The 72,089-nt window shown below is 37.3% G+C and overlaps 1 pseudogene; it reads left to right on the top strand.

The window, feature by feature from the left end:
* The first annotated feature begins 47,259 nt into the window (after positions 1-47,259).
* Positions 47,260-47,627, top strand: LOC118843508 (annotated as a pseudogene).
* Positions 47,628-72,089: the final 24,462 nt, after the last annotated feature.

The raw sequence follows: 72,089 nt of genomic DNA, 5'->3' as shown, positions 1-72,089 counted from the left end.
TCTATTTTATTTTGTTTTGTTTTAAATTCCAACAAAAAATGACTCTAATTAGCAGAAGACAACTGAAAAACTCAAGTTATAAGCAATATAAAACATCACTACAAATAAACCTGGTTTGGAGTATGCTCTATGAGACCACTCAACACTTCTGAATTTTCTAACTAGTGGTCCTAATTAGATCTGTATGTCTGAAATTTCACAGTCCTCTTTGCTAGCATGAATGGGGAGCAAAGTGATGTGCATTCTATGTAACAATATATTAAATAGAGTTTGCGCTCCTTGGGAGCAGAGCCTATCTTACTAGTCTATTTGTACCCCCAGTGCTTGGAACAGTGCTTTGTGCATGATAAGAACTTAATAAATGCTTTTGTAACTTATCAATTCAAAGGGAAAATGGGCATAAATGTCTGTTCTAGGTTCTAGAGAGATATATAAATTTTAGAGAAGACATGATCCTAATTCGTATTACAGTCTAGTAGGAGGGTGAAGTGCATATGTATATGATATATGCATACATATGTGTATATACATATATAATGTTTACATACATGTATATGTATGTAAATTTTTCCTTCTTTATTTTATTACAAACTTAATAAAACAAGATCTCCATAACATAGTAGAATAAAAAAAGATGACTGTAGATCAAACTGCAAATCTATTATGTATAACTTGCTATTCCTTTTAAATATAGAATAGTTATCACGTAACTTTTTATTCTTCCCTCCCCATCCCCTCACCGCCACCCTAGAGAGGCTACCATTAGACACAAATGTGTGTGTGTGTGTCTGTAAAACCATCCTATACACAGTGCTATTTATCAGTTCTTTCTCTGGATGCAGATTGCATTTCCTTTGTAGGTTCTTTGTAGTTAATTTGGATATTTATAATAGTTAAAATGATTTAGTCACTCATGTTCTCTTGGTTCTGCTCACTTTCCTTATTATTTCATGTATTATGTAGGACAGGAATGTCCACACAGAAATACAAGTTTTTAAAACCACTCAGTTCAAATATGTACACACGTATGTATATATTTGTGTGTGTGTATATGTACGTATGCATATATACATATACACATAAACATATATACATATACATGAACATATATACATACACATTATATATGCATATATACATACATGTACATATACATATATACTGTATAAGTATATATATGTGTGTGTGTGTATCTATCTCTCTATAGCTCTATCTCTATATATCTATATATAAAATTTCACCCTTTACCCTCCTCATGAAGGATCATATCTTTTCCAAATTTGGTATATTTCATTAGTACATAGAACAGTGATCTCTGCCAGTAGGAATGGGGCTGTGGTTTTTGTTGGAGTAAGGAGCTCCTGAGTGAGGAAACTCTCTACTGATGCAGGCTAGTCCTTCTCCACACCACGTGGTCTTAGAGGGTTGTCTGCAGCAGCAGTTCTCAAACACTGTGGTCCCAGGACCCCTTCACACTCTTACAAATTCTTGAGGATCTCAAAGAGCTTTTGCTTATATGCTTAGCTTTTGATATTTTCCATACTAGAAATTAAAATGTTTTCATGTATTAAGAAAATTATTTTGACCTCAAGAACACCTTGAAATGGTCTTGGAGTCCCCTATGAATTCTTAGACCACATTTTGAGAACTACTGGTCTAGAACACTGAAAGGTTAAATGACTTGCCCAGGATCACACAGACCATAAGAGCCAGAGAAGCAGAACATCATGGCTTTGGGGCCTGCTTTTTCCATTACATAACACAAATAATCATGCTATAGTAGATACTTAAGAATTATTTGTTAAATTAAGGTAATAGATTTAATCTCACGTCATTTTAAATTTTATTTGATTAGCAACTTCCATTCACATAATACACAATCTGGTCAAATATCATACTGGCTGCTTCCTGAACTTGTGACCCTCACACTCACCTCGGCTTTGAACACTGTCCTGCATTCCCTGGAATACAGACACAAACACGCCCACCTACACACAGCACATGTATATGTGTATACATACAGGCACATATTCATATTATTTCATGTTATGGGTTATATATTTATATATATAATGCTATATTATATTAAATTATAAATATATCATATTATAAAATATGTGATTATATATTATAGACAAACTAATATATATAAATATATTTATAGATTTAACTAATTAAATTATTAAATTTATTACAATTTTTAAAATAATATACAAACATAATAATATAAAATAATAGGAAAGTAGTTGAGAGATGTACTAACAAAGTGTTCTATAAGGTAGATGGGAAAACAAGGTCTCATTTTTAACTTGGCTGAGGCAAAGAAGAAGGAAGGCTTCATGGAGGAAGTATCATTTGAGTTGGACATTAAAGAAAAATATCTGAATGGGCCAAAGAGAGAGAAAGGGGCAGGGGGCAGGGGGCAGTCAGTCTTTTCTGGAGAGCTGAACTCAGAGAAAGGCCAGATTCTGCTGCTTAAGCCCTGAAGTCTGTAGCTCAGCCCCTTGGGATTGCATCATATGTTGTTTGAGACTTGTTTATTGAACCTTGGTTTCCTCCATGGCATTTTTTTTATTAGGGATGTTTTCTGGGCTTCATATTGAAGGCTATTCTATTAGATGAAATGAGAACAAAACTGTGCCATGGTTCATGGGCTGTGATATTTTTCTCAGAAGCAAAGTTCCGGACATATATTTGCGATTTTCATAGTTGATATGGCATTTTGATTCCAATTTAACATTTGCTTGTTTTTTTTCCCCACTTCACAAAGGAATTGAATATTGGAAGAAGTGTGGACACAGGAAGCAGAAAACACACTTTGGTCATGAATTTAAGGGATTGTTTTCTTTGACTCAGACCTCCCTTTGCCAGGGACTATTCTTGGGAGCCACTTCTGAAGAAGTTTCTTTTAGAGCTGCAGGCATGAGTGATGTTCCTTGTTTTAAAAGGTCAGGAGATTGACCCTTTTCAGTTTATTGTATATAAGTTTTCAAAGTGAGGTCCAAATTGAGTAGGTCAAATCAAATCAAATTAATTAGCACATTTGCCTTATGTAGGATAGGCATGCCTATGTAGAAAATGCAGGGTTTTAAAACTAATCAATTAAATCATGCCTTAGATGCAAACTGGCCCATGCAGACCCCAAAGGGTGGGCAGATAGGAAGCAAAGCTGATTGCAATCTTCCTCTTTCCTCAATCTCATCTAATCCAGTATAGAATCTCAGGTGTGGAAGGTCTAAGCAAGAAAATGTTGAAAATCCCCAGCTGCTAACATCTAAGGAAACAGAGAGGCATGCTTCCTTCTCCAGGGCAGAATGTTGGTTCCTGCTCCCACTAGGGCTACTACCCCACAAGTTCCTATGGCTGTTATACCTCTACCCTTGCCTCCTTGTCTGGGGACCACAGACGTGAGATGACTCTGATTAGGGCAGGATTTTTAAGGGGAACATTGAGGATTGTAGGATTCTAGATACTTCTCTCTCCTAAAAGATAATTCTGGCCCAGCCCTCCCCAGTTTTATCTTACTTTTCCATTCCCTTTTCATGGTGGCCTCTGAAACTGTTCTCTATTGTTAAACTTCCTTTTATGCTAGTTATCTTTCTCTTCCACTCCTTCCATCTTCTGGTGCATAATGAAATCTGGGTTTCTCTTAATAACTTTAAGTCTTTTGTCACATCCTCTAAGGTTAATTTCCCCTTGTCTTGTACTGGCATCAGGAAAAGTTAGCATACTCCATATACTCTAGTGCTACTTCCAAACCCTCCCTCTACCACCAGCATCAGTTACCACCTCTTCTTGAAAGGTTACTCCATCTTATCCAGATCCTTCTTGCTGTGATCTGTTCAGCTCTAAGGAAGAGAGAGAGAGAGAGAGAGAGAGAGAGAGAGAGAGAGAGAGAGGATGAAAGAATGAAAGAAAGGAAGGAAGAATGAAAGAAAGGAAGTAAGAAAGAATGAAAGGAAGGAAGAAAGAAAGAAAGGAAGGAAGAAGGGAAGGAAGAAAGAAAGAAAGGAAGGAAGAAGGGAAGGAAGGAAGGAAGGAAGGGAAAGAAAGGAAGAAAGTTTTTTCCTATATCTCCTATATCTACATCTATCTGTGTGTATACATCTCTTTTTATGAAATTATAGATTTTGAAGTAGAAAGGACCCTAGAGACTATTGATTCCAAACTCATCATTTTATGGACAAGGAAAATGAGGTGCAGAGAAGATAGGTGACTTGTGTGATTTTTCTACAGATAGTGTCTGAGGTGGTTTTAACTCAGAATTTCCCAGCTTCAAGTGCAGTACCATATCCTCTCCAGCACTGCTTAAACTGTAGGTCACAACCCCATATGGGATCAGGAAAAATTTGGCAACGGGAAAAGGTTTCTGACCATGCAATGACCAAAAATTAATTAAAAATCAAACACTTAATGAATCCGAGGTGTTTCTGGCAGCACTTGCATTACACAACCTCACTGCAGCCTCGGTCCTGAACACAAAGTAGGAACATTTTTCACTGCCCATGCCCTCAGGCCATGCAACCCAACAAATCCTGCCGAAATGGGCAAAGCAGTCTCCAGTGGAAAAAGTTTAAGAAGCCCTGCTCTATGCCACACTGCCTCTGAAAACTCATCACTTGAATGTGGTCCCCTGAGGATTGTGATCAAGACTATGGAGGGTACAGAAGGAACACTAAATCCTGGAGTCTTTGTTGATGAGTCATTTTTTTCAGTTGTATCTGACTCTTCGTGACTCCATTTGGGGTTGTCTTGGCAGAGATACTGGAGAGGTTTGCCATTTCCTTCTTCAGCTTATTTAACAGATAAGGAATGGAGGCAAACTGGGTTAAGTGACTTGCCCAGGGTCATACAGGGTCTACTTAGCAATATATCAGTCCTGAAACTACAGAGATATTCTGGAACAAGTGAATTCTATCTAGTTATCCCTCCAGAGTTGGTTTGATGTAATTCCCATTAATAGTGGTTTTTGAAGCATGATAGTACACTTTTGGTGGAGCTGTGAATTGGTTTAGCCATTCTGGGCAGCAATTTAGAATTATATTAAGGAAGTGATATCTAAAACTGTTTTCAAGCCAACGCATTGCTGGACATATTCTGTGAGAAGGTCACATGAGAAAGTATGCATAGCAGTACTGTTGTAGTAGCAAAAAAATAGAAGCAAAACAAGTGCCTATAAATCTAGGAAAGGTTTAATAAACTAATACATCAATGCAATAGAATGTTAATTCACTGTAAGAAATGATGAAAATGAAGAATGCAGAAAAGCCTGGAAAGAGAGTTGTAAACTAGCACAAGGAATCACAGTACAATTCCAAGAGAGCTGCTTCTAGAGTTTGAGGACCTAGGTTCAGATCCTACCTCCCTGACCTTGGACAAGTCACTTAAAAACCTTTGGACCTCAGGTTCCTTGTATCTAAACGGAAGGCACTGGACTAGCTGGACTCTGAAGTCCTTTATGATTCAGTTACTTTGAGTAGAACCAAGGAAATTATATATACAATGATTACTCCAATATAAAGGGAAAGAACAATAAAAAGAAACCAAACACTGTGAAATGAGAGTGATCAAATTTGGCTCCAGAGAAAAGTTGAGACACTTCACCTCCCTCCCTTCATTTCAGAGGTGGGGGGAACGGGTATGAGGAAGATTGTGTATATTGTCAGACACTATCCACGTTTTGGTTGGTCTTCTTGAATTGCTTTCTCTTCACCATCCTCTCCCTTTGAAGTCTTTGCTACAAGGGATGGTTCTCTGAGGAGGGGAGTGAAATACTTAGAAACTGAGGTGGTTCAAAAATAAAAGATACCAATAGAAAAAAATTAAATATATTTAAAGATGATGAAGAGCTCTTGAAAAATAATTTCCTTTTCTTAATGAGAGGGAGCTATTGAACTCCCAAAGCCGTGGTGGAAAAAGTGCTTTGTAAACTTCTAAGTACTACAGAAATTTGAGTTGTTATTAAAGAATAACAAACAAGCAGAAACTTTTGCCCTGTTAATCCCCCTGAGGGCAGACTAAGGGCCTTCAGGCTGATTCTAAGCCCACTCCTAGTCAAAGGGCCCCCAACCAACTGATGATATCATGCTCTAATTTCTCCTACCACAATTCATTATGCTGATGTTTCCTTCAAAACCACAATAGAGGAATTCCTCAAAACATCTCTTTGAAAACTGAGGCAGAAGGAACTCCAGTGGCTTGGGCAGATCATCTGCTCAGTGAGAGGCCCAGCAGTGACTGGGAACATTGTTTCCTCACTTGGCCTGTAATGCCCTTTCTCCTAGACTGTTTTCACTTCTTCCATGTAAATATTCAATGAAGGAAAAGATTTCATCCTCATTTTAGAAAATACAACCATTTATCAGTCAACAAGAAAGCACAAAGTAATGAGGGTGTACTGGGCACTGTGCTGGGCACTGGGGATGCAAGGCCAAAGAAAATCAGATCCTTCATTTGATGTGCTTAATTCCATTAGAGGTTCTTCCATTTTATACAAGAAGGATTTGTTGAAGTTTAGATGCACCCTGAGTATCTGAAAGGCAGTTATGTGTAAGACCGATTAAACTTGTTGTGTTTGACTCCAGAAAGCAGAACCAGGAGCAATGGGCAGAAGTGACAAATGGGGAAACTTAGATTTGATAAAAGGAAAATAAACGAACAAACTTTGTAACAGTTAAAGTGAGGTGTCTCATTGGATGGAGTACTGGACCTAAAGTTAGAAACATGAGTTCAAATCTGGCTTAAGATATTAGCTGTGGTGAAAGATCTTTACAACATGACTTATTGCCACTGACCTCAAAATGTGAGCCCATCCCATTGATGTTCAGTTATATTCTATTGTCTTGAATTGAAGTACCATGGATGAATTGTGGAACTTGGACAGTTGATCCAAACTTATTTTAGTGGGGAAGAGATTTTCTACTACATTTCCACTTCAATGTTCCTGAAAAGACAGAAGAGTAAGGTCTCCCCCTATAGCTTTCAAAACTAAAAAATAGGGGTGGGGGGAATATGTGGAAATCTCTAACTTTAGAGCATAACCATCCACTCCCCCCAACCCCCACCCCCACCCCCACCTAAGCACTCTTTGCTACAACCACAAATTTGGCTGCCTGTCTGTACCAGCCCTGCTGGAGACTAACCAGTTTCAGATGGGGAACAAATAGAAGGAGATGTCAAAGCATGACCACTCAAAGATTAGGGATTAAATTTCCAGAGTGGAAGGTAAAGATGAGTTTCCCTTTTAAGGGAACCTGGCTTTTCTTTGCTCTGCTGGGGTTTATGTACCACTGAGAGAGTTTATTTCTGGTCATCCTGAGAAGTATCTTCCATATGGAGAATAATTGTTTGATGAAAATGAAAGATGAAGATGACTGCAAAACCATGCATTCCTCTTTGTTGTGTAAATAAACATTCTTCTCCATCTCAACTGTTTGTCATTAAAAAGACATGCCCTTTACTTAATACCAACTTTCCCCCCATGCATCCCACATAGACTAGCTATTAGTTTGTTACTCTCTCTGTCTCCCTCAGTCTCTGTCTCTTCCCATCTCTGTCTCTCCAACTCTTAACAACCTGTCTTTTGCCCCACCCCTTACCTTCATTATTGCGTATAACATCACACATACTAAATTAGGAAGATGTGGTGATAGGGTACATTACTGAAGCTCAAACATTTTGGCACAATAAATGATTTCTCTTCTTCTCCCTCATTTTGGGTCCTTGTCTTCCACTTGGGTGTTGGCAGAAGAAACATGCGTGTAAAGGAGCAGATGATTAAGAAAATTCACATTACACCACAAGTTAGCAACTGTGCTAAAATATAACACAGCTGTGGAACAAGGTAAACACATGTATTCACTGCCCACAATAACCAAACCCGTTTGAACTCATTAGAAACAGCTCTGCCACTACCCAGCAGCCTATTATCAAGGCATTTATGGTCCCATTGTATAACAAAGTTGGATGCAGGCTAACTTCAGCTGGAAATCCAAAGCAGCTTAGAATCAAACACGATTCGGATAATAGCAGATTGAGAAACGAAACCCTCTGAGGAGTTTACCAAGCCTCCCTATTTGTGTTTCCATTCAAAATGTCAAGAGTGTTCTTGATACGATGGTTCCTTCACCAATTTTCAATGATGGAAGACAAGTGAATATTGTGCCTGTATTTGTAATGATCTCCTCATGCGAACATCAATGTCGTATTGCGCTCTTACAATAAAACGTTATATTCTGATTTTTAGATAGCCATCTTTGTCTACTAGCCTTCTCTCTGTTCCACAAACAGAGCATGCATGCTTATCTCTAGCTCCATGCTTCATGAATATGTTTGTCCTCACATAGATCTTCCTTCTTTTCTTCAGTGGTATCTTCCATGACTTAAATCTCCTCCTTGAAGCCTTTCTTGACTGCTCTGGCCCTTGTTGGTCCCTCTTCTGAACCCAGCAGCGCACAGAGACCATATCTGCACTCAAGTGTATAACTTTATTGTTGTTGTTGTGCCATCATTCACTCATGTCCAACTCTACATGACAGCATGGACTTTGTCCATGGGGTTTTCTTGGCAAAGATACTGAAGTGGTTTGTCATTTCCTTCTCCAGTATATCCCCACTTTACAGATTAGGAACTGAGGGAAATAACTGTAAAATGGGGTAGACTCGATATATAAACCTCAAATTAATTAAGATTATTAGTCAGTTAAGTGACTTGCCCAGGATCACACAGCTAGTAAGTGGCCAAGGTCTGATTTGAACTCAGATCTTCCTGACTCCAGTCCCAGTGCTCTATCCACTGCATGGGCTACTTGCCCAGTGTATCCCTACTTGTCACCTACCCAAATGTTGAATATCTTTCAAGGCCCAGATTTCACTTACAGCCTCCATAAAACCCTTGTACATTGTTCAGATCTCTGTGATTTCTTTCTCCTCCTTTAATCTCTAAAACACTTGTTATCTGGACACTCATCTGGTGCCCACATACACTGACTTATAATCTTAATTTTAGGTTTATATAACTAGTCTAAGCTTTAAGGTGTTTCTAATTTTTTCCCCTTGTCATAGACTCCTTTAACAGCCTGAAGAAACCTATGAACCCCTTCTCATAATCATAATTAAATACGAAGGAAGGAACAAAGCAAGAAAAAGGAAAGGAGTGAGAGAGGAAACAATAATTTAAAACATTGTAAAAATACATAAAATTACAAAGGGAAAGAATTATATTGAAATACAGTTATCAAGGTATTTTTTTTTAAGTTCATGAACTCTTCGTTAAGAACTTCTGAGTTTTAAGTGCCTAGAGGAAGGATGTTATGAGCATATTGCTAGATAGCTAGATATAAGTAGATAGATTAGATAACAGACAGATAAATGGATATAGATATATACAAATACATTTATACATATTTATGTATATGTATATAATACATATATGACCAAAATACCTGGCACAGTGATGAACACAATAGGTCTTTCATTAAGACTAGATCGATCAATAGTTTACAACCTCTTGAGTGAAAGAGATAAAGTTCAGATCTTTTTGAAAGTTATTGATCTATCTCATTGACCTAGGTATTCTAACAACTTCCACAACCTGCTACTGGTTGGAGAAGCTGTGGCCAGTGAACTGTGGCCAGGAAAAAAACAACCTCTTGTCTCTGTCTTTCAGGGTTGGCCTACAGCTAAGCTATGGAGAGGACAGACTACCTACCCATCTGCAAACGGTGATAAAATTGCTAGTCTTGCCCCAATTTACAGGAACTTAATAGGTCAGGCAGCTGAGTACCACGTCCACATACAATTTTGACCTTGAATCTTTTAATCACCTGCCTTTGGTATATCTCACTATTACTCTGCCTGGACTTATTTTCCAATGGCCAGCATTCTCCCACCCCTTCCTCTCTCCATCCTTGTGATATTGAACTTTTGGCTGCCACAGACTAAATCCTTCTCCCCAACTTCAGCTGTCTACTCCCCTTTAGCCTTGCCTCCGCCATATCCCATCCAGACCCGCCCTTTCCTGGAATGCTTACTCCTTAATTAAACTGATTTTTTTTTAATCTTTAACCTGTTCATTCTCATTAACTGAATCTTTTTCCAGTCCTGATTTAGATTAGATTGTAAGTTCTTCAAAGTCCGGGGCTTTTTTTGCCTCTCTTTGTATTCCTAGCACAGTGTCTGGAACACAGTAGGTGCTTCATTAATTCCTTTTGACCGACTGACCAGTTTCACTTTCATTCTTACCCTTGAATCAACAGTTGTGGTGAGAACACCTCTAGATCTGTTTTGCCATTTCCAGACTTTTCCTCTACTGACCTATCAATCAATAAACATTTATTAAGTGCCTACTATGTGCCAGGCACTGTGCTAAATTCTGGGGGTACAAAAAAGGCAAAAGACAGCTCCTGCCCTCGAGGAGCTTACAGTCTAAAGGCGGCAACAATATGTAAGCCAATACATGCAAAAAAAGCTATTTTATGAAGGAAATGGTTACTATTGAAATATGAGTTTTACTTAATCATAATTCATAGCAATACTAACAATAATGATATTTCAACATGCTAAGTATAAACTTTTAATGTATATCAAGGAAATGCTGAAGGCTTTGGGTTTAATTCCAAGTTTACTTTGATTTAATGGATAAGAGTGACCTACAAACATCTTGGATACATAGTACATAAAGGTATTAAGGGAAAAGATGCAACTGATTGGGTTAATAGACTTATTGGCACCCAAAAATCAAAGGTGAATGGAAAGAATACATTTTTAAAAAGTAACATCTATTCAATATCATTCATAATGTAAATTTTTAGAACTACAAAATGGACCAAAATTGACTTTGAAAGTGCTTTAACAGAAACCTATACAATATTAATGAAACACATGGCTCATAACACTAAGTTATACAAAGCTTAATACTTCCTTTCAAAAATAATAAGGAAGAGAATTGATAAGCATTCTCAGAGTACATGATAAACAATTTATTTAAAGCCTATATAATTTTGGAACAAGCAGGCATCACTTAACTTAACCAAGCAGTAGACTCAAGTCATTGGGTTTGTTGATTGTGACAAAAAGTGGTATTGCCTTTGAATGAAATGAAAATGTCCTCAAAGGACAACATCTGCATGAACTGAGCCAACAATATGCTGAAAAAGAAATATCAATTAACTGAATTATCTGAGTGTGATTGTGTCAAGGCAGCGTGGTGATGAGCTAGATAGAACTCTGGGCCTGAAGTCAGAAACACCTGAGTTTAAATCCAGCCTCAGATACATAATACTTGAATGACCCTGGACAAGTTACTTAATTTCTGTATACTTTAGTTTCCTCAGGTGTAAAGTGAGACCAATACTAGCACCTACATACCAGGGTTGTTGTGAGGATCAATAGAGAAAATAATTATAAAGCACTTAGCATGCAGTGCCTGGCATATCATAGGCATTTAATAAATGCTTGTTTTCTTCCTCTGCCCCAGGGGTTTATAACAGAAATTCAGTAACACGTTATTGTCATCAGAAATTACAGAAAGATTATTAATGAATGTATATTATGTGATAGAATAGTAGGAACTATGCAACACATAACTTCAAGATGGAAAAAAAATGACACCTATCAAAATCTCTAGAAATGAATTACCTGGTGGTTAGAACCATGGATCAGAAGCCTCTTACCATTTATGGACTGACAACAAATTTCAATACTACAAATATAGACCTACAAATAACTAAAATAACTATGAAAACTCAATTAATAACCTCTAGTGGACTTGGACTTTACCATGCCAGAAGTATATATTTGCCAGCAAATAAAATTTGATAATTGGGAAAAGTAGTGGATCAGGCTGTTTATGACTAATCTACTTCAAAATTTACCAGTGACCAGTCCCATCAATCAGTATTTATTAACCATCTCCTATATGGCAGGCATTGTGCTAAATCCCAGGAATACAAAGATAAAAGTGTAAATCCCTGCTTGAAGAGCATTAGGGGGAGACAGTATTACATGTTTGAGTTCCTATATAATATCCACAAAATACATACCAAATGATAGGTCTTTTGTGAAAATTTGCAATTTGAACTCCAGATTCCAAGCTGACTGCATTAACATGTGGTCTAACATTACCTGAGACTGAAAATAAATTATGAATTATTAAGGATGTGTACTAAGAGGTCCAATCTTGAAAAAGACTGACATTAAAAAGAATTGAAGAAACTGAATCCAACTTTGTCAGATATTTTTACTCTTTATATTAACAAATACTTTGCAGTTTGAGAGTCTGGAGAGTAAACTAATAAAATGGGCCATACTCAAGCTGGAAGCATACCCCCTACTCAAATATTAGGTTCAGGTTATTTGAGTCATACATATGATAAAAGCCCAAGTTTGTGTCACAAAGGAAAGCACAAGAATTATATAGAACCAAGTCACTGGTGCTGGACAATTAATTGTTTTTGTCTGTTACTATTTTTCCAAAGAGACCAGGAAAAATTATGCAATAATTTGAAAAGCATCTAAACTAAAAATAATGAAAATGATGACAAAATCAATACAAATCATGAATATAAATCAATATATCAAACAATTTATAGTTTCCTCAGAATGAGTATGTTCTCCAATGAATGTTTATTTTTATTTATGCAAGATATTTCAGAGTGATCAGGGCAACACTCTTGGCCTGGGTGCTAAGAAGAGATTGTGTTTAAAAACAAGACAAGGAGAGCTAGTCCACAAATAGGAGAGAAACTCTACAACATATGGCCTCACAGGAAAAAGTAATTATGCGAACCCAGGGAAGCCATTGGTATCACCCGAGGTGGAGTGCTGGGGGAGTGCAGTTAGAAGAAGTTCTACAACAAGCCTTGTAGAGGAGTTCCTAAACTAAGCACAGGAGTTCCGAGAACAAGCAGGATTTGGAACTAACAAACAGCAAAGGACGAAGATGTAGAGGAATACTTATGGGAGCTTGCCTGCCACTTACATTTTGAGTTATGTAGATGATAAAGGTCTAGGGGAAATGGTTTAATTCTCTGGTTTTCCTCATTTGTTCCCCTAATTGGCAATTCACATGACACTCTGGGCCAGTTTCCTCACCTGCTAGATGAGGAGACTGGACTGGATAATATCTAGCTCAAATTCTATGATCTATGACACTCTCTAATACTACAACCAACTTTCCTATCCCATATCTGCTACTTACTGTGTGGCACTGGGCAAATCATTTAATTCCTCTGCACCCCAGTTTCTCAATCTTCTAATTCTAAATCTTATGATCCTAATTTTAAAAGTTTTAAATTTCTTGGAGGCCAAGAACAGATGGAACCAAGAGTTAGATGTTAATTTCTGTCCTAAAAGATTTGAAGGACAAAGAAATTGATCCAGAGGAGGAAAGGATATCCTGAAGGCAACCTCCTCTCAGAGGTGTACTCTTTAGACGTGCTAGGAGTCCTAGTCAAGCTTCATTTCTTTTTCTTCCTGTCCTCTACATATTTTTTCTTTCTTTGGGTCTTTTTCATCTCCATCTTTTCATAATTGTTTACCCTTACTCCTCCCCCCTTTCCACATTATGCCACTTAGATCTTTGGAATTATGTTTTTTGTTTGTTTGTTTGTTTCCTTCATGCTCAATTCTTCAGAATGAGAGGAAGTATGAATCATAGCTTGATTTTTGAATAGTTCAAGAGGGGACAGACATGTTGCAATATCTTCTGTATCTTTGCTTGGCACTCATTTTAAAAGTTTCAAAATAGAAAAGTACAAAATACAGCACTAGAGATTTCAGAGGGAAAATCTAAAAGGGATTGTGAAAGGGGATGTTGGTTTACAGTTTTTCATCTGCAGTCACAAGATAGAGGAGGAGAATTCAGACAGAGGTTTTATTTTTAGTCACTTCCTTAGAATTAGAGGTGCTTTAGTTCCCATTCCCATTCCTTATCCCTGTTGTCTCTGACTGAGAAGATTCTCATGATCAGTTAAATGTATGCTATTTTTTTCAGGGGATAAAGGTCATACTCTATATTTTAGATTACAAAAGACTTTTCCAGCAACTTTTGCCTTATTCAAAGCATATGTAAGATACTTGCATTTAGATATTTCCTCTTTAAAAAGTATTTCAGATCCAGTCAAAGTTCTTGTGCTTCAATATTTCAGCACTTCAGTGGAGATGTGATCACATTGATGTGCAGATTTCTTATTTTGGTGTAGATTATCATCGCTTCACCTCTTCTTACCTTGTATGAGTCTTGTTCACACTCTCCCACACAACCTCTACAGAGCAGCTAAGAAAAGTGTCATAGACTAAACAATAGACATTTTTTCATTCATTCTCCGTTCCACCCCCCCACCACCACCACCCATGGTTAGAACTATCTCTTATGGAGAAAACAAAAATGGAAAAATTGGGACATTGATTTATTGTTGTTGGAATTGTGAACTGATCCAACCATTTTGGAGAGCAATCTGGAATTATGTCCCAAAAGTTATTAAATTACCTATACTCTTTAACCCAGCGATACCACTACTTGGTCTATTTCCAAGGAAAAAGAAAAAGAATCTATATGTTCTATAATGTTTATGGCAGCTTTCCTTGTGGTGTCAAAGAACTGGAAATTGCAGAGATGCCTATCAATTAGGGAATGGCTGAACAAGTTGTGGTATGATTGTGATCGAATACTATTGTGCTATAAGGAATGATGAGCTCATTGATTTTAGAAAAAACATGGAAAGACTTGCATTAAATAATAAAGAGTGAAATTAGCAGAACCAAGGGAACACTGTATATAGTAATAACAATATTGTTTTAAGAAGAACTTTGAGGGATTGTGTTATTTTGACTACTACAAATACCTAAATTAACTATAAAGCACATATGTAGAAAGTTGCTGTTCGCACTCAGAGAAAGGACTGATAAACAAAGTATGCATATAATAATTTTACATACACAGGCACATACACCTTCCTATTTGTGTCTAATGGTAGCCACCTCTAAGGTGGGTGAGAAAAAAAAGAAATTTATGTGATAATTTTGTTGTATATTTGAAAGGAATAGCAAGTTGTGCATAGTAGATTTGCGATTTCATATGAAATCCTATTTTTTATTGTACTATGTTATGGAAATACTTGCTTCATTCCATAAATTAAAAAGAAAACCTATCTCCTATGAGCAATCATAGATTTCATTGAGGAGGGCCTATGATGCTCTGGGGTTTGATGCAATAAATACAATATCATCCGCAAGCAGGAGCTTATGGAACTCCTTTTCTATTTGGATCATTGATGACAATGGCCAACACTACTGGTGAACATATCTAGGCAGAAAGGAAGTTCAGTGTATTGATTGCTGGCGTTGGAGTCAGGAAGGCCTGAGTGTGAATCCAGACTCAGACACTTACTACCTCTGTGACACTTAGTAAATTATTTAACCGGTCTGTTTCAGTTTTCTCATCTGTAAAATGGAGATAATCATCCCAATTACCTCCCAGCATTGTTTAAATGTAAGATAACATGTGTAGAGTACAGTGCGAACCATATATAACATATGTAGAGGTAATGTATGTAGAATAAAGCTCTAGCATTCTTAGCATCATATGTCCCAATTTCATATATCACTTTCCAATTCAATTCAATATTCAACAAGTATTTATTAAATGCCTACTCTGGCTTAGGCACTGTTTTAGGTGCTGGAAATTAAAAAAAACATGTCTTCAAGAAGTATGTGTTTTACTGAGGGGAAACAATATATAAATACAAACTATGTACACAATTAATATCCAATAATTTGGAGGAGAGAGGAATTAGGCCATCAACAACTGGGAAAATACCTTTCTAGGCAGTGACACTGTATCTGAGTCTTAAAGGGAGATGAGGACTTGATATATAGATATGGTATTCATTGGTGTAGCATGAATTCATGGGTGATAAGATCATTGAATGAGTGTGTAGAGAAAGAAGAGGACCAAGGACAGGACCCAACAGTATACCAGGACATAGAGATTTATAGCAGGAAGAAAACTTAGAACACGTTTAAATACTTGTCACTCCATTATACAGGTGAGGAAACTGAGGCCAGAGAGGTTGTGAGTTGCTCAAGTTCACCCAGGGAGTCCATGGCAGAGATAGGATCTAAACTCAGGTTCTCTAGCTACAAATTTCATACTCTTTCTGATACAGCAGGCTTAGAAGACAGAACACAGATGAGGATCCTGCCAATGAGTCTACAGAGGACCGATCACAAGTGGAAGAACAATCAAGAGAAAATGTGAAGAAGGGTGATAGAGGGGAGAGTTGATAGGTGGAAGGGCTGTTCAACAGTGTCAAATGTTGCAGAGGACTGAACAAAGGCCATTGGATTTCACAATTAAGAAATCATCAGTGACCTTTAAGAGCTAAGTTTCAGTTGTGTGGCTGAGATGGATTCCACTTGCCATTACTAAGAAGATTTTGGTTGTAAATATTGCCAGTTCTACATAGTTGTGGTTTTCTTAACACCATTAATGTAAACATTTTGTAGATTTGACAAAATGCAAAATAACATAAATCTTGTTTTGTTGGTTTCATTGCCTTTCATTGTTCATAAATGTACATAGAAGAAAAGCTAAAACAATGAAGAAAAATGTTGCCATATATTCCCATGTATCAGTAAGGCAAGATTCATGACCTCGAGGATGACCATGAACATGCCTGAATGGTTCAGAATCGCAAAGTATGAAAAACTATCTAGGTAGAAGGCAGAGGAAGTATAACATTTATTTAGACACCAGAGGATCAAATCCCAGGACCAATGACTCTGATTCGATATAGCTGTAATTATATTCCAAAACCAGTAAGCCCACCTCAATGTAGCAATAAGGAAATTATAGCACAGTATTATAGCAAGGAATCAAGTCATCTTGTAACCTTCCCCCCCTACTGGGGCCTCCCCATAAACACTCACAAATCCTAATTGTCTGCTTGCCTGCATTCTCTCTCCTCCTCAGTTCTCCAGTCTCCACAGCTCTCTGGTCTCCGCAGCTCCCTGGTTTCCACTGTCTGCTCTGCACTCTTTCTGCAGGTCTGTCATCTTGAAATTCTTACTTATCTTCCTTGGGCTGGATTCTGAATTCTCCCTTCTGACTTATGAGTCTCAGTTCTCAAAGGCTGGTTCAAAGGCTTCACATCCCATCAGCAAAAGAGTGTGGGCCTGAGGCTTAGCATCTACTTAGCAAAAGGGTATGGGAAAGATCTTTAATGAACGAAGGTGTAGGGCTGCCTCTAATTAGGTCTGCCTTAACTGGCCCCACCTGAGGCTTATGGCCTGGGTTGGAACAATCTTTAATTACATTATCACCACATCCCACTAAAATGAAAACTGCTATTTAGATCTCTCAATTCATTTTCCATCTCAGTCTCTAACTATGCAGTTATCTATTACATAGTGTTGCACTCATTTTGGAAATTGAACGTAATGACTTTAGGTTAGAATCAGAAATTAAGAAAGCAATTATAATAATAGTAATCATGTATGTGATGCTTTAAAGTTTGCAAAGCACTTTATGTATTATCTTATTTGTTCATCAGGTGAGATTATTAACCTCATTTTCTAGATGGGGCAACTGAGGCAAAAAGAGGTTAAGATACTTGCCCAAGGTCACACAGTTATTAAAGTCTCTGAGCCCAGATGTGAACTCAGGTCTTCTCAACCCCAAGTCTGGCACTCCAAGCACTGTACTCCCTAGCTGCCTCTCATCATAATCCATTTCAGGACTCCTATGTATACCTAGAAAAAGAACGTGGTGGCCATACCACTGTGACCTTGAATAGGTCCTGCCACATTAACTCCCTTGTTCTCATCTGCTTAGCTCCCCCCAAGTTTTGTAGTGCCTGTTTATTTGAAAATGGACATAAAATTGATTCCCTACAGCCTTCAAACAAGTCAGCAGGAGTGCATTGGCTCAGGGTTTGAAAACAGTTCAAAAAATATAGATTGTTGGGGGAGAGAAGGAACATTAGTGTGAATTAAAAATATGACCAACAGCACCAGTACTAAACTTTTTAAAGGCTGGTGCTGCTGAGTACTCTCCAGGGTCTTATTGCTATAACATTAATGAATAAGGGAAGTGTGGATACTCAGCTTTCAGGTTGATAAAACTTTTTTTGTAGACCAAACATTGTTTTTAACATCCCGAAAGTTGCCTAATTGAGAAGTTGATTTTGATTAACCCACCTGGTGATTTGTCTTTGAAAATGCTCAGCCTTGATAAGAACACTTAAAATAGTGCTCCTAACAGAATCCATCAGATCATAGCTTAGAGATAGGCCTTTGGAGGTCATTTAGTCTAATTCCCTCATTTTATATGAGGAAAGTGAGGCCCACAGTAATTGGACTTGCCTAAAAACAGGATTCTTTCAGCTCTGACTTTCAGGACTTTCTCTACCATGCTTCAGAAACCTCCCCCACCCTAGAACCCTGAATTTTCTCTCTATCCCAGGACTTCTCACACAGGAAGTAATCTCAACTCTTGCAGTCTTTTCCTCTGATTGACTAGTTCCTTCCTTAACCCATTTTAAGAAGGATGCCCAGGCCAGCCATGTTTTCATCCCTTTCAAGGAACCATTTGTGACTCTGCAGTCTTGTGGGCTTCTTCCTTTCTTCTCCTGCCCTCTTTTCAGCTTCTTTTATGTATAACCTTTCTCCATTAGAATGTAAGCTTCTTAATGGCAGGGGTTATTTGTATTCTGCTAGTATTTGTATTCCCAGAATTGAGCAAAGTGTCAGGCACATAGTGCTTGTTGACTTGACTTGACTTAACTTGAATTAACAAGCATTTATTAAGAGTCTATAATGTTATAATAATAGGTAGCATTTATACAGTCCTTTAAAGTTTGGAAAGCACTGTGTACATCTCATCTTATTTAACCCTCACAACAACCCTGTGAGTAGGTGCTACTATTATCCCTACTTTACAGATAAGGAAACTGAGTCATTTAGAGGTTTAGTGACCTGCCTAGGGTCACACAGGCTAAGCAAGTTTCTGAGGCAGGATCTGACCTCTGGTCTTCCAGACTCCAAGTCCAGCTTTCTATCTGCCATGACACCTTGCTGCCTACTCTTTGTTAGTATTGTTTGTCCTTCATTTTCAAAGAAGATCAGTGATGTCACAAGGTAATGTCTTGACTCATGTGTGAATTGCAAAAGTCATCAGCCTCACTCTCACTTCCTGAGTCATGAAGTCCAGTGGCAAGATAAAAGTCAGAATGATTAACAATGACCTGGAATGCTGCGAGTGACCTTGGTGTCTTCAATGTCTGACCAAGTTCTAAGCACTCCATAGTGTCTGCTTCAGCCACCTTCATGGCCATTGGAACAAATAATTCTCATCTGCCCATTCCCTCTGGGGAAAGTCTTCATATGCTTGCGGTAGATGCTATGTGCTAGATACCAAATTTAAAAAAAAAAGAAATTGTCTCTGCCCTCATGAAACTTATATTCTGTAGCATTTGCATGTTGAGAAATATGAACATATTGACTAGGAGGAAGAGAGAGGACTAGTTGGATTTCAGGAAATTGCCATTTTAAGGTCAGAAATTAAAAGCCCATCTTGAAATGCTAGGATTTAGAATATTAAGCTAATTAACCTGGAATGGGTCTTGGCCCATTGACTTCCTCAGTTCACTGCCTAATTCCTTCAAAGTTCTTATTGCCTGTTTATTTTAGAAAGGACATAAAAAGTATTCCCTACAGCCTGCATTGGTGTTGCTATACGGCAATGAGATGTGGAATATATCTGCCTCCAAATAACTAAAACTGAGGGTCACTTATGCAGAGTCCCATGGTGGGGAGGAAAGGAACATAGCTGCCATGAGTAGGCTGCAATATTTGACTGGCCAGAATCTTTGCAAAACGGGAGTCAACTTTGCCATCAAATAATTGTATGATCAGAAGAAAAGATAGGCTACTCTTGTGGCAAGAAGAAAAGATGCGAGATAGACAGCCAGAGGGCTACCCTGGTACTGCCCCCAATGTTAGGAGGAAGCAAGGAAGGCCTTTTGGGAGGATCTCAATGAAAGTAGCACAAGATGTGAAAGCATAGTTGGATTGAGATGTGAATCACTTGGAGAGAATTCCAGAGCTAATAAAATCATAGGCATTACTGGGGATTTGAGAATACAGAATAAATATAAAATAAACACAAGGTAGCTGGTGAGAGAGGGCATTAGCCATTGGGGTTTTGGGGGGTTGGGGGGTAGGAAAAGTATCATGGAGAAAGTGGTGCTTGAAATACAGGAAAATACAGATGTTCTGAGGTGGAGGAGATGAGGTGCCTTCTAGACATGAGACATAACCAGGGGCAGTTAACTGGTGCAGTGGAGAGCTCTGGGCCTAGAGTCAGGAAGACCTGAATTCAATTCTGATCTCAGACACTTAGAAGTTGTGTGGCCCAGGTCAAATCGCTTAACTTCTTTCTGCCACAGTTTCCTCAATTATAAAATGGGGATGATAATAGTACCTACCTCACAGGGTTGTTGTGAGAATCCAATGAGAAACTATTTGCAAAAGGCCTAGCAGAGTGCCTGGCACATAGTAGGTATTTAATAAATGCTCATTGATATCCACTTTCTCTCCTTTCTTCTTTTTGTCCTCCCTCCCTCCCTCCTTCCTTCCCTCCTTCCTTCCTTCACTCCCTCCCTCCTTCCTTCCCTCCTTCCTTCCTTCCTTCCTTCGTTCCTTCCTTCCTTCCTGTGAAAATTCATGGACATGAGAGATAAAGATCACAAAGATCATTAAACTGCAAAGACAGAAATGAAACCAAGGTCCTCTCCCACAATTCCAGTGTGCTTTCCACCTCTCCATGTAGCTTCCTGGGGCAATAGTGATAGATAGTTCAGATACATGGCATTGTTATAGGTTGGGGTCTACAATGCAGTGACATTTTCAGAATCTGATTTCGTTCTCTAAAATCCACACACTAAATATCAAGGCTAGGTAATTTCTGGAGCTGCCACTGCCCTGAATGCTGTCCTGGGAAGTGATTTTGAACTGCCTGGGCACTGCTTGGAGTGATGGATGATTTTTCTTCCATATATGGAACTTTAATTTTTTTGTAGTTACAGTACATTTAGCATGGCAGGTATGCTGGTGTTCTGAAGATCAGCCTGGGACTCCATATGCCAAGCACATGTGTTCTTGTACAGTTGGCAAGGGTCCTATAGCCTTTACCCAGCTTTTGTGTTTGGGAAGTTGGGGCATAGATTGGGAACAATACATATTTTATATCATTATCATTCATTTAAATCAAGTTTTAAAATATTTTAGGGCAATAATTTCTTCAATACTAGTCTCTTTTAAAGATAAACTAATAATTGGATAATTTAGTTAAAATTTGTAAGTATTTGTAACTGAAAGAAAATTCTAATTGAAAACAACCCTTTAAGCACTGAAAAAGGGGAAAAATGTTCTATGCCTCAAGCAAAACACACACATACACACAAAAAAGCAAAGGATTAAGAAAGAGGGTTTTTTTTCCAGCAACATCTGGTTTGCAGTCTTCCAAGAACAAATTTGGAATCACCTGGTAATTGTTTTATCATTTACAATCCACTGATTAAAAAAAGTTTAAATCTATAGCCATCTTGAAAAAAATGCCATACGTTTTGTGAAGATGAAGTTCTTTACCATGAGATCTTATAGACAATGACTCAAAAACAACTTTTATTTCCACTTTACATTAAAACGTTTCACGATATTTTTTCAAACATTTTCACTCAAAAGAAATTATTGTCAGACTCTTCATCCATTTTCTCTTATTCAGATATGTATACTATGCCACGATGGCTTCTCTGGCTTCTCCCTTCCAGGTGCTCTGTTCAAGGGCAGGGACCACATCAGCAAAACTTGGGGAAATCCGGGTAAACCCTCTGGACCAGTAGGTGAGTATGTTGGGTTCTCAAGGCTTCTTTGTCAATGCCCAAGTGGGTGGCGACAAAACAAAGGTGCATGTACAAAATTGTAAATAGAAGTTAAGAGCCTAAGAGAGTAAAGAAGGGAACTTCTTAGACTCATAGTCCTCAGATCAACTTCATTGTTTCAATCCTTAGCCTAATAACCCTATAGCTTTTTGGTGACGTATTATCATTTAAAATTCCCAGGTTTGTTCCCTAGGCATAACATTCTGGATCCCAAACCCAGGGAAGAGAACCTGGCTCTGGTGTTCCAGGAGTGAGCCACTCTTCTGAGAATCTCTAAACCTAGGTTCCCAGGTACTCACATCTCTGATAATCCTGGGTCAACTTCAGATGCTTTGGCTAGGACATTGCTCCAGTCCATCTGGTATTTAGTGGGACAGGCCTAATTTCAAATATTCTGTCATGTGTTGCTATAAACTATAGAGATACCCTGGAAAATTACTTTAACAGAAACTGAATGAATCAAGTTAATTGATGTTTCAATAAAAATATACATAAACCACAAAAGATAAGCATGGGTTAGAGGAGTATCCCAATTACTCATAAAAATATTAACATCTTAGTTCTTCTTCTGAATAACTCTAGCTATAGATATATGATAGATACATAGATAAATAGACAGACAGACAGACATCAGTAATGAGAGGATGGTATAGTGCTTTTAGCAATTAATGAAAACCCTTCTATAAATACTGATATGAATGTCTATACATTTTTATAAATAGTCTATACTATACAGTTATAATAACGGAAAAACTGACTGAGAGCACATACCAAATTTTGGTTCAGAAAATATGGCCACTGTTTATGGGAACCATATAAGGACAAAAAAGAAGGGAAAGGTTATTGGCATGAGTTATTTATCTCTAGTATGATTTGTAAGTGAGAACTGACCTGGAAATTTGGATCAAGATTCTAACTATGAAGGAACTAAAATTTTTTGTGTATATCGAGGACCCCTTTGAAATCAATGTTAATACATACAAAAAAAAAAGAATAAATAGGATTACAAATGAAATTAATTCTATTGAAACAGTTATCAAAATATTTTTGAAGGTTCATATATCTCAGATTAAGAATTTTGTTCTAACTAGAACTTTGAAAGAAATTTAAATGTACCATAGGCCCAAAGTGGCACCACACTTCTTTATAACTGAAGGGACCCATGTACTGAGAATTTGACTCAACATATTATAAATGACGAGTTAAGAAATACATCCCCATAAGGCAAATCTTTCTGAGTAAGTTGAAGAAATGTTGCTTTAAGAAACCTTTCTCAAAGCTAATTTTGGGTATAGATAGAACAAGCCAGATTGAGCTAAGAGTTTGACTTACACATGTAAGTGACTTCAAGACACTGAGTGGAACAGAATAATTTCTTGGAAGGGATGACTAGGATTTTGCCCTAGGGCACCAATATCACTTGTTGCCATCATTACATACACACATATACAAACATACACATACACACACAGATGGAGAGAGACAGAGAGAGATGGAGACAGAGACAGAGAGACAGAGACTGAAAGACAGAGAGAGAGAGAGAGAGAGAGAGAGTTTAGACTAAAAGTAAACAAGATTTAGTTTTAAAAAGGAGTTACTAGATGCTTCATTTCTGTCACTCATTGGCCACACCTCATATGCCTTCCTCCATGGCCTCACCCTTCCTCTCCCTCTCTCTAGCTCCACTAGTATCAGAGGGGTGGGGATAGCAAGGTCTTCCACCCATGAGGGCTGTTGTCTCAGTTTTAGGGCACATTTGGACCACTTTCTGTATGTATGTTTGGTGCTACCCCAGGAAGAACAGAAAAAGAAAGGAAGGAAAGAAAAAAAGGGAGAAAAAGGATAGTCCTGTCTCTGGTAAAGAGGCTTATAAGAAAACCGTATAAGTGATATTCAAAAGGCAGCAATGATATCAGCAAGTCCTCCACTTATACTGCATGTATTCAGTTTGACCCTAATGATTTAGAATAGTCAGTACTGGAATAAAAATGTCACATAAGTAATAAGGATTCTTGACATTATAGCAGTAAAGAGCCAAGTTATCATTGTTAGTGTTATGACACAGTAGTACTTTACAAAATGTGTTGCTGTTCACGCATCGTTGAAAGATACGTGATTGGAAAAGCAGCAGTCGTATCACTAAACTCTGGGATTCCCTTTAGATTTCATGACCCAGGTTAGCAGTGGCAAATACTCAAATGTACTCAGTAGAAAGGTGCTCCTCTGAGGTGCCATGTTCTAAAGCCTACCTTCAAGAGTAGGTTGTCATCACCCTAAGCCAGATGGGTCCAGTTTTGTGCTACTATATTCTTTGTGAGAGATGCCAGGGACTGGTAACTAACAAGAATAGTTAGGGGACATTGAGGCAACACAGCTGGGTCTGGTTTTCAATCAAGGCCCAACCTAAAAGTTCAGCATGGGAGTTGGACCTGCAGTTAGTGTCTTTGGAAACATTAAAAGCAAATAAAAAGGATAAAAACAGAAATCCGAAATCTTTCTAGAGAGGAATAAATCAGTAAGAATGAAAAGAATATGAAACCATGGGTCAAGAATCATGGCACTAAACAGTACCTGAATTATCCTCCTGACTCCTAAAAGTGGATCACTCTTCTTCTGCACACCATTAGGAATGGGTCATCTTTATTACTGAGTTACCCAATATATGGTAATTTGATTAACTAACTCATGGAATGGGCAATATATTTGGTTGCCATTACATTAAATGTTGATATTTATGCAGTTTTCTTTGGATATTCTGAGTGAGGAGGAATATCATCACTTGACTTGATAGCTCAGGTTAACAGCCTTCTGGGGTACAGAGTGCTCTTTCAGGAACGAAGGAAAGGATGAAGAGAAGGAAGAAAGCAATGATTTCCTAGTGTAGTTCTTTGTGTCTAGTAGATTCAGAAACCAATATCTGAGTTTTTATTTGGCTTGGGATCATCTAAATTAAGTTGATATGCTAGCTATGCAGCTTCACTAGAGTCTTCTCCTGCCTCTTCATGGTATAGAGACAACCCTGATATTTCTAATGCTCTGTCAGAAGAGAGCAAGTTCTGGCAAGTTCTACCAAGCTGGAAAAACTTCAAATTTGGAGGAAGTAAAGACTGCTGTGCTGGTTGCCTGATAACCAGGCATTTCAGAACTGATTAGCAAAATGCAGTCAGAGCACCAACTAGTTAAGACAAAAGTTAGTGCAATTAGCAAATTAGAAGTAAAGATAAAATTGAAAAGAAGGCTCTGTCTTGAACGGCTCAGAGGTGGGATAATAACTTTAGACGGCAAAGTTGGGATCAAAAACAAAACCGACAGGCTGAAACGTTGGGTCAAATCTAATAATATAAAATTTAATGGGAATAAAGATAATATCTTAAGCTGATTAAAAAAAAATAAACTTCACAAGTTCAAAATAGAGGAACCATGGCTGAGTAGAAGTTTATGTTAAAAAAAATGCCAACAACATTTTAGTGTCCTGCCAGCTGAGTATGAATTAATGGTATAAAGTGGCAGACAAAAGAGTTAATGTGATCATGATCTGCATTAATAGAGGAATTATGTCCAGAATGAGAGTCATGATTAATTTTTTGCACTCAGTCATGGTCAGAGTAGATCTATACCATTGTGTTCAGTTTTATGCAACCTATTTTTTAAAAGGCATTGACAAAATGGAGAGTGTCCAGAGAAGGAGGATAAGGAAGGTCAAGAGCCTTGAAATTGAACCATCTGAAGATCATTTTAAAAAATGGAGAGGCCTAGAGTAGAGAGATAAAATATTAGGATTGGGGATAGGACATGATAGTTGTCAAGTTTTTGAAGGGCTGTCATGTGAAAGAGGAATTGGACTTGTTCCACTTGGATCAAGAGGGCAATAAAGGGGAGATAGAAATAGATAAACAGATACATAGATTAAAGCTAGATATAGATATGTGCATATACAATCTGTATTTATATACATTTTATATTATGCATCCAAACATGTAAATACATATATGCATGGAAACCTACATATGCATAGGAATAGATGTATGTATTTGTATACACCATGCATATAGATATCCATGCTACATATGTATTTATGCAGATAATGTGTACATAATGTGCTTTGCAACCATAAACATGTGCATTTGCATGTATACATAGATATGTATGCGCATATATGTATGTATGTATTGTATGTGTATATATATATATATATATATGTTTTACATAAGAAAAACTTTTAAAAATTTAGAGCTATTGCTATATGGAATGAGTTCCTTTGGAGGGCACTGGTTTCTCCCTACAAGAAGTCTCCAACAAAATTATGGATTTTCTTTTGTACTTCTTTAATGAAAAGCATAGCTAAGTATAAGTGAGTTTTAGTGGTATGGAGATGGTTAGCATGCTGTGTTGCGTTATGTCAATAAAATTGCCCCTCTCCCCTATCCCTTTCTGAGTTTCCATTACTCCCCACTCAGAAAAATAAATGATTGTGGACTGCATGACTATACCATTAGATTTGAAATCTAGTTTGAGCAAAAGCAGCTCCCAGAGAGGCTGCCCTAGAAAGAGCAGCCTGGCATTTTTTTTAAGTTGCTGGCCATTTTTTCCCATAAAATTAAGTGAATCCTGTGGTTAGACATAGTAATGACAAAAACCAAATCCATGACATTCTGTCCAGCATGATCCCTATTAGATATGGTGTCGAAGATATTCTATCCCAGATAAAACTACTTGATCTCTGGGGTTCTTTTCGACTCCAAAATTTTGTGATTTTAATCGCGGTAGTTCTGATTAGGTCTATTTGGAAAAGTTGTGCACCACTTACCATGGGAAAGAAGCAATAGTAAAGAACCTACAGATTCTATTCCCATTACAGAGAGTTTATCAGACACAAAACAGTAGCCAGAATGAGGACAATTAAAGAGCTATTCTTCAGCCAATGCTTAATCTTCTTGAGGAAAGGAAGGGCAACATCAGTTGAAGAACAAGTTCATCTGTGAAACACTAAAAAAAGTAATTATGGAAGAGTACAAATAGTATCCACTTACAAAAAGTAGCAAAAAGGAAGTCAGTAAAAAATCCTAAAAAATCTGTGCATGAGAGCCTTTGCAAATGTGAAATAGAACCGACCTGATGACCTTTCTCCAGTGGTATATCTGCATCATTGACAAGAGTTCAGTATTCTAAGTGAAAAAGTAGCCATGTTAGTTAAGAAGATAACTTCAGAAGGCATGGATGAATGTATTTGACTAAGTGCATCCTAATGAAATCTTCTCTAGAGTTAACACTATTTCAAGGCTCCATAGCCTAACTTTCAAGATATTTCAAGGGGTGCGGTGGCGAAGTGGGTAGTGTTTTAAAGAAATGGAGAGATTGTCTGGTGTGTTTACCAAAAACTCAAAAGACAAAATAAGTGAGAAAAGTGTAATGACCAGGCCATACGATTTCTTTCTTATATCAGTGAAATCTTTATGAGAACAATATTTATTTATGTTGAGGGAATCTTTCATGGCAACATGACAACAGAGAGTTTTCTATAGCAGATCATGTCTTCTGTCTTCACATAGTTAGCTGAGCATTATGTAGATAATATGATGCCCCCTCCTTTTCTTTTTAAACTTTTTTTAATGATATGAAAAATGTAATCATTAAGACCTCTAAAATAAGATTGGAATTACAAAATATATTGTTTAAAAATGTGACTAAAGGGGGCAGAGCCAAGATGGCGGCTGGAAAGCAGGGACGAGCATGAGCTTCCTGCTGAGTCCCTCCAAAAACCTATAAAAAATGGCTCTGAACCAATTCTAGAACTGCAAAACCCACAAAACAGTAGAGGGAAGCAGGGCTCCAGCCCAGGACAGCCAGGATGGTCTCTGGGTGAGGTTTATCCCACACGGAGCTGGGAGCTGGGAGCGGAGTGGAGCAGAGCCCAGCGTGGGCAGCATGGACCAACCAGACCAGGAGCCGGGCGGAGCGGGCCCTAGTGCCCTGAATCAGTGAGCTGCGGCAGTTACCAGACTTCTCAACCCACAAACATCAAAGATAGTGGAGAAAGTTAGTGGGAAAAGCTGCGGGAGTGGAAGGAGTGCCCCGGGGCAGCGGAGGTGGGGCAGCTACAGCTGGTGGGAGGAATTAAGTGGCAGATCAGAGCAGGAGTGCACAGCCTGCTGAAGATATAAGCCCAGTCCGGGTTGGGGGTTCATGGGGAAGGAGGAGTGCTGGTGTGGCAGAACTGGCGCATCCCCCCAAACATGGAACATAGAACTCTTTAGTCTACAAGCAGTCATACCCCGCTGAAAAACTCAAGGGTCAAGTTAGTTGGTTGGGAATATGGCCAGGTAGCGAAAATGCACCCAGACTCGGTCTCAGACTTTGGATTCTTTCTCTGGTGACAAAGAAGACCAAAACATACAGCCTAAAGAAGTCAACAAAGTGCAAGAGCCTACACCAAAAGCCTCCAAGAAAAACATGAACTGGTCCCAGGCCATGGAAGAGCTCAAAAAGGATTTGGAAAAGCAAGTTAGAGAAGTAGAGGAAAAATTGGGAAGAGAAATGAGAAGGATGCAAGAAAACCATGAAAAACAAGTCAATGACTTGCTAAAGGAGACCCAAAAAAAAATACTGAAAAATACACTGAAGAAAACACCTTAAAAAATAGACTAACTCAAATGGCAAAAGAGCTCCAAAAAGCCAATGAGGACAAGAAGTGCCTTGAAAGGCAGAATTAGCCAAATGGAAAAGGAGGTCCAAAAGGCCACTGAAGAAAATACTACCTTAAAAATTAGATTGGAGCAAGTGGAAGCTAGTGACTTTATGAGAAATCAGGATATTATAAAACAGAACCAAAGGAATGAAAAAATGGAAGACAATGTGAAATATCTCCTTGGAAAAACCACTGACCTGGAAAATAGATCCAGGAGAGATAATTTAAAAATTATTGGACTACCTGAAAGCCAGGATCAAGAAAAGAGCCTAGATACCATCTTTCAAGAAATTATCAAGGAGAATTGCCCTGATATTCTAGAGCCACAGGGCAAAATAGAAATTGAAAGAATCCATCGATCGCCTCCTCAAATAGATCCCAAAAAGAAATCTCCTAGGAATATTGTCAGCCAAATTCCAGAGCTCCCAGATCAAGGAGAAAATACTGCAAGCCGCCAGAAAGAAACAATTTGAGTACTGTGGAAACATAATCAGAATAATCCAAGATCTGGCAGCTTCTACATTAAGAGATCGTAGGGCTTGGAATACGATATTCCGGAGGTCAATGGAGCTAGGATTAAAACCTAAAATCACCTACCCAGCAAAACTGAGTATCATGCTCCTGGGCAAAATATGGATTGTCAACAAAATAGAGGACTTTCAAGCTTTCTCAATGAAAAGACCAGAGCTGAATAGAAAATTTGACTTTCAAACACAAGAATCAAGAGAAGCATGAAAAGGTAATCAAGAAAAAAGAACGAGAAAAAGAAATTGCAAGGGACTTACTAAAGTCGAACTGTTTTGTTTACATTCCTACATGGAAAGATGACATGTATGATTAATGAGACCTCAGTATTAGGGTAGCTGAAGGGAATATGCATATATATATATATATATATATATATGTGAATGTGTATGTATGTATATATGTATGTGTATATATATATAAAGAGAGAGAGAGAGCAGACACAGGGTGAGTTGAAGATAAAGGGAAGATATCTAAAAGAAATAAAATCAAATTAAGGTATGAGAGAGGAATATATTGAGAGAGGGCGATAGGGAGAGATAGAATGGGGTGGATTATCTTGCATAAAGGTAGCAAGAGGAAGCAGTTCTGTGGGAGGAGGGGAGAGGGCAGGTGAGGGGGGAATGAGTGAATGTTGCTCTCATCAAATTTGGCCTGAGGAGGGAATACCATACATACTCAATTGGGTATCTTACCCCACAGGAAAGAAGAGGGAAGAAGATAAAAAAGGGGGGGGGGTTGATGGAGGGGAGGGCAGATGGGGGTGGTGGTAATCAAAAACAAACACTTTGGAAAGGGGACAGGGTCAAGAGAGAAAATTCAATAAAGGGGGATGGGTTGGGAAGGAGCAAAATATAGTTAGTCTTTCACAGCATGAGTATTGTGGAAGGGTTATACATAATGATACACATGTGGCCTAGGTTGAATTACTTGACTTCTTAGGGAGGGTGGGTGGGAAGGGAAGAGGGGAGAGAATTTGGAACTCAAAGTTTTAAAAACAGATGTTCAAAAACAAAAAAAAAAGAGTTTTTGCATACAACTAGAAAATAAGCTACACAGGCAATGGGGCGTAGAAATTTATCTTGCCCTACAAGAAAGGAAGGGAAAAGGGGATGGGAGGGGAGTGGGGTGACAGAAGGGAGGGCTGACTGGGGAACAGGGCAACCAGAATATACGCCATCTTGGAGAGGGGGTGGGGTAGAAATGGGGAAAAAATTTGTAATTCAAACTCTTGTGAAAATCAATGCTGAAACTAAATATGTTAAATAAATAAATTTAAAATTTAAAAAAAAATGTGACTAAAGATATAAATTGGTTCAACTATTGGCCAATTCACGTCAAAAGTACTGAGATATAGGATACTACTCAGCTAAGGTGTTCTCTACTCGTATAGAATATATCTTCTGCAGAACTTAGAAAAAAATGTTTCTATTGGAGGGGGAAGTTTTCTAAATGTTCTGATTTCAGGTGGTACTCTGCATATTTTTGTGGAATCACAAAAAAAAATAAAGCTTCCTTAGCAATAAGAGCAATGCAACTATAAGGATTTTAGAAATAATCAAAGCTGATAATAATAATTAAAATGATAATAAATGTTAGTCTAAAATATTCACATTGGATAAGCAAAATGAATGAAGATGACATCGTAATGATGATTGCAAGTATGATTATAACAACTATGATTATATGATTACAGCACCTATCACAACTATGATTATATGTTACACTATGATTACAGATAGATAACAACCCATTGAGTTCAATAAAGAATTGTCCCAAAGATATCAAGCTATATATTTTTAACAGGGGCAATCTCGTAAATGGCTTCAGATTCAAATATGAGTAAGCATTCAAGTGAGACTGCATTTAGGAAATTACTCAGTACTTGCAATGATTTTAAATTGTTCTCTGATATTCTCATAGTAGTACTTAATGGCTGCAGATCAAGGAACAATATGATCTTGGAAGAACAAAAATTGAAAGTAGCTCAGAAGTCAATAAAAAGACAAGGGATGGATTTAAGAAGACTATAGCATATGATGAAGGAATGCCATAAATGATATTATCAGGTGCAGATATGAATCAGAATGGAGGTGAATTGGTCATGAGCATAAACAGAAGGGTGGACCAAACTCTTCCTTGTGATTTTCTTTTCTTTCTGTTTTTCTTTTTCTGAATTTGTGATGTCATTAGGGTAAGGATTTTTGAGTGAGCAAATTCTCTCTACCAGTGCAGATTGGCAACCATTCTACAACTTACAATCTTAGAAAGTGACTAGGTCACTGCAGGTTTAAGTAAGAGACTAGCCCCGGATCACACAGTGAGAACGTGTCACAGGTGGGACTTAAGCCCAGATCTTCCTGGCTCTGAGGACAGTTCTCTGTCCACTAAACCACACTGTCCCTTCATGAATGTAACATTCTCACCCTGAATATTAAAAGAACCATCAAAGGCCTTTCCTAATAGCATATAGATTCTCTGTGTATGATTTATAAAAAAGATGGAAGCCAAAGTCAGACAGTATGAAAGACATGAATGGATTGTTCACTACACCAGCAGAGGGAGAACCAGCAATAAAATCAGGCTAATTATAAGTAGGGAACACATAGTCCATGCAAATCTGAGTTAACAAGATTACCAATTAGAGCCACTCCCAATTTTCTTTTTAGAAAACTCAAACAGATTAAGAACTAAAAGTATTTAACTTCTCTAGAGTTGATTCCTCCAAGTTAGGTAGAGGTCTTCTTTTAGCACAATTAGCAAATCTTTACCATTACTACTAAACTGCCAATGGTTCCCATGTGTCAGTAATCTTTCCTTTCTAGTTTAATAAAGAATCTCCTAGGAAATTACAACTTAGCATCTTCCAAAAAAGCACCTTTATACAATTATTTCATTATTAAACTAATAATTTATTATTGAAGCATTTAACATGTTATTCAAGGGTGCTTTTTTTTAAGCACGGATATTTTTTATTAAATTAAGGTTAAAATTTTCTCCTTGCCTCTAGCTCCTCTGCCTACTGAGAAGGCAAGAAAAACAAACTCTCTTAAAATATGTATATTTGTGAGAGCATATTTCTGCATTAGCCATGTGGCACCTTATCACAGAACAGAAGAAGGAGAAGAAGAAAGAAAGAAAGAAAGAAAGAAAGAAAGAAAGAAAGAAAGGAAGGAAGGAAGGAAGGAAGGAAGGAAGGAAGGAAGGAAGAAGGGAGGAAGGGAGGAAGGAAGGAAGGAAGGAAGGAAGGGAGGAAGGAAGGGAGGAAGGAAGGGAAGAAGGGAGGAAGGAAGGAAGGAAGGAAGGAAGAAAGGAAGGAAGAAAGGAAGGAAAAAATATGCTTCAATCTGTACTCAGTCTATCAGTTCTCTATTTGGAGGTGGATAGCATGTTTCGTCATGAACCCTTTGGAATCAAAGTGGGTCATTGTGTTGATCAGTATTACTAAGTCTTTCAAAGTCGATTATATTTACAATATTACTGTTACTGTCTAGGTTTTTTCCTAATCCTTTTGACTTCGGTATGCATCAGAGAGGTCTTCCCAGGCTTTTGTGAAACCGTTCCCTTCATCATTTCTTACATCACAATCATAATATATCACATTCATATGTCACAGTTTATTCAAGTATTCCCTCAATTGATGAACATTCCCTCAGTTTCCAATTCTTTGCTGCTAGAAATAAAAGAGCTGCTATAAATATTTGTACATGTGAATCCTTTTCCTCTTTCCTTGATCTCCCTATATGCCAAAGGGTATGCACAATTTAATTGCCTTTTGGACATGATTCCAAATCATTCTCTACTATGTTTGGATTAGTTCATAGCTCCACCAATAGTGTGTAAGTATGCCTGTTTTCCCACTTCTCAGCAATGTTTTTTGGAAGATTGGAACTAAACTATTAATTGCTAAGTTCCTTATAGAGAAACTATACTTACCTGCAGTAGAAATGCCACAGATAATCATCATACACACATTCTTTTTTCTGAGATGCTGAAATACCTTCCTCTAACAATAGTTCTGGGCTAAATCTGCTCACGATCCAGAATGACTAGTAAGGAAATTGCCTTGTATTTTGAAGAGTTTGGTCTCTTTCTTGAGTTCCCTTAAAACTAATCTTTCATCTTTGGGCTATGTTTTTGAACATGTGGATGATGGGAGCCTGATGGCAAGGAGGAGAGGTACAGGGGGATGTTTAGGGAAAAAAATGCCCATCATGGTAATTCAAGCCACTCCTGGTACCCACCCTCATGTGTGCTTTCTAGTTCCCAAAGTGATGGCATATGTATAGCAGCCACTTTTCATCTGCTCTCATTTTGTTTTTGAGGTACCCCAAACAATTAGGTCATAGCAAAGATTAGTCACTTGCCAAATTTCATCTTTAGATCAAAACTGTTTACATTACACAAGAGCAAAGCAGCATGCAAACCCAAGCACACCAATCATGCTGGACTTGAGAATTTTTCCTTGCTTGAATTCACAAAATTCAAAACTACCGAAATAGCATTTTTAAAGTTTGGATGGTTTAGTAAGAGAAAAAAATAAAGATTATCAGATTAGGAAGAATTCTCCTATGCGGCTCTTACCTCATAGCTACACATCTTATGTAAATTCTGAGAAAGCAACCATGAAATCCCCCTCATGTGGAAGACCAATGCCTTATCTTGCTTTCTATTTCAAATTTAATATTTTTGATAGCTAACATTATGTAGCACCTTAAGGCTTCCCAAGCTCTTTATTAAATTGTTTTATCACATGACCTTAGCATCATTTTTTTTACAATACATTGTCAGACCTTTAATGATGTACCACTAGTTCTTTGATAAACACTGCCTTTAGAAGAACATGGAAACACCTAGTGGTTCTTCTCTTTCATATTGAAAGAAAAGCATAAAGCTGGGAGTTGAAGAGGCCTGTCACTAATTAGTGTAAATTTATGAAACTTACTAAAGTTCCCTGATGCTTCCTCATGTATAAAATGAAGAGATGGAACAAGAATTATATTAATTAAATTAGGTATTAAATAAATATAAGAATAAATAAAATAATGGCTCTAATAATTCAAAAGTGCAGTAAGTCTTTTGGGACACTTCGCATTTATGCAGAGCCAATTATGTGTTATAGTCACTGGGAATGCAAAGTTGAAGATAAAAATCTTTCCCTACCCCAAAAGAGCTTATGCTCTTTTGGAATGATGATCACTAAGCTCTCTTCCAAATCTCACCATTTCTTATTTGTTATTTGACACAATAGGGTGGAAAGATCACTGGTCTTTGAATCAGAAGACCTGGGTTCAGATCTTAGCTCTGTTGCTTACTACCTGTGTTACCCTTGGCAAGATATTTAACTCTGAAATTTACTTTCTTCAGATATGAAGCAGTTGGAATGGTTGGTATTTAAGGTGCCTCTAAAGTATAAATCCTATGAGGTGAATTACCATTTAGTCTTCTTCATTTTCCAGAAACTATTCTCTAAATCTTACAATGCATACAGGAATTCAGATTTCATGACACCAGCGACTATGTCTGTGTCCAAGCTCTGCTCTGAATTCTAGTCCCACATTTGAATGGCTCGATAGACAACTCCTGGATGTGCCAACAGCATCTCAAACTCTTCACATCCAAAACTGAATTCATTATTCACATTAAAATTGCCATTTTTCTCACCCTCCCCATTTCTGTTGATGATACTAGTTGATGAAAATTGGAAGGGACTAGTCATCTGTGAAGGTGAAAATGATGCATTTGAACAATTTGTTCTGTCCAATATTCCCCCAACATTTAGAGTACCATTAAGTTTGGGAATTATTCCTCTAATAAAAATCCTTGGAATGCCACTATACTTTTTAATTTTTATTTTTGTGTATGTCTTATTATATAAGTATTATAGTAGTGAAATAGTACAAGTAAATCTTTTTCTAAAATTTTATTTTTCAGAAGGCAATCAGGGTTCAGTGACTTGCCCAGGGTCACAGGGCTAGCAAGTGTTAAGTGTCTGGATTTGAACTCAGGTCCTCCCAACTCCAAAGGCCTGTGCTCTATCCACTTTACCACCTAGCTGCCCCAAGTAAATGATTTTAAAGGAAGTAAGTATACATACGCTGGCAGGTACATGGTCACCATTTTTTTACTCACAGGAGTGTGAGATCAAAAAAGTTTGGAGAACACTGGTTTAGTGGGATACAGAAAGAATATAGGATCAAGAGATGTACTCAAATCCTAATGCTGCTCTTTCTTCCCTCTATGACCTTTGCCTAATCAATACATCTCCCTAATCCTCAGTTTCTCCATCTATAAATTAAAACAGTTGGACTAGGATATCTATAAATTCCCTGTGAGCTCAAAGTTCTTCCCATGATGTCAGGAATTCTGTGCATCTGTGCTTTGGTGCCTGACCTAATAAATGCTTGTTGACTGACCAACTGACTATTGACTATGATAATGTTGTAGTGCTGCTAATACTGTGATGCCGCTGACTGTTATGACAGCTTAATACTGGTCTCTTGGCACTTCATGCAGCTATCAAATTAATTTCCCCAAAGACCAAATCTGACTGTTCCAGGACCAAAAATAAAAACAGAACCATTCGTGACAGCATGAAACTCAAATTCCTTATTTTAGCACATAAAGCTAACCTGGTTCTAATCTATATTTTCAGCCTCATTTCACACTATTCATAGGATTATAAAATTTGAGCTATAAGGAAACTTTGAGGTCATTTAATTCATCCCTCACCTTTTACAGACAAAGAAACTGAGCTCCAGAAAGGAAAATTGACTTTACAAAGGTTTCACAGGTAAAGTGGCAATCACTGCATGGATTTGAACTCAGATTCTCACACTCTAAATCCAGTACTCTTTCCACTGGACCACATTAACCTCTATGCAGAACGACCAAATTTGCTACATGATATTCCTTGTTACTTTTAAATACTTTCCCAACTACTCGCATTTGTGTAGGCCAATCATGATCCCTGGCAAACACTGACTTCATATCTCTCCCTATGAAATAGTTCTCTTTCTTCAAAGCCCAGTCCAGATTCCACCTGCTCCTTTATAAATCCATTCCAAATCTCTTTCTCGTTTTCCCTGGGCTGAAAGTAATCTGTCACATCTCAAATGATCTTATAAAACATTATGGGGGGGGAACCCTTTTTGTCTTTGATAACATATTCTACTTAGTATCATCCTGATCTATGTATATATTGTATGTCCTTATTAGACTTTAAACTCCTTGTGACTGAGGATTGCTCATTTTTATTGTGATATCTCTAGGATTTAACACAATTTGTCTCACCTAGTAGGTATTTATTGAATTTTTGCTGAATTATAAGCTCCATTATGGAAAGATCCATATCTTCTTGTTTAATTTATTTAAAATATGATTTATTGATGGCATTTGTATTCACATAACAGTCATTTAGGTGATTCCTCACTCCCCAAGATTGATTCTTCCCTTGTAAAACAATGAAGTAAAAACTTTGTCTGCCGTTACTGCATCTAATATGTATATAACATACATCATCTCTAGTGATTCTTCTCCTCTCTCCCATGAGGAGTGGAAAGAGTATGTTTCATTTTCTATTTTCCATGATCTTCACTGTGTTTCCTGTTACTCTGGGTTTGACTTCTTATGAGTGATCTTTTCATTTACATTGTAGTAATTCAAATACTGTTCTTTTGACTCTTTCTCTTTATATTAGTTCATTTTCATTCATATCTTCCCATGGTTCTATACACTCTTTATATTAATAACTTATCATATCTAATACAAGGGTGAGGATCCTGTGACCTGAAGGTCACATGTATCCTTCTAGGTCCTCAGGTGCGACCTTTTGACTGAGTCCAAGTTTTATGGAACAAATCCTTTTATTAAGGGGATTGGTTCTGTGAAGTTTGGATTCTGTCAAAGGGACTTTGGCTCAGTTTCTATTACTATGAATAATTTGTTTTATTTAAATAGTTTTTTTTCTTTCCTAGCCTGTCTATATCTCCTCTTTATTCAGCTTTATTGTCGGGGAGTGGGTGGCACGGGATTATCAATCTGCTGATTTCATTTAGACAGCAATTCTCAACCTAGGATGCATAAACTTGATTTTGATAACTATATATTAACATAATGGGTTTCCTTTGTAATTCTAGGAAATTTATTATATTCATTTAAAAACATTCCTCCCATCCTCCAGGTCTTTTACTATTGTTCAGTTATTTTTCAGTTATGTCAGACTCTTCCTGAGGTTTTCTTTGCAAAAATACTGAAGTGGTTTGTCATTTCCTTCTCTAGCTCTTTTTACATATGAGGAAACTGAGGCAAACAGGGTTAAGTGACTTGCCCAAGGTCACATAAGTAGTAAATGCTTGAAGCCAGATTTGAACTCAGGAAGATGAGTCCTTCTGATTCCAGTCCCAGCACTCTGTTGTCAAAGGCTTTATGGCATCGAAAACAAAAACATTAAGAACCCCTGGTTCATGGTATTTTTGCTCTTAACGTGCTTCTTCTCATAAATCCTTTAGCTTCTGTACGCCTTTTATTGTGCCTCTTTCTCAGCCTCTGCTATCTTTTCTCTGTTCTCTAAGACCACTGGAGTTGGTTAAGACCTTTGGTCCTTCAGAAGTTTAAGGGACCTGCTGGGATACTGCTTCAGAAAGACAAAGAGACCACTGTAGTCAGACCTGTTCCTCACTTTTCCCATTTTTATTGTTCTGGGCCCCACCCTCCTTTCCATGATTGCATTTATTCACTATTTCGACTGATTTGGGAGGTTGGGTATGTTTGTAAAGGTATTAGAGATGGTCTCTCATGACAATGCTAAGGAAAAGCCTTTGAAGTTGGGTTTCTTCTCTGCCTTTCTCTTTTTCCTTCTCCTGGAAGTCTGTTTCCTCCTATACAAAGATAAATATTTTTATCTAGCACTATACTTCTCTCCCTCTTCCTCCTCTGCATTCTCCTTCTCCCACACACATAAACATACCTTGGGCTCCATTTTTTCCACTCCCACCCCTTTTCTTCCTTTCCAAACCTTGGGGCCAATGTGATTCATCGGTTTCAATCTACCCTCGCAATTTAGTCCTCATTTGGCATTCTGACAAAGGGTTAGCTTTAAATTGAGACCTAAAACTGCAGCTACCCACTGATGGAAGTAAAATGATCCTGGCCAGTACAACTACAAACTCTTTGTGTTTGAGGGGCTGGGGTCTAGGGATAAGAGAATCTGGAGTGATGAACACAGAGCTTCTAAACTCCAAGATCAGCTCTCCCTCCATTAGACCATGCTATTTTTCATGTAGCAGGTGACTTAATTTAATTTAATAGATATCTTTTGAAGATGAAATCTTTTGCCCATATATGCTTAACACATGGCAACATTCTTATAGCAAATTCTCAACCAATAAGTGAATCAATGCAAAATTTCATTCTAAGAAACAAACAGCAATGGTGTCAGTCTACTTTAAAGGACACTCCACTGGGAGGCACAAGATCAGGCTCTTTGACCTGGATCAGCCCTTGGCTAGGTGGTGACCTGGGGAAAATAATATACCATTTTGGGGCATTAATCTACACTTGGCTTTATAGAGACTGAACTAGGCAATTTCTCAAACTTCATTCAGTTTTAGATTCTTTGATATGAATAACAACTATGAAAAGAACTCCCTCAGCCAGTTGAATCATGGAAAAATCAGGGTACTATAGATAGTTTTATTTTTCTTCTTGTTTGCACCTCATTCAAAGCTCATGAAAACTGAAAGGCTTTTCTAAACTGAAAAGTTCCAATAGAAGAACATGCAAAACCATTAGTTTTAAACTATAAGCTTTTATCTTGTCTCTGATGTGATTCACTTGATTGCCTTTGGGCAAAAGAGCCATGAACATCTCCCTAATCTCTAACAGACATCTTACATATTTCTACAGAGAGCTACACTCCAAATTTCATTATAGCAATGAATTCCTCTAACATAGATATGGCCTCGAAGAGACCGTGAGTGAGTGAATGAATGAGTGAGTGTGTGTGTGTGTGTGTGTGTGTGTGTGTGTGAGAGAGAGAGAGAGACTGAAAGACAGAAAGAGAGAAAGAGAAACAGAGACAGACAGAGAGACAGAGAAGATGTCACTGTACAATATATTCAGGAAATCTTCACACATAATAACCATTCCCAAGAAAGATGGAATCTTTGTGATGAATCGTAGCCAATCAATTTTTTAGATTGTTGGTTTAAAACAATCAAAAATCAAACCTTTCTTCATTCCGCTCTTTACCGTTAGTGAAAAACATTCCTTATAGGAGACATATGGCAACAGGTATGTAGTATAGCTGAATATATAAATGTTGTTTCCACCAACTTAATAAACTTTTCTACTTTTAAAATTCTGTCTTACTTAAAATGATTCTCCATTGTACATTCTCTTTTTCAGTAAAACTGGCCTATGAGATTCTTCTTATTCACAACATTTCATCTCCCAACTGTGCACCTTTGCAAAGAGTCTCCTACATGGAGTGTGTTCCTTTCTCACTTGTACTTTGTAAAAATCCATAGTTTCTTTCAAAGTCAAGTGTCACTTCCCACATGAGTCTATGTCTTTTTTTTCTTTTTTTTTTGCAAGGGGGAAGGCAGGGCAATTGGGATTAAGTGACTTGCCTGAGGTCCCACAGCTAGTAAGTGTGTCAGTGTCTGAAGCTGGATTTGAACTTAGGTTCTACTGACTCCAGAGTCAGTGCTCTACTCACTGCGCCACCTAGTTGCCCCAACATGAGGCTATTTCTAATACTTCCCCCACCCTGTTTTTTAGGGTTCTTTACTTTATAAAATCATTTTTATTAAAGTGTATATATTTTATACATACTTTTATATGTATAAGCTCCATTAATATAATGACTGGATTTTGCCTTTGTTCTTTCAGTATTTAGTGTGGAAAAATCACAATGAGTTTCTAAACTATGTTTGGCTAAAATACAGGAGGCTATAAGTTTACTAATTCTATTTTTTTTAACATAATAGGCTCTTTACAAATGTTTTAATTGATGTGAATTGAAGCTACCTGGGAGGAAATGTGATATGACAGAAAAAGTGTTGAATTCAGCATCTACATTCAAGTCTTATCTTAGCTCTTCAACTTATATGTTTGATTTTGATTAATCAATCAATCAATAAACATTTATTAATAACCTACTATATACCAGGCATATACATATATATATATATATATATATATATAATATACACACATGTATATGCATATGTCGGTGTATGTGTGTATATATATATGTACATATATATATATATATATATATATATATATATATATATATACACACATACACATGTATAGCTGCATATACAAAAAGAGGTAAAAGACAGTCCTTGTCTTCAAGGAACTTACTGTTTAATGAGGGAGACAACATGCCAACTAATATATACAAAGTAAGCTTTATATAGGATAAATAGGGAATAATTATCGGAGAGAAGGCATTAGAATTAAAAGGGGTTAAAAAGCTTCCTGTAGCTGGTGAGATTTTAGATGGGACTTCAAGGAAGTGAGGGAAGGTTTTAGAACAAAAGAGGGAGAGCATTCAGACCATGGGAGAATGACTAGAGAAAATGATTGCTGAGAGATAGAGTCTTGTTCATGGAATCTCTAAGGTCTTTTCTATCTCCAAATCTAAGGTTATCTGAAATATATTAGGATGATTTTAAAAAAGCTTAGGATAAAGGAAAATATAGATAGAAGAGATTTTAGGAATCATCTATACTAAACCCCTTTTATAGATAAGGAAATTGATGCCCTCAAGGATTAAGTGACTAACCCAGAAGCACGCAGTTAGTGACAGAGCTAAAATAAGTACTACGGTTTCTTGATTCCTAATTTTCTTGATCCCTAATTCCTAATTTTCTCTCTACTATGCCATGTTTCCTTTGACCAAAAGGCTAGCCTGACATTAGGCAACATCGCAAAAGGGAACTATTTAATGAAAGAAATTTTTAAAGACAGATGATAAATCATGAAGGATAATTCTATATAAGCAAGTCTCAAGAGCCAAAATATGTGTATTCGTTTTTTTTGTTTCAAGGATACTAGAAGAGTAATGTTAGGGACTTTTAGGTCACTAATCAGATTTACATATGATTTTGCAGAGTGGAGAAATCACAATGAGTTTCTAAACTATATTTGGCAAAAGTAGAAGAGGGTATGTTTTTAGTAATTCCAACTATCTAATCCAAAGGTCATTAAGAAATAGAATAGGAATCAAGGGATGGTTGGCCAAACATTAGAAAAATTATAAACAAAATAGTTCATATTATTAACAAACATAGTTAAAGATGGAGAGGCAACATAGCCCAGTGGATAGAGAAATGGCCTCGGAGTAGGGAAGCAGTCTGGTGTCTGTCACAGTCACTTTAGGACCCTGGGTAAATCACTTAATCTCTCAGTTCCCCAGGCAACTCTAAAACCACAAGTTTCAACATAGTTGTTGATCTTCATCGGTAGAAGGAGTACCTTTACTGAGATCTCTACATTAGTGAAATCACAGATTCAGACAAAAAAGTAATTAATAAATAATTAAATTATTTATATCTTTATATCTTCTTTGCTCTCTTCCAGTTATCTTAATTGTTTTTGACATTCAACATTATTTGGCCCATTTCTTACTACTTTTGATATGGTGGAACAGGGAACTGGTTTTGGTCAAAAACTTTCATTCTTTGATTTTAGCCAGAAGCCTCCTGATTTCTTTTTAAAGCAAAATCATTTTGATAATGGAAGTGTTGCCTTAAGTGAATATAAATCTACATCAAATTATTTGATTCAAATAACTAAGATTTGCCCAAAGAACAAGAACTAATGACCATTAGTTTTCCTTGAACCTTAATTGAAAGATTGATTTTAAAAATAACTGACTATATGTGCAGCAAGGAGTGAAGGCGCATAACCATAAAATAAAAGAATAATCTAATAAAAGTTGAAGGGGACGTCACAGGTCATCTGCTTCAGCAACTATTCCAATCATGAGTCCTGTCAATAGATTGGACCTGGTAATCATTGGCAGGGACCCTTTCAAATGAGGGACCTCCCCTATCAAGAGGGTTTGGGTTGGCACCTTCTCTTCTCTTAAAGTTGCCTAGAGAAATGGTTCTCAGAGTATACTCTGAGAACCCCTTGGGTGCAGAAGACTAAAATTATTCCTTTTAAAATACTACTCTCTTTTCAAACGACATATCTTTGTGACACTAGATTCTCTTCAAAATGTGTATATGTGTGTGCGTGTGTGTGTGTGTGTGTGTGTGTGTGTATGTGTATGATCAACCAAAGTCACAACAGATTGACTGCAGAAGCAGATATGAGAATCTAACTGTTCTATACTGTCAGACATTAATAAGCTTTGCAAAAATATATAAAACAATTTCACTCATTGTATATTTTTCTTTTGGAAAATATTTTTAAATAATATATATATATATATATTTAACATGTAATTAGTTTGTTGTTATTTTTAAATGATTAATTAGTTTTAGAAATTATATTTTAATTCCTAATATGATAAATATAGAAAGATATAACCCCCATAAACAAAAAAAGCTCTTTGGGGTTCCCAATAATTTTTGATAGTGGAAAGGGGGCCTGAAACTAAAGGTGAATCCTTGGCATAGAACACTGAGCGGTTAAGTGAGATGTTCAGGGTAACACAGATAATATATGTCAAAGGTGGCTGCAAAGTCAGCTTTTTATCAATTATACCATGCTGCCTCTTTATAATATGGGGCTTATAACATGCCCCAAAGTGATCATTAATCTTCCACTGTAAGACCTCTTTTGATAGAGGACTCGCTACCAATCTGTTTTGGACAGCTTTATTTTTTTTAAATTGTTTTTCCATATGTTCAGTTCAAACCTGCCTCCTTACTATTTCATTCCATTAGCACATAACGGATTAAGTATCAGGAAAGTTGGAAGTTTTAGCTTACATACAATGTGCCATATAAATAGAATACATCACCAAACCATTTGGGCTGTTGACTTTGACTCTATTTATCTAACTGCTCATTTCCATCAAAACTACATGCTACGGCTCAGATTCGATTTAGCTCAGATTGAATCTGGCCCGCTTGTGAAAACAGGCGTCGCAAAGGGTGGGATTTCTTAAGACAACCTAATATGGCAAATGCTTAATAAACTTTGTCTTTTCCCTTGGGGAAAAAAAAAACTACATGCTACTTGTAGGTTCATAAGTCTTAGGCTTTCAGAGGTGAATGGGACAAAATAAAACAAGAAATAGAAATAAAACAATTGCGATCCAGGAAATTTGACCAATTTACCCAAGATTACACTAAGCTTTGACAATATTATAGATGCACCCCCACACTCATCCTAATAAAGAATTACATGTCTTCTTATTTTTCATACCATTATAAAATCCTCAATCTAGATCTATGTAGAAAGAACCTAATCCAACCTGCTAATTACGCAGATGAGTATATTCACTCCCCGAGAAGTCAAATGATTTGCTGAAGATTATACAATTTGAAAGCATGAACCTGAACCCTAGCTACATGACTGAAGAGCTAATGCTCTTTCCTTTGCACTATGATGCCTCTCTCACTTGGAAAGATGGGCATGTTTTCAGTGGCACACCAGAAGGAGTATAAAATACTCCAAATTCTCATCTATATCATATTTAAGAAAATTATCATTTTTGTCAATTTATTCATCTGCTTAATCAGATCATGTTGAAGATCAAATCATATAATATATGCAAAATGCTTCCCAAACCTTGAATCATTATATAAATGGGAATTATGACTATTGTTACATCATTTTTCTAACTTAATTCATAGCATCATAATTTTATAGCTGTAAATGGTCTCAGAAGCTATCTTGTTCCATTCCTTTATTTTACAGATGAGGCTTAGAGAGGTTAAGTAACTTAACCATGATTAGACAGATGGTAAATATGGCAGAGAGGAGGGGAATTTGAACTTAGATGTCTCTGAGTACAATCAAGCATTCTGTTAACTATACCATGCTATGTCTTCAGAATTGAGCTTTAAGGAGGAAGGGGTCTTAGGGATCATCTTGCCCCCAACCATTTCATTTTATAAATGAGGAAAAGAGGCCCAGAGAGTGATGGACTTCAAAAAGATGACGTGATTAATGGACAAATCATGATGAGAACCTAGGAAGGTCTTTAGACTCCCAGTATAGAACTCTATCCACTTACACTATGCTGCTAAATGAACAATGATCTCACAGGGGAAAGATGCTGTTTCTATGATGTTTTACTTTTTACTAGAAAAAAAGAGAATATTATTAAAAAGGCATATATAAGAATGAATATATGAGAAATTATTTACAGGCTGAAAGGACCTGACTTTATCCTACTCACCAAAAAGCAACACTGTCAACAAAATGGTCTATTGGTCTGCAATTGAACCAGAGACTTAGAATGCCACACTTGCTGTCATGACATGAGTTAATTCAAGCATCATGGACATCAACTTTTAAGCCTCATTTGCTGGTGGTTTCTTTGATGGAGTTTCTCCAGACTGTGATGATTTGCTGCTCCACTGTGATGTTTATGGGCACAATAAAGAGAAGGTTCTAAAAAGATTATAGGCACTGAAAAAGGAAATATAACCTTTTCTTCAGGAGCATGGAGCAAAACAGACTAAACATTTTTGGAATTTCTTGCCTGCCATGAAGAGATGATGATTCCCTATAGACATCCTCAGTTGTTTTATATCCTCAACAAAAAGTCTTCAGGGGTAAAATAAAAATTCTAGATATAAAACAAGCCATCTTCTCTTTTTTCACTAGGAACCCTATACTTTATGTCAAGACCAGTTAGATGAAGAAGAGCCCTTCATTAACTAGCTGCAGAAAGAGTTGACATGTCTTGAATTAATTCAATTTTCACTAAAACCACCTACCAACCTATCTGAAAACTCTGAAATTCTCTGACTTTTTCCCCTAATACACCACAAAAATGTGTTACAACGATGGAAAATCTTGAATATATTGTTCAATTTGTTTTAATTATCCAGATCATTGGACTATGCATAGGGAGGACAGAATTTTTATGAAAAAAGGTGTTCTTTTAAAAGCATCTATCCTAGCCACAAGAAAAATAAAATGCTATTTATTTTTGCTACAACATTTCAAAACTATCTATTCCTGAACTGAAAACAAGAAGACCTAACAAAAAGTTCAATTCCGATACTAATATGTTGAGATTGTGGTTGATTATTTTTCATTTTGGTAATTAATCTATGTTTGAATCCCAGACTGAGTTCCTATGTTGGGTTATATATCCTCTCTTTCAAATATAATAGCTGGTATTTATATAGCTTTTTAGATTTTGCAAAACTTTTTACATGCATTATATATCTATGCGTATATGTATAAATAAATGTATATATATTTATGTATATGATGCATTATATAGGTAATATACGTGTATATGTTTACATACACACATACACATTACTTAAAATGTATGTATTGGTCAATCCTTTTTTTCAATAGCCCTAGGAGGAAGGTTCTCCAGGTATTCAGCTATGAAGTAGAGAGGTAGGTTTTGAACCCAGGTCTTCTGACTCTTTGTAAAACAATATTCTTATTGCACCTTGCGGGTGTTTGCACATACTATCTTTCGAAATAGATTATAAGCTCTTGAGGGCCTAGAACCACACCTTGTTTGCTTCTTTGTAATCCCTTTCACATCAGGGTCATCCTTGACTCTTTCCCCTTTCCACTTTTGCTTACCCCCAAGTCCAACCAGTTGTTTGGTCTGTTGCCTCTTTTCAAAATTTACTATGCCTGAAGACTTGACCCCTAGATTTCCACCAGAAATAGAGCCTTCAGGCAGAGCCAAGACGGCGGCTGGAAAGCAGGGACTTGCTTAAGCTCTCCCCCAGGTACCTCCAAATACCTGTAAAAAATGGCTCTGAACAAATTCTAGAGCTGCATAACACATAAAATAAAAGATGGAAGCAGGGCTCCAGCTCAAGAAAGACTGGATGGTTGCTAAAAAGGGTCTATTGTATGGAGCTGGGAGCAGTGTGGAGCAGAGCCCAGTGGGGGCCACGCCAGGACCAACCAGGACAGGAGACAGGTGGAAAAGGAGGTAGGGCCCTGAATCGTTGAGCTGTGGCAGTTACTAGACTTCTCAACCCACAAATGCCAAAGACAACAGAGAAGGTTAGTGGGAAAAACTGCTAGAATGGAGTGAAAGGAGTTCGTGGTAGGCCCCAGCCCCAGGGCACAGAAGTGGTACGGCTACAAGGCTGCTTCCAGCTGCAGTTGCTTCTGGCCCCAGGCCCACCAGGTGGGAGGAATTAAGCCACAGATCAGAGCAGGAGTGCAGAGCCTGCTTGGATCTGAGTCGTTGTCCAAGTTGGTGGTTCTTTGGGAAGTAGGAGCACTGGTGTGGCAGAGCTTGCTGTGTAGAAGTAGCTCTGAAAACAGCAGCACAAGACCCCTAAAGCTTGGGACAAAGTACTCTCTACAAGCAGTCGTACTTTGACAAAAAGCTCAAGGGTCAAGTAGTTGGCTGGGAACATGAACAGGCAGCAAAATCACTCAGTCTTTGGAATCTTTCTTTGGTGACAAAGAAGACCAAAACATACAACCAGGAGAAGTCACCAAAGTCAAAGAGGCTACATCAAAAGCCTCCAAGAAGAACATGAATTAGCCTCAGGCCATGGAAGAGCTCAAAAAGGATTTGGAAAAGGTAAACAAAAGAGAGAAATCATAAGGGACTTACTAAAGTGGAACTGTTTTGCTTACATTCCTACGTAGAAAGATGATGTGTGTAATTCATGAGACCTTTCTCAGTATTAGGGTAGTTGAAGGGGATGTACATATATATAGACAGAGGGCAAAGGATGAGTTGAATATGAAGGGATGATATCTAAAAAAATAAAATCAAATTAAGGGATGAGAGAGGAATATATTGAGAGAGGGAGAAAGGGAGAGATTGCCCTTTTCTCCCTTCCCTTCCACTCCTGCCACTCTCCCTTCCCCTTCCTCCCCCTCCTTTTTCCCCTTCCTTTCCCCCTTCTTCCCCATCCCATCCTTCCCTCCATCCTTTCTCCTACCTCCTTTCCCCGGCCTAGACGATGCCATGGTGGAGATGGCAGAGGAGGCCACGGAGCCTGCCAAGGCAGACATCACGGGGCTATGTCAGGACATGTTCTCCAAAATGGCTGTGTACCTGATGGGCAAGCTCACAGCTACCAGTGAAGACTATAAACTTCTGGAAAATATGAACAAACTGACTAGCTTGAATATCTAGAAATGAAAGATATTGCAGTAAACATAAGTAGAAACCTAAAGGACTTAAACCAGAAATATGCAGCACTTCAGCTTTATCTGGATCAGAGCACTCTAATTGAGGAGCAAGTAGCAGCTTTTGAGCAGGCAGCTTACAAGTTGGATGCATATTCAAAGAAACTAGAAGCAAAGTACAGGAAGTTAGAGAGGCAATGAAAGAATTCTTTAGCACAGACTTTTAACTACAAGAATGTTTTATAAGAGCTGAAATAGGTGGGATGGAACTTATCACTATACTTCAATTCCTAAAAAGAAGCAGGGCTGCCGATCCAAGGAGAATCCCAGCCCCCACCTCTGGTTGGATGTGTAACTCTGGCCACCCCCACCCCCTCCATGTTTTCCTAAACCTGTACCCCCCCCAACCTCATCTTAATCGCGCGCTTTGTTGTGTGCCCTGGACCAAGGCTCAGAAATCAGGATCAACCCGTCTAGAGCAGACACAGATGAGAGACTCTCATCAACCTGTCTCTTCCCTCCCTCTCCCCTACCCACCCCTTTCACACCCCGTTCTTGAACTTAAATAATAAATGCCAACATATGAACAAAAAAGAGGAAGGGAGAGATAGAATGGGGTAAGTTATCTCACATAAAAGTGGCAAGAAAAAAGCAGTTCTGTAGGAAGGGAAGAGGGGGCAGGTGAAGGGGAATGAGTGAATCTTGCTCTCACTGGATTTGACTTGAGGAGGGAATAACATACACACTCAATTGGGTATCTTACCCTACATGAAAGTAGGGAGAAGGGTATAAAAAGGGGGGACGATAGAAGGGAGGGCAGATAGGGGGAAGAAGTAATCAAAAGCAAACACTTTTGAAAAGGGACAGGGTCAAGAGAGAAATTGAATAAAGGGGGACAGAATAGGAGAGAGGGAAATATAGTTAGTCTTTCACAACATGACTATTTATGGAAGTGTTTTGCATAATGATACATGTGTGGCCTATGTTGAATTGCTTGCCTTCTTAGGGAGAGTGGGTGGGGAAGGAAGGGAGAGAGAATTTGGAACTCAAAATTTTAAAAGCAGATGCTCAAAAAATAGAGCCTTCAGCATATTTTCCAATAGAGTTCAAGAGAGAATAAAGTAAGAGATTTGAAAGGGAGGAAAATCTGTTACATTCATGGTTTGGTACTATAAAATTCCCCTCTATGATTACAATACCATTTTTCATCTGTCACTTTCCTTTGCTTCTCCTAAATTAATTTGTAGCCCTTGTCATAACTTCTGATCCCTCCACCACTCTACATCCTCTACTATCCTTGCTTTGGCCCCCTTTCTTCCCTTGTTTTCTTGATTCTTTAGTTTACTTAAAGTTTTTCCACTTGGGACCCCTTCAAGGTCATGACCCATATTTTAAGAAGCTCTGGGTATAGTTGACAAAGTTGACTATACCTTATCTCCTATCCTTGAATCCTTTGCTCCCTTTTCTTACTTCCTCCTAAGCCTTGCCAAACTCCAACGCTATCTCCAACATTCTCTTTCTCCGTCTCTACTCCCATACTGCCGAACACAGTTGAACGAAGTCACTCAGCTTTGCCAGCTAAGTTCGCTACAAATGTATGTTATATAATTTCAAATTGTCCCTCAATGCTGCATAATAATTCTTTTATTATTCCCTGATCAACTTGTCACTGCTTTCCAAAGTGACTATTCAAAATCTCTCTTTAATCTTTCAACACTATTCTTTCAGCAAAACATTTCCCCATTTACTTTTTGAGAAAATGCTGGTCATTGATCACGAGCAACCTCATGTTTACCAAGAATTAATGATGTTACTTTAGCTGATTTGTTACATGGCTCAAGAACTACCCCCCCAGGAGTACCCAGAGGAGTTGAAGAAAATGAGATGTAGGGTGGGTAAGAATGGCAGTGGTGCCCCTTTTCTTCCTTCACTGGACTGACTCACAAATCCCAACCTATACTCTCAAAATGATGGGTCAGGGAATTCTCAAATGCAATGGGCTTGATATCACAACTTATCCTCTAGCATCCTCCCCAGTGGGACGAATGCTATCTAACACAACTCTAGATCCTAAGTCCTACCAGGATGAATATCCTTTGATAAATCAGCAAAGATGACATCATTGCTCAAAAACATTAACTAAATAGAAGCCAAAACAAGAATAATTAAAACAACACTCCAACCATAACTACTGAACCACCTTCACCTACCAATAAATCCTGAATCTGTGGGAGAAAGTGAGTACAGTTACAGAATCTGAATAAGCAGGCATTTGTGTGGGCACTGAGGTAATATAGTGGATACAGGGAAAAACCTGAAGTCAGTTATGACCTGAGTTTGAATCTTATCTGAGACCCTAACTAGCTGTGTGACCTCGAGCAAGTCATCTAACCTTTCTCAGCCTCGGCTCATTGGCTCTCCTATCAGATTGTAAGCTCCTTGAGGGCAGTGACTTGTCTTTTGCCTCTTTTAGTATTCCCTCTTAGCACAGTGCCTGGCATATGATAGGCATTTAATAACTGATTATTGATGATATTAATGACAATCGCACCTGTCTCATATATATAATGTATATATGTATAAATGTATATGTATATGTATAATGCATATGTATATGTGTGTGTGTGTGTGTATGTGTATTTCCCCATGATCAACAAACAGTTCTGAGTAATAGAGTTTCGTAGATATTAAATTCAAACTCCTAATATCAATCTGATGTAAATTAGATACAGAGAAGACAGGATACCTCAGCCATCATTACTCTGAATGCCTTTTCTCTGTGGGCTGCTTTTTCAGTGTTTCTTCTATGTTCTAATACTTATTAAGACATGAGAAAAAGGACAATAACCTAGACCAAAGGTATAATTACTGAAATTTTGCTTTTTGAGAAAAAAGTTTCTTGAGACTTTAATTTGCTGACTCTTTTTTGGGGGGTGGGGCAGTCAGGTTTAAGTGACTTGTCCAGGGTTACACAACTAGTAAGTGTCAAATGTCTGAAGGCAGATTTGAATTCAGGTCCTCTTGACTCCAGAGCTGGTGCTTTACCCATTGTGCCAGTTAACATTTATATAATGCCTACTATGTGCCAGGAACTATGATTAGTGCTTTAAAATGTTCTTATTTGATCCTCACAACAATTCTGGAAGTTCATTTTACAGATGAGGAACTAAGGCAAACAGGGTTCAGTGACTTGCCTAGGGTCACATAGCTAGTAAATGTCTGAGACTGGATTTGAACTCAGATCCTCCTGACTCCAGGACTGGTGCTTTTCCCATTGGTTAACATGTCTATAGTATATTTAGCTGGAAATACCTACTTGGCAAGGTGTAAGAGAGACTAGCACTGGGTATATAGATTGGGAGTCCTCAAGGCAGATGGCTTAATCCATAGATGCTGATGTGATCACCAAGGGAAAAGAGCAAAGAGAGAGAATAACTAGTGGCAGGATCTCTGCCTAGAGTATACCCACAGTTGTGGGTGGATTATGCATGATGATATAGCAAAGAAGACTGAGATAGAGTTGTCAGACAGATGGGAGGAGAACCAGAAAACAGTGGTATCACCCCCCCCAAAAAAATGGAAAGGTGAGAGTATCCAAAAGGTAAGTATGGAAAACAGCATAAAGACTGAGAAGAGGCCGTAAGATCTGTCAAGTAAGAAATCATTGGTAACTTTGGAGAAAGTAATTTTATTTAAGTAAAAGCAAAATTCAAAAAGATTGAGGAGTGAGAGAAGAAGAGAAGACAAGGCATGAAGACAGAGTTGACCTAGTATTTTGGCTGTGAGAGAAAGGCAATATAAGATTAAGATTAATTAATTAATTAGGATTAAGGTTAATAATAAGATTAATATAAGATCTTTGAAGGGATGGTAGAGTCAAGTGAAGGTTTGTTTGTTTGTTTTGTTGTTTTTGTTTTTTTTAAGTAGGTAGGACTTGAGTGTGTTTTAGACAGCAGGGACAGAGCTAGTGGGGGGAGAGGGAAGATCAATAACTGGGTGGGTAATAATTGTTAGAACAAGTTCCTGGAGAAGACAAGAGGGAATGGAATCAAGGACATGAGAAGAGTGGTACATTTTGGTGAGGAGAAGGGCCACCTCATCATCAAAAACTGGATCAAAGGACAAGATGACAATAAGGGGCTTTGAGACATAAAATGGGAAAAAAAGAAGAAGCTCCTGATGAATTGTCTCCCTTTTCTCAATAAAGTATTAGGTGATGTCCTCAAATGGTAGGGAGGGGGAGGTATGGAATGAGAGAACAGGAAAGAAGAAAAAATAATTACAAGAGTAGATACGTGACATTGCTTCAGTAGCTTGCATAAATTTGTGATGGTCCTCGTCAGCAGAACTGGATGATTTCTTTTAACACTTGAATAAAAAGAGGAAAGATAAATGGGAGGTATACCCCGTGGCTGGGTGTTGGCAGGATATGAGAGACAATAAGTGATAGGAGATTGTGTGACTCTAAATGATTAACTATAACGGAAGGGAGGAAAGTGAAACCAGAGTAACCATGACGAACTAGGAGGCACTGAGAGATAGAAAGACGGTAGGTCTTAGTGAGGATGAAAGATAGATATAGACGGAGTAAAGCACGGGGCGCAATGGATGTTGTGGTTAGATGGATTTCAGGAATACATATTAGCATGTTTGTGGATGATGTGGGTGATAATTTACATCAGCATTGACGAGAGATTGATAAACAAGAGTCATATTCTAAATAAGGAGGCTTAAGGGATGTCAAATAGTCACTTGTCAAAGAGCTACTGTTGGTAAAGGAGGTGACACAGTACAATGGAAAGAGGCACTCAATTCTTTACTCTTTTACTTATTACTCAAGTGACCAGGAGCAAGTCACTTAACATTCCTAAGCTCAGTTTCTTCATTTGCAAATCGAGGGGTTTGGACTATAAGAAAGCTGCCTTCTCTTGAACATTTAAATCTATCCTGCAATAATCCTTTCCCTGGGATTGGGGGGCCTCCAGAACCAGAGTATGCCCGACACTTTACGGGATGCTTTCTATTCAACCTTTATTTCCCGTTAGCCCCAAGTTATCCATGGAAAATATGATACTTTGTATAAAGAACTTTTAAAGAATTGTTTATGTTTTGTGTTACAATAGTCTAATTTAATCCTGCTCTGATGTGCAGATGTTAGTGTATTACATCTGCTGCAGGAATATATATGACATGATGATACTCTGATACATTAAAGGCAGTCGAGAAAGCTGGTATAAAACTATTCATGTGGCTGTAGTAAAGAGAACAATTTCATTTTATTTAGCATTCATTTCATTATACTTAAAATAAACTAGAATAGAAGAATGTTTTGTGCGTGCGTGTGTGTGTGTGTGTGTGTGTATGTGTGTTTCTAAACAAGGTTGAGTATAGAACATTTAGGAATCTGTGCACAGCACACAATTGCATTTTCTTCATGATAGAATATTAGGCATCAGTCTTTTGTGTTGGCACTTTACCAAATCTAAGATTCTCACCTTTCAACTTGATAAATTTCTAGATAGAAATGCAAATTGCAACAAAACTCCCCAGTTCTTTGTGTTTGGAAAAAAAAAAGGGAAAAAATGTTGTTCTCCTTTCCCAAACCAATCACACAAACAGTTCCCTAAACAGAATAGAAGTATATTACTCAAGAATGCCTTGTGACAGTAGAATACTCGTGATGCTTCTTTTCTGAAATGAGCCAATAAATAAAGAAATTCCATAGTCTCCTCTCCCTTGTGTTCAAACTTGCCAGAGAGATTTTCCCATGATTTGTTATAACTATGATTTAATTGTAGATGGCATTATATCTACCTAATATTAACCCCTTAAATTAGTGCATTCCTACAAATAACCACCTGTAGCTGGCTCATCATCCACACGCCTTATCTGTTGTTACAGTATATAAGCATTGAGAATGTCCTAATTTTTTATCATTCACTAAGCCTGTCATCATGGATGAGACAAGGCTTATCCCTCTGAGCAGATGAGATTAGTCGATTATGTTGAAATCAGAAGAGGGATTATAATGCTTGTAATACACTGAGTCAAATTAAATGAATTTTGTTTTGTACATCACCAGTTCTTGTTGCTAAGGCTCCAGTGCTCCAGTGTCTTACACCGGGTGTAATAAATTACCAATAAAACCTAAGCACGCAGAAGGGAAAAAAATCCCTTGAATAGGAAGGGAAAAAAACAAGAACAAAATGAAGATGCTTGTTTGTTCATTCTGGTCTATTCACCCTGGTAAATGAAAGGCTTAATTCCACTGATGTCACCAGTTTTTCATAACCAATAGGGACTGCATCATAAAAGAGCTGTGCTCTGAATGGTTACTTATGCCCTTTCATTCAATTGCACTGAAATAATGGGCCTCTCATTTAAAAGCCACTACCATTTGAAAATCACTGGATCTATATAAGAAGCTTGCAAATCTAGTCTAATAAAGAATTCCTGGGCCCACAAAAATTCCATTTGGCACTAAGACATTCACAGTGACCACTTTGCTCATGCCTAAGCTATCTCAACCTCCTTTACTATTTCCCAGAGCACTTGGATAAAAGAATATAAGCATTCTTCTTTGGCAAGATATTCAGAGTTCCCCAGAAAACAAAGGTTTATGGGGGAGGGGGCAGAAAGGGAACAGAGGAAGGGAAGAGTCTATCAAATTTCTGAAAGACTCACAGCATATTTGTTATTCCAGACATTTACATGAGTAAGAAAAATATTGGCACTAGCAAAGGTAGTAGGGGGAAAAAGCCTTAAAGGTCATTTGTTTGTAACTCTAGTATCTAAGATCATTCAGAGGTGGTTATGTAGGTGCCTTCATGTACACAATGACCCTACTGTACCACTCCAGGCCTACCATTACCTTGCTAATGGGAAATGAGGTGTACTCTTGGGACCTTAATGCCTTTCTCTAATGCCTTCCATCGGCCACTGTCGGACAGGGTATTGATTTAGATGGATAATTGTTTCTTGTCTCATGATAATTCTTGTATTCTAATGTCCTTCCAAAAATCATGTGATATTTCTAGGGACAATACAGTACAAGTTAAAATGACCCTGTTTTCTTCTATAGGGAAAGCAGGTTTTCTTCTCCCAGAAGCTATGTTTTTATGCTAAAGTCAAACACTGTGTCTTCCACTTGCATTTTGAAATGTGGCCACCCCCACAGGGAACTGGGAACCTTGGGAAAATGTAAAGTGAAAATTTTGGTGCTAGTATTTTCCTCTATAAAGATCCAATTTGTAACTCAATAGGAGTGAACTGATATGTGCCCTAGATAACAATAGTATGGTATTCTGTTCCTCTACAACATATCTCTCTGAAGTGGGGTATTAGTATTATTAGCCCAATTTTATAGCCAAAAGGAAAGGGGAGAAAAAGAATTGACCCAAAAAATTGCATAGTAAATATGTAAATAGAGATAGAGGTACCTGTGGTATAGTAATGTAGCTGGTCTGTAAATAGTGTTTTGAAGTTTACAAAACAATTTATAGCAACTCATTAAGGTATTAGTATCTGTCTTCTATAGATAAGGAAACTGAGACTCAGAAATAAGTGATTTTCCCATGTTCATTTAGCCAATAAATACTAGAGGTGGGGTTTTAACCCAAATCTTCTTGAGTCCAAGTACAATGTTCTTTCCATTATACTAGTCTGCCTACTATTATAGAAAGAAAACAGGATGTGGAGTCAAGAAATCTGAATTCAAACTCAGGCACTGCTACTTACTACCTGTGTCACAATGGACAAGTAGAACCTCTCTGGGTCTTATTTTTCTCATCTATCTAAAAAAATGGCTTATATGATCTCTATTATTCCTTGCAGCTTTAAATCCTATGAAATAGATTTCTTGAGTTCTGCTCTTGAATTATTAACATTGGACAATGAAGAACCTCAGAATTATACCTAAGCAGGAGGTAGACTAAGTTACAAGTTAACTACTCTTCTAAAATTCCATTCTATTTACTTTCATTTTTAAGCTACTCTTCAAAATCATCATCACCATAATTATCTTTCCCTAAAACCTGAGAAGTCCTTTAAGGAAAGGGAATATATAATTAATTATTTGGCACTGCATATTGTTGAGATTTTCATAGTAATATACAATGGAATTAACATGACAAGGAAATCTGTTTTAGGACATTGTGTTTATTTAAAGTATCTCATTATAGTAAACATTTAACTGCCAGAATGTAATTGAATGAAGGCATAAAAAATAAATGACTTAGAAAGACTTATCAATTGATAGGTGGTAGATTCTCTTGTGAAATTCTATTTTTTCAAAGATCCAGTTGAACTATTCTGAATATATTTTTAGTTTTAGTAATAATAATAGCTGGCATTTATATAGCATTTTAAGGTTTGCAAAATTATTTACCTATGTTAACTCACAACAACAACTCTATGAGATGGGTGTTACAGTTATTCTCATTTTAAAGATGAGGAAACTGAAGCACAGAGAATTTAAGTGACTAACCCAGGGTCAGACAGACTGCAAGTGTCTGAGGCAGTGTTTAATCACAAGTCTTCCTCACTCCAAGTTCTGTATTCTACCCTCTGTGTCACCTAGGTATGAAGGAATATCTAGCTTTATTAAATAAGTTTTCTTAGTTATGAGCAGACCAGACTTGTGAAATTTTGCCCAAATTCAAGTTGAGGAATAATTTGATATAGAGAAATTAAAAATTCACAGTTATGAAATCAAATCACAGACTCAGGAAATCATAGAATTTTAGTCTTAACCAAAAAATTTCTGCCTTTCTTTGATCCTCTTTTTACAATTAAAATCTGTTTCCCCAAAATCTTGGGAGCATGGTAGGTTATAGCTAGTTTTCTTGTCCTTTACCACACATTCTAAGAGGAAATGGTTATTCCCTCTTCCCCATCTCCCAAAAGTTTCCATTGTTTCTACCCAAGCAACCAGTTCTTTTCTGCCATAGCCAGACTGTCACAAATCCTTGCACTCTATATGTTGGCATAAGTATCTGAAATTAAAATTCCAATCTATTTTGATGTTCCTTTAACTCATACCTCACTAGATTTTATTATTATTTTTGAAATTAATGGAGTAGCCCCATGATATTTATTCCAGTGAAAACCTCATTGTGAATGTATTATTTATTTACACTCACAGTATTTCTACTTTGCTTCTTAGAATTATTTTTTTACATTTAGTTTGCCACTAAATGTATTAATGTTTCCTCTGAAATCCTCATGGTTTGGGCCATTTCACCCACTGAAACTGTAATTTATATTCTTGGAATTTTTAGCTCTACTTCCTCAATTTCATCTTATTGGATTGGCCATTGCCTAGCCTGTTACTTCTGCCATCTTTGGAAAAGTAAGGGTAGCACTGTATTGACCATTTCTTCAAGGTAAACCAACATATTAGACATAAATACCTGCTGGTTTCATGAAGAAATGTCTCAGTTTTCTCATCCCCTTTACTCTTAGAGAATGTTTTATTGACCTTGGGACTCAATGGAAGGGGCTGATATGTCATAAGCTAGCCTTCATAAGGTAGTACATCCCATCCTTTGGACTCATGAGAAAAGAGAAGTTGAATATCCCTGAAAGCCACATGGAAGCTACAGTACAGAAATCATAGAGGACTGACCTCCATGAAAGTGAGAGAGAGTCTGTAACAGTGAAGTTACAAGAGCCACGTTCTGAAGTCATGAGGAATATCAAATAAGAGTTTGCATTTTTGAAAATTGTCCAAATGGAAGACTCAAGTTGGTGATTCTCCATTTCCTTTCTTCCTTTTCTGTTTCTTCCAAGAGGTGAACCTAATAGGCCCCTGAGATGAAGGATCTTTGTCAAAGATTTCTTTAAATTTCTATGTTTAAACATCACATTCATCTTAAAATGGCAAATTAGATAAACATACTTAAGTTGCTTAACTGTGAATATTATCATTTGAATGCAACATTGGGAAGGGTGATTTCAGAGCCTCTAGGAGAGAGAAAGACATATTTATAACCATGTTTTGCCAGAGTAAGATCTCTCACTGGGGGCTCAGAGCCAGAGAAGAGCAATGGTGATTTGTTTTCACATCTCCCTATGGCAGAGTGAATATTTTTGCTAGGTCTTCTCTAGGAAAAGGTATTGACCACCACATTTAAGTAATTGGATGAGGTAGCATTGAGGCCTGGTTTTAAATGAAAGGCATTCTTCTAGAGGGGACAGGGATAAAACAGTGGCTGAAGAAAAAGTCACAACCAGAATGACCATATTCCAGCCCACCAAAATGTCTGTGTATGATTGGGTGATTGACAGCATTGTTTGCCTACTTAACTAGCTCACCATAGCAATTGCCATCTGTTAAACTGGCAAAATAGTTTTAGGACAAATGATTACCTACTCACTCTCTATATTGATGGAATACTTTACAAATCATATTATGCATTTGAGAAGTTATCTTGTCCAACACCCTCATTTTACAGATTAGAAAACTGAGCTTCAAAAAGTTAAAGTACCATCCTTAAGGTTACACAGCTAATAAAAGAGGTGAGATCTGAACCCAAAATTTGAACTCCAACTCTACATGTTTATGCTTGAATATATGTTATATGGTTTAAAAATGACAACTAGTGCTTATGCTTGAATTCATATTTCTGTTCTCAATTTAATTGTTTATGTAAGTCTTTTCATGAGGGATCATCAAAAATATATTCAACAACACTCTCCTCCCCCACTTCCAAAAAAATAAATAAATCAGCAAATAGCCCTTGGAAACAAAAAAAACCCAAATAGAATTTATCAGTTTGCCAGGTATAATAAAGAACAATCTTTATATGCTATCAGCCAGTAATAAAGACTTCAAACATCTGCTAAATAAACTGTTTGCTGCTTAATGATGGGCATTAGCTGGTTGATATATACATATATGTGTATGAAAATGTGTCTCATTTTAAGTGAACTCACATATGCCAATATATATTTATGTAACAGAATAAGAGCTTATTCATTTATTTTCAAAAATCCATTGATAATAATTTTTTTTGGTGGGAAGAGGCACTTCTCTACAGATACTGAAATATCCTGACAGAATGCGTTCTCTGGAACACAGTCAGCTTACCTGTTTTTTAACAGTCAGTCAGTCTAAAAGCATTTATTAATCTCTTACTATATGCCAAGTATTATGCCAAGCTCAGGGACAGAAGACAGAGATGTGTCCATTAACTTTAGTAGTATAATATTATCATTGGCTATTGTATTTGACCAAAGATTTACTGCCTCTCCATTTTGACTTGATTTATATTGGTGTAGTCATTGTGTATATTGTTGTTTTGGCTTGGTCTTCTTTGGTCTGCATCACTTCATAAAAGAATTCCCATGTTTCTCCGCATTCTTCATATTTGTCATGCTTTATGGCACAGTACTGTTCCATCATTTTTATGTGCCATAATTTGTTCTGCTATTCCTCAATTGTTGGGAACATATTTTGTTTCCAGCTTTTCATTATCACAAATAATGCTTCTATGAGCATAGATGTTCCTTTGGGTATTTTCTTACTGACAATAACCTTCTTCAGACACAGTCCCAACAGTGACTATCCCAATAGCGAGATCAGAAGATATGAAGTATTTAGTAACTTTTCTTGGATAACTACAAGGTTTATTTCACCCCCAGGACATCCATAATATTTATCAATTCTAACAACAGTGAATTAGTTTGTCTCTCTTCCCACAGCTCCACCACAAAAGTTTTCCCACTTATGTTTTTGCATCTAGCTTGCTATGTGTAGATGAAATATCAGTGTGATTTCAATCTTTAGTCTCTGATTTTGAATATATTTCATGAGGTTAATAATAATTTGTATTTCTTCTTTTGAAAAATGTTCATATCCTTTGACCTCTAGTCTATTGAAGAGTGACTTAATCATATGTATATGTCAATTTCTTATAGATTTTTAAAGTTAGACTTTTATCAGAGATTATTAAGGCAAAACAATTTTCAAATCCATCTATTTCTTCTGATTCAAACTGCTGATTTTTATGTGTGCAAAACTTGTCAATTTGTCTAACTGATATAGTCTATTTTAAATTTGATGGCCTCTGCTATCCCATGTATAGTTATGAATATTACAATTATATAAATTTCAAATTTACATAATAGTAATAGTAATGTCATAAATAATATAATACCATAAATAGTAATACCTCAGATAATAATACCATTTATAGATTATTTAAAGGTTTGTAAAATGCTTTAGTTATGTGATATCATTTGATCCTTACAACCACCCTGTGAAATAAGGGCTCTTATTATGCCCATTTTATAGGTGAAAAAACTAAGAGTAAGACAGGTTCACTGTATTGTCCAGGTTGAGGAGAGAAAGAAGATCTCTCTATGTATAGCCCCAATTTTGGAACAGCTGTTACAGAGAATGGGAAAGCAAATCGAGATTTCACGAATATTGAATGAAGCCAGTAGATGGAGATTCAGATGGACTTCATTCCTGGGATGGGGTAGGGGAAGCAGTAAGGGAAGAGGCACGGAGTCAGGAGATAGAGTTTTGTGTTTGAGGAACAGCAATTAGGCCAGTGTAGCTGTAGAGGGTAGTAAAGTATAACAAGACTGGATAGGTAAGAAGGGTAAGAGGCTGGGCTGGGAAAGCTTTTACATGCTAAACATTAGATTTTTTGATTGATCCTGGAGGTAATAGGGAGCCACTGGAGTTTTAGTAGAAGAGTGAAATGATCAGACCTTCAAGTTCAGTAAATCACTTTGGCAGTATGGCGCAGAATGCATTCGAGTGGGCAGAGATATACTCAGTGACTCCAATTCTCCTTTCACTCCTTGCTAAGTCCTCTGCAATCAGGCTTCTGACCTCAACATTTAACTGAAAGTGCCCTCTCTAAAGTTACCAATTATCTCTTGACAAATTTAAAGGCCTCTCTTTGATCTTCATCCTTCCTGACCTCTCTGCAACATTCAAAATGATTCATCACCCTATTCTCTTGGATTCTCTTTCCTCTCTAGGTCTGTTTGACATTGCTCTTTCCTGGTTCACCTTCTATTTTTGAAACTGTTCCTTCTCAGTCTCCTTTGATAGCTCTTTAACCTCATCATATCTACTAACCTAAGGTATCCTCCAATGATGTGTTCTGTGCCCTCTTCCCTTTTCACTCTATACTTTCATATTTGGTGATCTTATCAGCTCCCATGGATTGAATTATCATCTCTATGCAAATTATTCTCATATCTATATATATGACCCTGGTCTCTCCCTTGAGCCTGAGCCCCACGTTTTCTTTTTTTTTCATTTTTAAAGTTTTTTTTATTTATTTATTTGACTTTACATTACTTTATTTACATTTACTTCCATAAGTCTTAAATTTTCTCCCCTCACTCTCCTCCCCCCTCCCCAAGACAGCACGTAATCTGATATAGATTCTACATATACATTCCTATTAAACACATTTTAACATTAGTCATATTGTTTAGAAGAATTAGAACAAATGGGAGGAACCATGAGAAAGAAACAAAACAAAACAACAACAAAAAAAAGAAAGTAGTTTGCTTCACTATGCATTCCAACTCCATAGCTCTTTCTCTGGATGTGGATGGCATTTTCCATCATGAGTGTTTTGGAATTGTTTTAGAACCTTGCATTGCTGAGAAGGGCTAAGTCTATTAAAGTCAGTCATTGCACACTGTGGCTGTTACTGTGTACAATGTTCTCCTTGTTCTGCTCACTTCATTCAGCATCAGTTCATATAAGTTTTTTCAGGTTTTTCTGAAGTCTGCCTTTTCATCATTTCTTATAGCACAACAGTATTCCATTACAGTCATATAATACAACTTGTTCAGCCATTCCTCTATTGATAGGCATCCCCTCAATTTCCAGTTCTTGGCCACCACAAGAAGAGCTGCTATATTTTTCTACATGTGGGTCCTTTTCCCATTTTTATGATCTCTTTGGGATATAGCCCTAGAAATGGTATTGCTGGGTACATTGCAATATGCACATTTTTATAGCCCTTTGGGCATAGTTCCAAATTGTTCTCCAAAATGGTTGTACCAGCTCACAACTCCACCAACAATGCATTAGTGTTCTAATTTTCCCACATCTTCTCCAACATTTATCATTTACCTGTTTTGTCATGTTAGCCAATCTGATAGGTGTGATGTGGTGCCTCAGAGTCATTTTGATTCGCATTTCTCTAATGTATAGTGATTTAGAACACTTTTTTCATATGATTATAGATAGCTTTAATTTCTTCCTCTGAAAACTGCCTGTTCATATCATTTGACCATTTATCAATTGGGGAATGACGCGTATTCTTGTAAATTTGCTGAGTCCCACATTTTCCAATGCCTATTGGACGTTGCAGACCGAATGTCCTTGAAACAGACAAGGATTCCCAATTGTCTTTTCAACATCTCTAAATGGTTATCTTATATGCAGCTCACACTCAATATATACAAAACACAATCTACCATCTTTCTCCACAAAATCCAGTAGGTAGAACACCAGGCCTAGAGTCCAAGTTTAGACTGGAATTTAGACACTTACTAGCTGTGTAACTTTGAGCAAATCACTTAACCTCTGTTTGCCTCAGTTTCCTCATTATTAGGAGGGAGATAAAATAATAGCCCCTACCTCCCAGGGTTGTTGTGGGGATCAGATGAGATAATAATGTTAAAGAGCTTAGCACAGTGCCTGGCATACAAAACACTACTTAAATGTTAGCTTGGAGGCCAACTATTACTGTTGAGGGCACCACCATTTTCTTACTCATCCAGGCTCACAACTTCAGTGTCTTCCTGGACTCCTCACTCTCACTCAGCACACATATCCAACCCATTTCCAAACTTGCAGTTTCTTCCTTCACAGCATTCCTCATGTAAAAGGCAGGCTGCTAGCTGCCACGGTGGATAGAGCACTGGGGCTGGAGTCAGGAAGACGAGTTCAAATGTGGCCTTAGACACTTGCTAGATGTGACCCTGGGCAAGTCATTTTTATCTCTGTCTCAGTTTGCTCACTGTAAAATGAGGATAAAAATAGTACCTACTTCGCATGATTTTTATTTAGGATCAAATGAGATAATCGTTGTGAAATGTTTCATATAAATGCTACCTACTATCATTATGTAATTATAATGATGATCACTTGCTATGTGACTACAGACAAATCACTTAACCTCTCAGCACCCATAGGAAATACTTTAAAATTCTAAGTTTCTGAAAACCACCTGTCTGGATGGAGAAGTTCCCAAAGTGAGTGGTTCATTCAATAATGAAGTCATAGTGAAATGAAATGAATCATAAAAATATGAAGATATATGCATATATATTCATGAGTTTTTCATTTTAATATATAATGTGCCCTGTTCACATTGTTGAATCATGTGTTTTTGGTATATTTCCTCATATTTCTGGAATAAAGCCAACATTATAAATAAATTTTGTATTCTTTCGCTGCAACTTATAATACAATAAATATTTATGAAATACCAGTTACGTATCCCCATTACTCAGAACTATGCTAAGAGCTGTGGATACAAATAAGAAAGGCAGTCCCTGCCTTCAAGTAGCTTATGATGTAGTGAGGGAAGACAACCCATAGAAGCTGAAACACAAGAGGGGAAGGTCAGAGGGTACTGGGCATGATGAGATAATGATGGTGAAGTCAGCAGTGCAGTGCAGTGCAGCTGGTAAGAAATGAAGAGTTGGCTGGGCTTCTGGGCCAATAAAACAATATACGCAATGACTACGACAATATCAATGGGCAGGGACGAGAACCACAAAGAAACTGAAAATGAGTGCTGCAAAATTACAAGGAACAATCTTGGCCCCAAAGAAGAGATATGAGGAAATACTCCCCACCCCACCCCCCACACCCTCCTTTGCAGACATAAAGGGGTGGGGAGGAAGGAAGAATAAGAGTGAAATGAATGATATAATATTAGACACACACACACACACACACACACACACACAGAGAAAGACAGAGAGACAGAGAGAGAAAGAGACAGAGACAGAGACAAAGACAGAGACAGAAACAGAGAGAGAGAGAGAGAGAGAGAGAGAGAGAGAGAGAGAGAGAGAGAGAGAGAGAGAGAGAGAGAGAGAGAGAGAGAGAGATTGGTTTTCCTGTTTTTTTTTTCTTTTGTTTTCTTTAAAAAATAATTCTGTGCTATTTTTAATAGCTTTCTGGGAGAAAGAAGAGTATAAGGAGAAATTTAAGTGACATAAAAATAAAAGTTACCAATAAGATTGAGGTTTTAAAAGGAAAGAAGGTCATCCAACAATTCAATTGGATCAAACAGCACCATTGGGCAGCAGTAGCTACTTCATTCTTTGTAAAATGGATCATATATTCTCACATCCACTACAAGATGGCATCACAGCCCCCATATCCAGGTTGTTGATGGACCTACTCCCCAACCTGTACTGTTCTCATAAGCACATCAATCTATTTATCTGGGAAATATATCTCTGATATATGATAACATGCCTACAAATAACTGTGTAGTGGGAGGCATCAGCAAAATTATTTTTATAGCTTGACTCCAAAGGGAAGAAACATCAATTGTCCAATCCTGCTCCCTCCAGACTCCAGACCACTCTCAGCAAGCCCTATAGCCACTCTCTAGGAATTAGTGTAAAGACAGACTTCATCTGCTCCATCCCTCAAGGCCTTCACAAGCCAGCCACGTGGCTTACAGTTCAGACCACTGAGAGGATATGTCAGGACCCCTAGGACCCAGTATGCCTTGTTGATGGATTAATGACTAGTAGAATCCACTTGACTTTGCCTCTTTTGTAGCAGGCAAAACTGTCAATAAACTAGACAAAACTATACTACTCTGAAACTAAGACATGAGAAAAGAGGAGAGGAGACATCAAGGTCATTCACTGCACCTGAGTCATTGCCAGTCATCTTGACTTTGCCCTGCCATTGAACTTTGATGATTCTGGAAGAGAGAGTGAGACCAAAGACTTAGTGCAAGTCTGCCTCACTTAAATTCAGTTTATGCACAAATCAAAAGACATCACTCTATCACCAAGGCAATATTCACAATATCAGTGGTGACTATGAATATGCTGGCATAGTTCTGAATCACAAAATATAACAGACTCTCCACATGGAAGGCAGAAACAAAACATTTATTCAGACACCAGAAAACCAAATCCCCAAACCAGCAAGTCCAATCCATTATAGCAACTAAGAAGTTACTACACATTATCACAGCAGGAAGCAAGACCATCCCAAAGCTTTCCCCCCCACCCCCCCCACCCCTATCCCCCTGGACCTTCCCACAAACACTCACAGCACAGCTAGCTTGCCTCCTCTCTTTCCCTCAGCTTTAACTGCTCTGAGCATTTCCCGTTCTATCCTTCCTGTTCCACTGGTTCAACAAACTCCTCCAACCACATATGACTTAGGCTTCCTGTGACGTAAGCAGGTCAAATGGGCCTATCAATGGATGGGAAAGATCTTCCATTTACATTATCATTACAATCACCAATGCCATTTTACCATTTTTATTTGTCTCAAAGTCCTGTGGTGACAGGCAAGTGATGAAGCATCAGGTGCATATATACTGGGAATTGTAGTCACAACCCTGCACACAGGCAGCCCAGGCAGCTTCTCACTGGAAACACTAGTGGGCTTTGGCAACACCCTGGATACAGTGGTGTCTTCAATTTCTAACTAAGCTCTAAGTGCTCCATAGAAGTCTGTTTCAGCCACCTTCATGCCTATTAGAACAAAGTGTTATCAACTGCCCCTTCTACCAGGGGAAATCTTCACATGCTTCGGGCAGACACTCCCTTAACTCACTGAAGAGTTTGGGATATCTTGGTTACTCTTAACCTGGTTTAGCCATCTGCAGAAATGGTTTACCAGGGTGTAGCAGCTGCATATGCTCTTGGAGCCACAGGTGAGAGTTGGGTGAATCAGGTGGACACCAAAGGTGGAACGTGGCCCTGAAAAGGGCTCCACAGCCCTCCCAGCAGAGGTACTAGTCTTCTCTGAGCACACCCTATACTTGTCATACATAGGTAATTATAGAATAAATGACAGAAGATTCAAATAGACAATATTGAAGCTCCTGTGGTAGGCAAGCACATTAACTCACTGTTTCTATAGCTATGAACTTATCTGTAATTTCTGGTGTTATAAATTCATCATTATTTGTGAAAATTCATTAAGCTCTTTATAACCTTTGGTCCAAGGATCTCACTACTGAACTTATAGGCCAAGGAAGTCAAAGACAAAAATAATCATAGCAGCATTTTGTGGTAGCAAAAAAAAAATAAACAAACAAAACCTGGAAACAAAGATAATTCCTATTGATTAGGAAATGGCTTTCTAAAATATGATATATGAATGTCATTAAGTATTATTGAATGATTACTTGAGTATGAAAAATTCAGAGAAACAAGAAGTTTATATGAACAGAGTTAAGTAAGCAAAACCAAGAGGACAATATATACAAAGACTACAAAAATGTAAGTGAAAAGAATGTCAAAGGAAATGGAGAAGACATGAGGAAATATAATTCCCTTCTTTCCTTAGAGAAGCGGAGAGCTCTGGGGGTGGAAAGTTGCATAGGCTGTTAAAAACAATGATTTTGCTTAACTATTTCTTCTTTTAATACAGGGAAACTCTGTGTATGGAGGAGTAAAGTTGAGTAGAGGGCAATATATACAGAAATAAATGACATTAAAATGAAAAGCATCAATAAAATTTTAGAAACAAAAAAAATAGGGACAGAAGAGAGTCAGAGTAGATGATCTAACTTTCATTTCTAACATTCTAAATCTAATATTTCAGTTTTAAAAGTTGGAAAGTGATGATTATTATCAAATTGTCTTGGCCACATATAAGCTTTTTTATTAGTGTTTGCTAAATTGACAGGTTTCCTAGATGCCTTTAGATAAGAATATTGCTTGTTGTTTTTTTCCTTCACTTTAAAAAGGAAAAGGAAACAGAAAGGGAAAATATAAAACACAGTATGGGCTCTGAAGTGCAGTTAAAAGTATTTCAGTTTTAAAGAGACAAATGAGGAAGATAAGGTAACAGAGGGCCACATTTTGCCTTCTGCTGTTCACCAATAACTTTAATTCCTATGTTTAATTATGGGTGTCTGAGTAGTTCAAAGGAGACTTTTATGTAAAAGCATAAACATACTTAATGACCCATTATAATCAATAAGAATATAGATTGTAAATAAAAATGAATTATAATTTACAAGGGAATATCATGATATATCCATTCAGTCATTCAACAAATATGTATTGATTTCTTAATATATGCTAGGAAGTGTGTGGTATTACCAGGGGCCTACAAAATAAATATGACAAAATCTGCATCCCTAAAGAATGTAAAGAAGATAAACACACAAACACAAATAACTTCTACAAAAGAATGTGTAATAAATATCATAATAAAGTCATAATGGGATTTTAGTAGAAAGATTACTTTGGGATAGAATAAAGAAGGAGGCCACTAGGCAGAGGCATAATTTGAGCTAAGTCTGGATGGATGGGTAGGATTTTCACAGGTGGGAATTAAGGAGACAGAATAAGCAAAGTTGTGAAAGTGGGAAAAAGCTAGGAACAGATAGTAAGTCAGTTTGTTACAATCTGAGGAGTGGAGTGGTGGAAAATCTGTCTGAACATGTAGGATAGCATAGATTGTAGAGTATTTCCCATGTTGAACAAATGACTTTTGACTGTGTAACACTAACGAAGATTTCTGAGTGAGTGTATAGCAGGATAAAAACTGTGCTTTAGTAAGATTAATTCAGGAACAACATATAGGATAGATTAGTTACTTGACTTTGGTAATAGCCTAAACATGGAGCAATGGGGTCCTGAAATAGGATAGCCTCATTAAGAATATAAAGCTAAAAATGAATTCAAGAGATATGATGAAAATAAAGATTTGTAGGCAAGGAAAGCAGCCATTAAGAAAATCAAAATATGTAAGGTTTTGACCCAGGTGACTGTGAATTAGTGTTACCCTTAAAATCAATAAGGGAATTAGTAAGAGGAGTTGTTTTTGGATTTAGGGAGATTTTGAAGATTAGGTTTTGAATATACTCAATTGGAGATTGGAAGGTGCTCAACTTACTTAATTGGGAGCTGCTAGTGAGAAATCCAGGTAATGTCTAACAAACAATTGAGAATGGAGCTGAAGGTTGAAGCTCTAGAGAGAGATTAGAATTATAGAATGGTTTCCTTATTTTTATGGATTTACATACCTTTTTGTGAAGTCATTAAATATCTATATGGTCTTGAACATGGAAAATAGAATGAAACAAATCTAGATTTAGCTACTTGCCTAAGTATCCCCCAAAAAAGTCAATGAAAGAAGTAATGTGGTAATTTATATATTATAGTGCTTTCCTCACAACATCTCTGTGAGGTAAGTAGGACAAAATTGCTATCTTAATTTTACATATCAGAAAACTAAGGCTCTGAGGTTAGCCACACAACCATTAAATGTCTGAGAGTAGATACAAATTCAGACTTCCTGGATGCAAAGTATAGTCTGTATTACACTACGTCATTATGCCAGCATGATTTGGTAAGATGGTTTATTCATATCTAATACAACGTTAAAGCTAGAAGGCCCCTTCATGATCAACCAGTCCAAATACCTCATTTCATAAATGAGGAAACTGAGTCAAAACTTTATAATTTGGGACTCTCTAAGATCACTATAGCCATTTAATTTTCTGCTTTAATAGTTAAACAAATCAACTTTTGTTTTTACAGGGATCAAAATGATGATAGTACTTAAAAAAGCTTCTGTCCCAGATGCCCTTACTCAGAATAAGTACTATAGTACCTACCCTGAAAAACACATCAAAATTCTGCAATTTGACTATACTACCAATCAATTAGTCAATTTCTTTAGGGCCTATTATGGGCCAGATACTGTACTAGGCAAAAGGGGATGCAAAAACAAAATTGAAATAATCCATGCCCTAAAGGATTAAGAATTGGTGGTGGGTAAAACTGTTACTATAGAATAATCAGAAGTATATTTTAAAAAAAAACTCACACATCCTGTAACATGTTGCTTAATCATTCAATTTTCTGTTTTTCTAACAGTTGAAAATTTAAAAACAATCCTAAATGTAGTTACATACTTCAATAATATTTTGTGTCCTCATATTAATTAAACTAGCTTTATTTTTTTAATTCTTATAAACAGAAAAATTGTGCATCCACTAGTAATTTCATAGGATCATAGGATTTATAGCTAGAAAGGAATTTAGAGGCATCTAATTCAATCCCCTCATTTTTACAAAGGAGAAAACTGTTTAAAGGAAGAGAAAGTGATTTATGCAAATCACATAACTAATAAGTAGCAGAACAAGGTTGACCCTTCCAATTGCAAATCCATGATTTTTTGTCTTTTTTTAAAAAATATTTTCCTCTTTTGTTCTGTAACCATGTGTAACAACAATGTTACTTGCAGCTACTATGGAAGTATAAAGTCAACAACACCAGCATACAGGAGGGCTGCTAGCACAGGTTCTCTGATCTGCTTTTCCAAGGAAAGCAACTTTAAGGGGTTTACAATCTTGCTTTAATTAAACATACATATATGATTCATTTAGTTCAGGGGAAAAAGTCAGCACCCTAAACTTCAGAGAAAACAGAAACAGAAATTACAAGCAGAAATTATATAAACAGAGTAAATAACACAAATCAGCAGACAGAGTTTCTGTCTGTCCATAGAAATACATACATAGTTACCAGAGAGAGAAGCACCAACATCTGAGTTTTCAAAGCTGGGGTTGGGGGGTGACTCCTTAACAGCTACCCAGAGCCTAGTCTGGCCAAATCACAGGAATACTCTTCCAATAAGTAAACCCCTGAAGCAAAATGCTAACCTCAGAGTATATATACACTTCTTCAGGGTCAGAAGGCCTTACAACCATGTGACTCAAACTCATTCTTGTGACTTAAGCAGGTCATCAAAGACTCTTGATTCAATCAAAGACTCTTGATTCAAACAAAGGCAAGACTCAATCAAGGGCACTTGATTGCCTTCATGCTGAGAAGCACTCCAAAAGAAAAAACAGCAAAAAGTCCCATTATACCATGACACTATTTTTCTCCAGTTACTTTACTTTAATCTTTTTTTTTAAGATGATCCTATTCCCTCTGAATCTCTTCACCTCTCTGCTGATCCCTTCCTCTTATTCTTTAGCCCTTTCCTTTGGGCTTTTGCTTATTAGTTCCTTTCTTGCTTTTATCTGGCTATGTAATTATCCCCACTTTTTTCCTCTCTCAGTTAAGTAGTTCCTACCTTTCTCTCCTCTCTTTCAACTAATCCTATTCATTAGTTTTTTAACTAAATTATCTGAGCCCCTTTTCAAAAAGAAGTTGTTTTTCCCCCTCTCTTCATATTATTCATCCTTTCTTTCTGTTTGCTCTAGACCATCATTCTATGATTAATGACCTTATATTTATCTGGATTTTTTCTTTTCTCTACAATTCTCATGCATTCAGAACTTCAGAAATATCCATTCTAGGCTCTCCCTTCTAGGTAGTTTCTGCCACTATCTTCTAGAGTTGCTCCATGGATCACCCTTTTCATTGTCCCTCCTTCTCAGAAAAATGCTAATTGCTGAAGATGTCAGAGAAAACAGTGTCCCATAGTAGGGACCTTCTCCCACTACATCCCTGATTGTGCAGCTCACCATGATCTATAGATATCCTCTCCTGGTTACCCTTTTTCCTAGATTTTCCTCAAAATTTCCCTAGGTCCCTGCTCTCCCATTCCCCCAGGTGCCAGTTGCCTCAAGGAACTTCAATTTCCTCTTTCTGGAGTAGGAGAAGTAAACTTTACAAGCACCAAATCCCCCAAGCTAGGCCAAGTGCAATGTCTCTATCTTCCTTCACAGATCACTTCCCTTAATCAATAAAAGCCTTTATTAATGCAACTCCCTCTTACCACCAAAACAAGGTCTCCTTTTTTCCCTTCCTTTTTAATTCCTTTCTTCCTTTTCCTAATCTACTCTCATTTAGGTTCTTCTCCTTCTGAAACCAGAGGGATCACCTTTCTTTCATTGCTAGGCCTTGATTTGACCCTTGTGCGTTATATACTTTTCTCTATTCTACTCATATCTCCCCCCCCACAGTATGCCCTCTCATGTTGTATTGTAGTCCCACAAAAGAAGCATTTATCCTGTAGGCAAGATGTTGCCAGGTTCTGTCCATAATGCCCAATGACTACCTCATGACTGTTACCACCAGAGGGATATTACCTTTGCTCCTGTTTCCTTGGGTACATTTAGAAGGAAGTTGCTTGCTGGTCTTTCTGCTGTTACTCTATTGTTGTTACTGTTCTTTCCTGCTGCATTTATTTACTTCTCCTGTTTTTCTGTTGTTTGGGATGCTGAAATAAATAATCTCTTTGGTTCTGGTTTTCTTTCTAAAAATATTGCAAACTCTTATTTATGATTATTCATACTCATCTTTTGTCCTTTATGGTTAAATTTAGATTTGCTGAGTAGGCCAACCTGGACCCCATCTAGAGCTCCATTGCTTTTCAGAACACAGTATTCCATTCTCTCCTATCTTTTCTGGTGGGCACAGAATAATCTTGTGATTATATAAATTTCCTTTCCGTTGTATTTTAATATCTTTCTCCTAATCACTTAAATAACATTTTTTTAAATTCTGAATTGAGTAATTAAAATTAATCACTATTTTTCTTGGAGTTTGCAGCCTTGGGCTTCTTTCTGGAAGTGTCTATGAATTCAATTTTCATTTTCCCTGTTCAAAAGTTCTGGACAATTCTCTTCTATTATTTCTTGCATTGTGGCATTAAGGTTTTTGATTCTATCATATTCTTCTGGAAGACCTATGATTCTTTGGTTGTCTTTGTGTGTCTTGTTTTGGAGATTAGTTTATTTCGCTTTTATACTGTTTTTAAAAATATTTTTATTCTTTTTGCTTCTCTTCTATATTGTTCTCCAATCCCATATATTTACACTTCCAATCTATTGATCTCCTTTTTGTTTCTTTGAAGAGACTTGTCCTCACAGATTCTGGTTTTTCTTTTCTGCCTATTATTTTTCTGTGTAAGCCACAGGACCACTCAGGAACAGCATCTTGTGGTTCTATGTTTTCACATTCTTCAGGTTCTTCTGTCTTATCAAATGTTGGATCATTTTCCTTTATTTTCCAGTTTTTATTCATAGATGCCTTTCTTCATTTACTAGATCTAGAGGTCATTTTTTTCCATCTACTATTAATATTTTCCCTGTTGTTTTATCTACTTATGTTCAAAGTCTTTGAGTTTTCTATTTCCTGAGATCTTTGGTAATTCTAACTCCCTGCCCCACCTTGATTTTTGTTTTTTTTAATTTATTTTTTTTTTATTTTTAGTTTACAACACTCAGTTCCACAAGTTTTTAAGTACCAAATTTTCTCCCCTGCCCTCTCCCCCAAGACGGTATGTAATCTGTAGAAGTTCTACATATACTTTCACATTATACCCATTTTTCACAATAGTCAAGCTGTAAAGAATTATAACCAATGTAATGAACCATGAGAAAGAAGAAACAAAACCAAAAAAAAAGAGGGAGAGAGAGAGAGAGCAGAAAGTTTGCTTCAGTCTGCATTCAGACTCTGTAATTCTTTCTCTGGATGTGGACAGCTTTTTCT

The sequence above is a fragment of the Trichosurus vulpecula genome, chromosome 1 (genome assembly GCF_011100635.1).
Source record: "Trichosurus vulpecula isolate mTriVul1 chromosome 1, mTriVul1.pri, whole genome shotgun sequence".
Taxonomy (NCBI): domain Eukaryota; kingdom Metazoa; phylum Chordata; class Mammalia; order Diprotodontia; family Phalangeridae; genus Trichosurus; species Trichosurus vulpecula.
Note: the sequence above shows the minus strand (reverse complement) of the source record. Positions and strands in the feature narration are given on the sequence as shown.